At 39.2% G+C, this 52513-nt stretch overlaps 5 protein-coding genes across 7 annotated transcripts; 3 read left to right on the forward strand and 2 right to left on the reverse strand.

Moving 5' to 3' along the window:
• Nucleotides 1–2782: 2782 nt before the first annotated feature.
• On the reverse strand, nucleotides 2783–6854 carry mix23 (mitochondrial matrix import factor 23). Its single transcript, XM_053488029.1, has 5 exons — nucleotides 6776–6854; nucleotides 6233–6358; nucleotides 5965–6111; nucleotides 4840–4899; nucleotides 2783–3640 (listed from the first exon to the last, which is right to left on the reverse strand). Exons 1-5 carry the CDS (start codon nucleotides 6824–6826, stop codon nucleotides 3590–3592), a joined length of 435 nt encoding a protein of 144 aa, XP_053344004.1. The 5' UTR covers nucleotides 6827–6854; the 3' UTR covers nucleotides 2783–3589.
• Nucleotides 6855–7856: 1002 nt separating this feature from the next.
• Nucleotides 7857–11502, forward strand: fam162a (family with sequence similarity 162 member A). Its single transcript, XM_053487616.1, has 5 exons — nucleotides 7857–8050; nucleotides 8522–8608; nucleotides 9090–9198; nucleotides 10751–10859; nucleotides 11153–11502. Exons 1-5 carry the CDS (start codon nucleotides 7999–8001, stop codon nucleotides 11270–11272), a joined length of 477 nt encoding a protein of 158 aa, XP_053343591.1. The 5' UTR covers nucleotides 7857–7998; the 3' UTR covers nucleotides 11273–11502.
• Nucleotides 11503–13053: 1551 nt separating this feature from the next.
• kpna1 (karyopherin alpha 1 (importin alpha 5)) lies at nucleotides 13054–25088 on the reverse strand. Of its 2 annotated transcripts, none has more exons than XM_053487614.1 (14): nucleotides 25023–25088; nucleotides 21549–21682; nucleotides 21149–21262; nucleotides 20599–20698; nucleotides 20226–20320; nucleotides 19634–19765; nucleotides 18797–18885; nucleotides 18180–18279; nucleotides 17834–17997; nucleotides 16803–16881; nucleotides 16543–16668; nucleotides 16335–16462; nucleotides 14986–15164; nucleotides 13054–14881 (listed from the first exon to the last, which is right to left on the reverse strand). In XM_053487614.1, the coding sequence occupies exons 2-14, from the start codon at nucleotides 21672–21674 to the stop codon at nucleotides 14694–14696; spliced, it is 1620 nt and encodes a 539-aa protein (XP_053343589.1). In that variant the 5' UTR covers nucleotides 21675–21682; nucleotides 25023–25088; the 3' UTR covers nucleotides 13054–14693. The 2 variants fall into 2 exon arrangements, with proteins under 2 accessions (XP_053343589.1, XP_053343588.1); XM_053487613.1 differs by lacking the exon at nucleotides 25023–25088 and adding an exon at nucleotides 23756–23831.
• A 1632-nt stretch (nucleotides 25089–26720) lies between these two features.
• Nucleotides 26721–30730, forward strand: si:ch211-161h7.8 (thiosulfate:glutathione sulfurtransferase). Its single transcript, XM_053487615.1, has 4 exons — nucleotides 26721–26914; nucleotides 27687–27809; nucleotides 28633–28795; nucleotides 28879–30730. The coding sequence occupies exons 1-4, from the start codon at nucleotides 26782–26784 to the stop codon at nucleotides 28946–28948; spliced, it is 489 nt and encodes a 162-aa protein (XP_053343590.1). The 5' UTR covers nucleotides 26721–26781; the 3' UTR covers nucleotides 28949–30730.
• A 4776-nt stretch (nucleotides 30731–35506) lies between these two features.
• Nucleotides 35507–51647, forward strand: drd3 (dopamine receptor D3). Of its 2 annotated transcripts, none has more exons than XM_053487864.1 (7): nucleotides 35507–36469; nucleotides 37876–37988; nucleotides 42445–42581; nucleotides 45218–45411; nucleotides 48098–48169; nucleotides 48834–49188; nucleotides 50962–51647. In XM_053487864.1, the coding sequence occupies exons 1-7, from the start codon at nucleotides 36182–36184 to the stop codon at nucleotides 51156–51158; spliced, it is 1356 nt and encodes a 451-aa protein (XP_053343839.1). In that variant the 5' UTR covers nucleotides 35507–36181; the 3' UTR covers nucleotides 51159–51647. The 2 variants fall into 2 exon arrangements, with proteins under 2 accessions (XP_053343839.1, XP_053343840.1); XM_053487865.1 differs by having other exon boundaries at nucleotides 48098–48163.
• The last annotated feature ends 866 nt before the right edge of the window (nucleotides 51648–52513 follow it).

The raw sequence follows: 52513 nt of genomic DNA on the forward strand, positions 1-52513 counted from the left end.
AACTTTCTTTTGCTTTACACGCGTGCACACACATGTTATAATAAACAGTACAAATGCGCTGTACAAAAATGTACATACACAAAATAAAAGTTGTTTTACACGCACACACGTGGTCACAGTGTTATAGTAAACAGTACACGTGCACTGATGTTGATTATACCAGTGAGAGACGCACACTAAGACCGAGCAGGGGAGACGATTACCGACAATTCCGCAGCGCAAGAGAGAGAAAAACCATTGGCTCAGCTTTGATCATGTGATGCTCGGTGTCAAAACAAGAAGCGCATGCGTAATACATGATACTCGGTACTCGTAAACCAAGACTTGTTCGTTTTTCAAGTCAAAATTTCTTAACAATCTTTGCTCGTCTTGTGGAACACTCACAAACCGCATTACTCGCAATCCGAGGTTTCACTGTATAGGGATAATTTGTGCTCCAGCTCATTACAAATAAGTCCTTTAAAAGCAAGAGAGGATCCAAGCTTAATCTTATCTAAGGAGATAAATTTATCTTCAAACCCAAAGTTCTTTAATACTGAAAACAGGTATTCCCAGCAACCCTATCAATAGCTTTCTCAACATCCAGGGAAATTACAACCTCTGGGAATACATATGTTTGTTTAGAGTAAATTATATTAAAAAATGTACAAAAAAAATCCATCCTTTTATGACACCAGTCTGCATCACAGATTTGTGGTAATACTGTACATCCACTAAACTGGATGCAATTATTTTAGCCAGACTATTACATCAGCATTTAGGGATGACAATGGCCTATATGATCCACACTAAATGGGATCCTTTCCCTTTTTAAGAAGGTCATATCCTCTCACAGCTTTTCATACCATTGTTATGACATGCAACTCATTCTTTCCTTTCCTCTCTCAGACACTCGGGTTTCCACACGGATCTCAGCGTGTCACATCTTATTCTGGATGACAGCTCATCAGCTGAATCTCAGTAAAACTGAACTGCTTTTCATCCCTGATGATTCATCCCCCAGTCAAGACCTTATGATCTCCCTGGACAACAATCAGACCAATCCTACAGCATACAGATGGATTTTCTGGCACTGCTCTAGAGTGTTTTGGGTCCTATCGCACAAATAGAGCTGACAATGTGGCCTTGGGGGATACCAAATCATGGCCCCTCTCAGTCATTTGTGGGGTGCCACAGGGGTCGGTTTTTGGGCCAATCCTTTTTAACATTTAAATGCTCCCATTAGGACATGTCATTGGCAATCCTCCATGAAGTATGGAGGACATTAAAGCGTGGATGTCGGAGAGCTTCTTTCAATTAAACAGCACCAAAACTGAAGACCCTCTAACTGAGTAAAGAATTGTTCAAGGAGCATGAGGAATCATTATTACACACAAACTGGCCACCACAGCGTCCTGACCTAAACCACATTAAAAGTCTTTGGGATGTGCTGGAGAGGACTCCACTGAATGATTCGGCTCTACCGTCATCAGTGAAAGATCTCAGCCAAAAACCTATGCCACTCTGCATGGAAATAAATGTTCTTACATTGGACAAGGTTATTAAAACAATGCCATGGTGAATGTCTGCTGTAATCAAAGCTAAATGCAGTCTAAGAAATAAATGCTAAGAAAAGGAACTATAAATAGGCTAAAATGTCCAATAAATCTTTAATATAGTCAGGGTTCTGCTATATCAGCACCTATACGAGACAGCTTAAAACAACTGCTTAGCGTCTGTGTTACAAATAATTCTTCTTTTTGTTTACGCAATATGGTTTAACATTAAATGATTGACACTTTTTTGGCAGAGATTCAAACTTGGTGTTTACCTCTTTCTATTTTATAAAACACACCTGATGAAAACAGTAATCAGAGTGGCTGCATATTTTCTCCATTCATCTTTTTACAAACCAGAAACATGTACAGTCTTGTAAATAAAATTTATAATAATCGGACTATAAATGTGTTTTATGTAATAATTATATGGTAAACGGTTGTGAAAAGGCATGTGAAACCTGCCTCCAGTTCAGTGCTTTGGTTTCGGTCATGGGAATGTCTTCAGGATAGAAAAAGTATAAACCAATACATTTTAAAAAATTGTCATGAATGGCAAATTAAGAGGAGAAATAAATACTTTAGGATGGGCTGTTTTAGGACAATTCCATCTTGCTTGGGTGACAGTAAATGTGTTTCATGATATGCACTATCACACCATGCCGTTTGTTACTTCGCAAAAACAGCACAACCTTTGAGTGTTTGATTCCCTTAATTAGTCTGATGTTCATATTCCTCCATGTTCTTGCTGAGACGCTTTACTCACCAGACCTGATAGAAACCCTAATGAATTTCCAAAATTCAACCATTACAGAAAACACATTAAGTTTTTTTTTTAAGCATTTTAAAAGCAAAGCTGATAATTAATGACTGTTTTTTCCCCTAAAAGAGCGGGTGAAGCCCTAAATGCAGAGGAAAAAGTCAGACGACTTCATTGCTAAATTTTACAACACACACATGGTTTCTGGGATGAATTAATTTATCGTGGTACGGCACTAACGCACTCAATCAGATGCCTAATAAATACACATGATACTCTATTCTTCTAATAATATGGCCACTAATGTTTTTTTTTGTTTGTTTGTTTTCCAAGCAACATGAATAGCAATTGTTCCTGAAAGATGGAATTTTCAGTGAAAACAGACAGACCAAGCCCAAGATGAGTTCACTGGATACTTTTGAGAGTATGGTTCAAGAACGTGGAGATGCTGTAGAGACGGCACCAACATACACAGACAGGGACGGTGTTCAAACAGGAAAATGCAGTGTTTAATATAAAATTATGTTGAAAATAATGAATTTGTTTGTACATTTATTCTTTGGGTGATTTGTTTATTAAAGATGGGATATTTGTTCAATTCAAACCAGAATGATGTGTTCACTCAATTTTATTTTGAAAAGTGTGTTTAACATTAATGGAATGAGTCTTGAGTAAAAGTGACAGGACAAAGGCGTTTATACTGGTGTGGTCTCTGAGGTTTCTGTCGTGCAATCTTTATGGGAAATGCTGGTGAGGGAGGGATGGAGCTTGTTTGAAGGAAGCCTCATTTCATTAAACACAACTATAAATGGATAAAAAGCATCATAATCATAAACAGCATAATCAACTTATGGGTAAGAACTAACGCCACACCATATCATATCATCACTGATTATTTTGCTAGGCCTCAAGTGTTTCATTTTTATGCTGGAAATTGGACTGTGCTTCAAGCCAAGTATTTACTGCATTCTGTATATCTGTAGAGAACATCAATTAGACACGAATAATTATATTTTTCACATATAATTTCCACCAATTCCCACATACATCTCACCTGTCATTCAGGTCGTAATGTAAATTAAAAAACGAGAAGCAAACTGAACACACACTGGTCACAGTGGAAAAAAACTATTGTTTATAAAAATCCATTTTGTGTAAAGCAGAAGTCTGACATTACTGATGAAACTCAGGAGTTCAGACCAACAATCTGACAGAGCAGCAACCCAGTTCACTCCAGTTGTGATTCACAGCAGCCTCGGTGTATAGTGTAGATCTCACCAAAGGGCACTGAGGTTTAATCTGTCTTAGGGGGGATGTAGTGGATTCGACATCGCTCGTTGAAAACCTGCAGAGAATCAAGAGAGAACTCGTTATTCTTTTGCTTCAGCAATCACAAGTGTTAATAAATGAAAAAAATATAATAAGACGACCTCAGTGCATGTGCAAGCATGAGAGGAGGATAAAAAAACGAGGGTTGTACAAGTCAAACCGAAACTTATCATGAAAGTCTGGTGGATGAAGGTGTAAAAGTGATTTACAGAAGACTTCAATCACAATATGGTGATGAGACTCTTAGCAGTTAAACATTTGAATGGTGCAAACATTTTAAAGAAGCCTATATGTCTGTGAACGACGATCATGAGGTGACTCGGACTCTGCTTAATCGTTCATTCGAACATTCAGCAAGTGGAACGCCTAATCCTTGAAAAGCGATGGATAACTTGCGGAAAAGACGCGTCTGTCTGTGGGGACTTTACGAACAGTCATTAACAAACAAAAATGGATTTTACAGGAACTGAGCTGGGAGGTATTGCCACATCCCATGAACATTCTGATCTGATGTATTGGCCATTAAAGGAGTTTGTAGGAGGCCAGTGTTTCAGACCAGAAGAAGCGGCCTGATCATGGCTCAGGAGTACTTTCCCCTTTTTTGAGAAAACGTTCTACAATGATGGTGTCCAAGCACTAGTGAAACACTGGGATAAGTGCATTAGTGTAACAAGCGATTATATAGAAAAAATAAAGGGAGTTTTTATAACTCTCATAACTGTGTTCTGGCACAGACAAAAGTCCAGCTTTGACTTGAACTCACATTGTTAAAAGCCAAAAGACTTTCTCGGTGCAGACCTACTAAAAGCAAAAAGTAATAACATAGTAATAAATGCTTGTTTAGTTACTGTACATAGAGTGGACTATAGCGTATGTATTGTGTATATACAGGGTTTTACTACAACCAACAGACACTAGGAAATTCTGCATGCATGAAAGTAGACAAGTTTTCTTTTTATTACATTATATGACTATGAATTATTATAGACTGTCTATGATCTAATTAGATAATCCCATGAATAAGATTGTTCCTAATAAAGTGGCTAGTGAGTGTGGTTTACTGAGTGTTTTGAAAAGAAGCCAGGAAAATGTTAAGGGCAGTGACCTGGGTGAGAGGTGAAGAGTAAGATTGCTGAATCAGGAGGAAAGTAAAGGATAAGACAGACCAATAACGTTCACAGAAATACACAGATTTAAGTAGGTGGACATTCTGACCTTCAGACTCCGATCATTGATGACTTCTTCAACATTCAGTTCAGACTGCATGAGTTTTAACTAAAGGCAAATGCAAAAAAAAAGAAGAAGAGTTATTCTTTATGATGTTAAAAAACAGATTCAATATTTTCAATACTACAATCTTACAATTTAAATGGTCAATTAAAACCATATATTAAAACTAACTAAAATAAGTTTCAAGTTTGATCAGATTTTACTTAAAAAAAAAACAATGTTAAAGATATTTATTTCTTTATAATTTCTTATTGTAAATTTTAATAGCCAATATGAGAACTATGTGCTTAGATTTGTCTCCCCCTAGTGGTCAGTAAACAGATATGCACACGACCACGATTGCATATCTAACCATGTGCTGATATTTGTCTCCCTCTGGTGGCCAACAGTTAGACATGCACACAACAACTATAGATGAACACAAAATCTTATTAAATTTACACAACTTCGCAATAGCATTAAATTATTTTGTCAAATATTAACTAGGTCCCGCTTGTGCCACTCAAACAGCTCTGAGCCGTTGAGGCATGGGCTCCACAAGACTTCTGACCCTGGTCTATTGCTGATGCCCATTGTAGGAGGTGGAGTGCATGGTTCAGCATGGGTAAACTGAGACGCTCTGTACATTCGGAAAACTTTCTCTCAGAAGGAAAGTTTTTCAGCTTTTCTGTCGCATTGGACCAGACCGATAAACCTTCTCCTCCTCACATGCATTCATAAGCCTTGGGAGCCATAACCGTCAACCGGTGTACTGGTTGCTCTTTCTTGGACAAAGTTTGGTACGTACTAACCACTGCATTCAAGGAACACCTCACAAGACCTGCTGTTTTTTTGTTTTATGTTGCTTTGGAGTCAAAATCCTAACGCTTAACTATCTTTCCTGCATACAACACATTAAACTTTGAGAACTTGCTACCTTATATATCCCACCCCTTAGTCTTGTAATTAGATGTTCATTGCAGTGCTCTTCACCTGTGAGTAATTTTAATGTTAAATGTGATTGGTGTATGTACACAAGTAGTTAAAAAAAAAAAAAAAAAAATCTTATAAAAGATAACTACACATCCTAGGTAAACTTGTACACAATCGACAAACTCAGAACAAAACTACCTTGTTTTGTTCTTTCCTGAGCTGTTTGATAATCGACAGGTTGTCGCTGTCCTTCGCCCTCGCTTCACGTAACCGCCCGACAGCTTCCGAGGTTGATACAATACATGTCTTTATTGCTTTGTCTCTGCTCCTATGGGCCTCCATCAGCTGGAAGTGACATGCACAACACGAGGATCACAAACACATTATAAAGTTTCTCCCTCATGCAAAACCAACACATGATATGATCGAAAGCTGAATGATATGTTTTGATCCAGGGCACACGTACAGACTCGTAGAGATCTTTGCAGGTCTGCGTGGCGTCCACTTTGCCTGAGAAGGACACCGTGGGGACGGTGGTGTTAAGAGCGTGGACGATCCTGTCGTCAAATGTACGCATTGCCTTCAACACCTCCTAAAGGAGAGAAACAGAAAAACAAAGAGTGAATCAAACCTAAAGTGATAAAACATTTAATGAAAGTTTATTACTTGTACCTAAAACAGAGAAATTGGTTTAAGCCAGAGCAGATTGCCTCCTGCACAGAGCTGGATCACATCCTAAATGACAATAAATTCTCTATACAAAAGGAATGAAATAACACACTAACACACTCTACTTGGTGCACTACTACACACCCTACTTAGTGCACTACTACACACCCAGCAGGGAGCCCTGTTCAACCCTGTGACTCCATTCTATGAACCTATTCTATTATCTGGTGTTTAAAAGCCACCAGATAATAAAACAACAATCTCACGAGGACAAGTTTTTATTCGATAGAATCCCTCGCAATAAAAAAATATAATATCACAAAGCAAAAGCTTTTTTTACCTGAAACATTAAAAAGTCCTCACAATTCAGAGGGCCATCGGGCGCCGCCATGATGGTACTAAAGGGTCCTCAAAAGCTGTGAGAGGTCATAGGTGTCCAAACAGCGCCTGCATTATATTGGTTGGGGAAACAATATTCGCACTAGTGCTGTGGTTAGCTAAATTGCTACATTATTGATAAATGTTCAGTAATAAAGTTCTCATTTGGATATTAGAATAGATATTAAAATGACTGAATGACTAAATAAAATATAAATTATATATGAACATATGTTTAAAGAAATATGAACGACCAGATTGCGGAATTTTAAAATATTAATATAAATTGTAAACAATAATTTTATATTTCAGCTGAATTTACGATTTTTCTTTAATTAGAGTAATTCTGATGTTTGTTATTTAATGCCCTTGTGTTCATGACCGCTCTAAACAGGCGATCTATACGGACTACTAACTGTCTCTACAAGGTCCCCTTTATTGTAGAGGTACCTTCACTGCACCTAGGTGTGTCAAAGTGTTTAAGATATCCGATTGTATGATAACGGTACAATTATAAATATAGTTGCAAAGCAACGATGACCGGGCGCACGAGAAGGACAGTGTGCACATGTATTTATAGGGGAAATATCAATACCATTATGACTTTATATATACATTATAATATAACTGACCAAAGAAATATTTAGAAGAACAAGCGGACCGTTCGCACACCATGATGTCACAATGCATGGGCACTAATGTATTTGATTATAATTAAATATCAGACGGAAAACAAACCCAAATATTGTCCGTTACGCTTGATACAACCAGTTTTATTAAATTAGTCTTGTGATAAAACTTCATAAACAGAACATCCAACTTTCAGCATTTACATATTGAACAGGCAAAAGGAGTGATATCACTGCAATAATGTTGTGTACACTTGTGTACGTAGCATATAACACTAGTATCAGTTATAATTATTTGTGAAAGAAACGAACACATCATGTCAAGAAAAAATACACAACGGGGTGGGAAAACACACCATGACGCAGATTCGCGGGAGCAGTGAAGGCAGCACAGACCAAGCCGCACACATTTACCGACACAACAACCGGGCCAGACTTCAGTACAGAGACCGCAGCGCGCAGTGTGTGTGTGTGTGTGTGTGTTTAATGGTTAGGAAACTACTATATACAGGATCTTTACTTAAAGTCGTTGTGCATCAAGATTTAACATAAAGACATGATCTTCAACGCAGTCAGCAGATCTCGTGCTGCTTTTAGTGCTTTTGTAGGTGAGTAACGCTTGTGTGTGTGTGTGTGTGTGTGTGTGTGTTTAGAGAACATCTTGTTCCTTCTGGTCAAAATATGACATATCTATAATGTAAAAAAACCTCAAATTAATAGCTAATTAACTTTCGTGGACTGTAAAACACATGGTTGTTTGTTTATTTGTTTAGATATATATTAACCTGTATTTTTTACAATGTTTATGTCAAGTTGGCATTTTCTTCCAAATTCTAAACACAATCCATCAGGCTCACTTTATCTTACTTCTTGTTGAACATGTATACTTTATTTCCTATAATAACTGATTGATGTAGAGTTCCAAACTCCAGCAGTGCAGCCTCCTCTTCCTATTTAATGACGTCACAACGTGTGAACCTGCCCATACCTTTGCACATTAGTGCTGTGTCATTCTGACTCCAGTACCCTGGCATGTCTTGTCATGATGATCATCGGTTTTTATTGTGTTTTACCTCCAGGCCAGGTGCAGCGTAGGTCTGCCCCGAACTCATCCGGCTGGAGGAAGTTCTGCAGTAAACCACAGGAGCCATGCGTGCCAACACAAGGTTAAGGAGATCAACTGGTTTCATGTACAGGATGCTGCTTAAAAATAAATAAGTAATGAAGGGAACACTTAGTCCCGGTTTGACATGAACGATGCATACACATACGAAGGGTGTTCAAGTCAAACCAGGACTATTTATGAATTTTTAAGCGGTATATTTATAATACAACGAAGCCTTTAATATGAAATATTATTTCACAAATAAAGTTGGAAAAACCTTCGTTTTCTAGTAATTAATAACTTATAACTTTATAATTTGTGCGACACTGAAAAGTAAATAAGATGTCACCTATTCTCGGACGTGAAGCAGATCACAGTGGATACATACATACTGTTGATAATTAGTTTAAATGGGTGTGGTTGGTTATAACATGACGGCTTGTTAATAGATTTATTCCACCATTGGCCACTCTTTGATTGACTAATCCTTATTTTATTATTATTATTATTATTTATTTTATTTATTTGATGTTTTACATTAGAAAGAGCAGGGTTCAAAATGCCCGGCTACAGTCCCTCCGAGATGGACAAGAGGATGCTCGTGTGGTCCGGACGCTTCAAATCCAAGGAGCAGATCCCACAGTTTGTGTCGTAAGTGGTCACTTCCTGTTACATAATCAGATAAAAAGTCTTCATGTCACATGACTTCATGCGTCCTCGTTGTGTAAACATAATTGGTGTAATTCATGCTATCTGGGAGGAGATCAAAGAACAGATGGAGCTCATATGGAGAGCTGGAGATCTCATGTTTGTGTAAAGTCCTGTCCATAAGTATTCGGACAGCTCCTGTTGTCTTGTTGGGGCGGGGACGGGGGACGGGAATAGGGGTTGCCTCTGGACACCAAAACAAAGATGATTTAAGATCTAATTAAAGTGTGGAAAACATAAGGCATTAACTCTTTAGGAATTACAGGACATTCTTACAAAGTACTTGCCAACTGACTAATTTTTACCTGTTTTTACCTTCTTTTTTTTTTTTTTTTACAAAAATCTGTCTCAACTCCAGGAAGCAGATTTCATGTAAAAATGTTTTTATTCATTTTTTAAATAAAATTTTAGTCTAAAACCATATTGTTAAGATAGATGAAGCCAAGGATGATGAGGAAAAGGAAGGGCTCATTATCCACAGCATACCACATCATCTGTCAGACACCCGACACTAGAGGCAGTGTCATGGTAAAGGCGTATTTAACCTCAGCGTGGAACTGCCTCACTGCTGTGGACTGATGGGACTCCTGATAGACGTAGCAGGATGAATTCTGATGTGTATAGAAGCTAGAATTTCTGCTCAGATTCAGCAAATGCTGCAGAATTGATACACTAGAGGTAGATAGTGACTTAAAAATGTACCAAAAAAAAGCAAATGAAGGCAAAACAATGGAATGTTTTTAAAGGGCTCGAGTCTTTGACCTGACCTCAACTAAATTTAGCTGCTTTTTATTTGCCAAAGACAAAACTGAACGAGTTTGCAGCAAAGTCCTGGCAAGGCTAAAGGCAGGAAACAGCATTCGGTGATGTTCATGGGTTCCAGACTTCAGGCTGTGATCGACAGGAAAGGATTTGCACTCAAGAATGATGTACTGTATAAGAAGGAATTGTGGTATGAATAATAACTGTTTGAGTGTCTGAGTACTTTGAGTCTGTGAAAGAAATTGGTATTTCAAAGTCTATACTTCAAATATTTAGTGCTTCATTTTAACCTCTTGAAACATGGAATGCACTTTCTCTTGCTCTTTTTAAACAACTAAGGAACAGACTGTAAATAGATGCTTTTCTAGACATTAAAGAGATTCAGAATGTCGAAATGTTCCTAAATATCCTCATTGCTTTTGCATTGTACGATGAAGGAGGCGTGGCCTGTGTCTGGGAGGCACAGAAATGGATTGGTTTCTTTACCTGTCAGTCATAGTGACAGAGTTGTTGTTTGTCAATCACAGTGAATGGGGCGGGGCTTCCAGCTCCTGAAAGCCACCATATTTTCAAACTGAAACAGCCCTCAAGGATTCATAATTACCATACACACAGAATAATCAATCATGGGTTAAAAAATCAATTCGGTGAATGTACAGTAGACACATTTGTAATGGGTTTTCCTTCAAAATGTACAGCTTATAAACAATCCATGTAACTGATTGATTTCCAGATTTGAGATGATTGACGCAGCCAGGAACCGAGTGCGTGTGAAGGCCTGCTATGTCATGATCGTCCTGACTCTTGCAGGCTGCGTCTGGATGATCGTCCTGGGAAAACGGGTAAGTTGCACCTACAATTATACCTCTCCTTATAATGCACTATACAGATCTGCCTCTTTATTAGGTATACCTGCATACAGGACGCTTTAAAAGTAGACAATAAGCGGACATTACATAACACGTTTCATATGGCAGCATAAGGACACTCATCTTGTCTCTCTTGTCTAATTTGGAGCGTCACCAGTGAATGTGTCTTTTTCTTCTTTATCTTTCGGCTATAAACCAACATACTATGAACATTTCTGACAGTCACTGACCAAAACAACAAAAATATATGTTCCTGTCCCCTGCAGGCTGCAGGTCGCCATGACAGCCTGATCACCAGGAACATGGAGAGAAAGGCTCGGTTGAGAGAAGAGGCACAGAAGGACCTAGAAGTGGAGGCAGCTCTGAATGAGAAGAAAATGCACTAATGAGATTTATTCTCAAACAGGAGCAGTAAAAATCTGTTACTTCTAAGTTCACGATTCAGACAGCATCATGTTTCTTGAAATAACCAGACGGTAGTACAGTCACATCCCTGCAGTGTCAAAGAAATTAGAACCTTTTGATCGTCTGCTTGATTTTTGTACATGTTTTTAGTAATTATATAGAGTTGTGTGGGTTTAAAGAAAAAGCTATATATTAAACGAGACTCACTTTACATCAGTTTCATTGTCATTTTTCTTGCTGTTTTCTTCACATCGTTTCAAAAGTGAAATGACTGAAGCTTCATTCTTAGAATGAATGACCAAGTTGAGGGTGCGAGTCTGGACTGAGACTTCTAATGTGATCATGTTGGAAAAAAACGCACAGCTCTGACATTAAGAACTGCTATAACGTGGGCTGAACCACTGGTTTAGTACTGGATTGGGCATGAGAGCACATTATAGACTTGTATGCTTCCCAGCTATATCTCTACAGCAACCCTGATCATAATAAAGATCGAAAGGAGTAGCAGATCAAACTCGTACCCGGAGTTCTGACTGAGGCTGGGTGATATGTTAAATATTTACTACATAATCAAATCTATATATATATGTTTAAACAGTTTTAGAGGACTGGAAGCAATTAAGGTGTGGGTTAAAAAGTTTCACAGGCTGTAAGTAACCAATAAATAGGTTCATTTATTTATTTTTTTATTTTTAAAACATAACTGCTGCACTGCTCTCAGAATGTAAGCAAACCTTACTGGACCTTCTTATGATAAACATCATGTCATTAAAAACTGTTTCTTCATATAAGAATTTGCAAGCCTCCAAAACTTTAACTGGTGGGTCGCGTAAAATAAGTTTGGACGTGACAGAATGTAATTCAACTACAATACTGTGAAAAGGTCTTTCCCCCTTTTTTGATGCGTTTTTTTTTTTTTTTTTTTGAGTGGTGAACTTTCCCATACATGCAAACACTCCAACATAGATAAATGAAAACAATTCTGCAAGGTAGAGCGGGCCAAAATTTCTCCACACCGATGTGAAAAATCAAGAATGGTGGCAAGAAAAAAAAATTCACAGCACTGTACTAGTAATTATAAAGTTACTCACATTTTCACTTTTTTTTTCTTTGTTTGCTTAAATTTAATGCTTCAGTTTCATTTGATGTTTAAAAGTGTCACCCTGAACTAAAGCCCTGACTGAGTTGCAGTGCAGCTGTAGAATCAAAACGGAGGCATCGTCATAAGATCTACTGCAGTCATTAATCCTCACTGTCTGCTTTTCTGGACCTGGAATGCACGTCAGGTGAAAATCATAAACTACATAATTCACAGCAAAATCCTTAAATACACTTTAATTTAAAGAAGCATTAGCATCTAATATCATTCTGCTCTAAAATCTAAAATAAGGAGTTGGATGCCTACTGTACTGTCCAAACTAGACCTCTGCAGGTGCAGTTTTGGTGTTGCTCTGGCCTAGTCGTTTAGACATCACAATTTTCCCGTTATCAAAGTCACTCATCTCTACACTTGCCCATTTCGAAACATCAATTTCGGAAACAAAATGATTACATGCTGCCTAATATATCTCACCCATTTCCAGATGCCATTGTACTGTGACAATCAATGTTATTCACTTAACTTGTCAGTGGTCATAATGTCATGGTGTATATAAACATCTTCATTCTGATTCGTAACAAATTATTGTGCAGTAAGTGAAAATATATAACATGTTCTCACCGTCCAGAACCAAAGAATGGAAAAGAGCATGACCAGAGGAACTCATGAAATCCTCAGCATTTATGTAAATGGCTTAACAGAGAACAGTTACACAATCTCCATACGACAGCAGTATTGAAAATGAAGAGCTGGTCATCTCTCTCTCTCTCTCTCTCTCTGGGAGAATCCAACATTAAAATTAAAATACAAACAAAAACTAGTAAACAATCTTGCAGCTTTTGCGCAAACTTAAAAAAAAAAAAAATCACCAGTATGCTTCAAGCTTGATTGAAATTCATTCCTGCATGGTTGCACCTTATTTAAATTGCTGCTGGGTTGTAAATCTTTGTTAATTTTAAATCAGGATTATGGCACAATCGGTACTAACGGGTTCCACCCAAAAAATGCAATGTTAAGTTTTGTTTTTTTCCCTCGTGTAGTTAATGTGTAGATGTTTTTATAATGGGTCATCTGAACACGGGTCTGTAATAAGCAATACCAGTCATGTTTAAGTGTGTGTATGTGTGCACACGGCACACACCGGGAAGCTAAGATTTCATCTCATTTAATGTCATCAGGAGTCCAAGTAGTGGAGGAAGCTTCAGAAGGGCAAAGCTCATCAGCTATGAGATTTCACTCCGATATTTAGTGTGGTTTAGTTCTGTAAAAGAGAACGTCCCGCCATTTGGGGGCGTGCCCCGAGCGCACGCCTTTTTTTTTTCTTGTCTCATTTCCTGAGGAGCAGAGAGCCAGGTACTGCTTGGAAAGAAAAATTATTTCTATTCAAACCCAAAGGATTTGCATCCTGAACATAAAGTGCTGCTGACGATGATAAAGGATGATAATCGTAAGTATGAAGAGTCCGAAGAGTCTGGCGCACAGGATCAAGCAGGGGGGATTAAAAAAAAAAAAAAGATTTGCCTTTGTCTCAGTGCGCAGGAAGATCCTAACTCCCAGAAGGTGCAAACATGTAATTGTTAGGATAGGAGCCTGTAGGAATGCATGAGAATTAAAAAAAAATATATTTACTTAAGTGGCACACAGTCAGTCACACACAGTCTGGACTCCTGTCTCTGAACTTCTTGTACGCAGTCCGGGTCTAATGAGTAGAGAAAACTAAAAGTGCTGAAGTCTTTTCAGTCCTCGGGGCAGACTGTCCCAGTCATGCCTCTCCGTTTTTATTTTATTCTTCTTATAATTTTTTTTTTACATTTGTATGCGCACTTCAAGGCGCTCCCACAGTCACATGGTCAGTCCAGTGTTTGTGAACAAATGAAAAAGGATGGCGTACAGGCCGTCCGTCCCAAGACGTCCGTATTGCAGCAAGGTCACACGTACAAACGGTCAATCCCGCAGCTTCTAACTGACTCTCATCTGGATGCAGCGTTTACTCTTGATGCTTGTTTACATTGGACAGGGATCTTTTTTTTTAGGGTTCCGTAACATGAAAATTAATGCAAGATGAGCAAATGATGGGAGTCTTTCAAGAGTTTCGGAGCTGCTCTGGTGGTCATTTTGTCGTTAATCGATCCGCTTATGTTTTCCTGAAGCCGTTCTTCAAAACCAGTGACAGACAGCAGGTGTGGAGGGAGCGGTAAAGGGAAAGGTTAAGGAAGTCGACCAGCAACACAGGCTCTTGCAACGTCACACTCTTTATAATCATGATAGATATTAATAACTCTCCGCCGTGCCTATTCTGGTGCTCAGAGCTGGAAGCCCTCCATGGGAGCTTCGCACTGCTGGAAGAGAAACTGCTGCTGCTGCAGGTCGACGGCGGGGGCCAGGGCCCGATCCTCGTCCTCGGGGCTGAAGTAGCGCTCGATCAGATCGAACGCCTTCTGGTAGATCTCCTGGTTCTCGTGGCCCTGCAGGAACTCAAGCTTATCCAGACCTGAGAAAAAGGAGACGATTTGAGGCCCAAAAAACCCAACAGCAGAACCTTTTTTTAGATTAAGTATGTTTTTACCAAACAGCAGACGGAATTTGTTATGTTACCATAGGCTTCCTCGATGAGGGCGCAGTAGGGGTTGATTCCTCCTCCTCCTCGCTTGGCCTCCAGCTCTCCCAATCTGAGGATGTTCTCCAGGCCGTTCAGCGCCACCTGCACAATCTTGGAGTCCATCAGGGTCAGAAGATCACAGAGAGGCTTGATGCAACCCAGCTCCACCAGATGCCTGTTTGAAATGAATAGAAGTTTTAAAAAAGTCCTATTCATTATTATAGTGCTGTGACAGACTGATGGATTAAACCTTCTTACTTTGGCATCCAATATCCCTCCTATTACAGGGTTCAACTTGTGCAAGGGGTCAATAGTGTGTTTTTCCCGTGCTGAATTTTTGCTGGGATCATCTCCTTGTTCTACCGCGGCTGGCATACAATAAGTTGCATTACCACTAACCCTTTACTCCCTTTTCTTTATCTACCAGACATTTTGTGAGGTCTAAGTGGAATATAGTTGATGGAATAGTGGAATAGTGGAATAACTTATGGAATAGTGTGTGTGTATTTTTTTTTTTTTATCTTACAGTTAGGTATTCCAGGCTGTTTACTGACAGTGTAGGTAACCTACAAACCAATGTTGTTCAGTCTTAAATCTTTGGCAGGTGCTCATATCTGACCCTTGGTTCACAATAGAAAGCAGCAAAGCAACAGAATATTTGTTTTCTATAATTTTGTTTTTTTAAAAGAAAGCCGCAATAAACAATGTACAAAATACATGAAAAATAAATGTGGCATAAATTAAATAGTGGATTTTTCGCCACCAAGTGGCAGCAGTGGTCACTACAACGCGGAAGTGCCAAACCGTGTAGTTCCTCGGATGACCACTAGAGGCTTCAAAAGTGGATCAGCTCCCCATAGAGGCCCATGTTAAATGTCCAACTTTATATTAGAAATAAACATGTTTACAGCCTGGTACGATTCAATAGCCAAATTTCCCATTCATGACAACTGTAGGTAAGCCATCAATTTATGCATAATTGGGGAGATACCCGATTTGAGTGACTGCTATGCATTGCTTTAGCTAACTGGATTTGTTGTACAGTAGTTTAACTTACCACAAGAAATGTAGAAGTTGTCATGGGACAATTTGTAATGTTCAAACAAATGTCTTAGCATATAAATATAGAATTAACCACCATAGTGTGTCACGGAGGATTTGTCCAGTTCTTTTTATAGTCGATGACTACAAGCCGCACAAGTGACTTGTCAATATTACACTGTTAACTCTTATCTTAGTTCTATTAAGAATCTTAATCTTAAAACACTGAAGTAAGAAACTGAAATTAAACAGTGACATATAGGCAACTCATTTATCATTATATAGCATAGTTAAAGCTTATAACCTGATCTGCTCAGCAGAGCCCCCAGAGGTGGCATTGGTAATCGCCCACGCCGCCTCCTTCCTCGTCCGGAACTCGGCCACCTGAAGAATAGTGATAAGAGGAGGAAGCAGACCTGCGTCTATCACCATCTAGAGAAAAAGAAAGTTGGAGAAAATTTTAACCAAGCACAAAATAACTGCAGCCTGTATCAACCCTGACAGAGACGTACCTGTATCTGTGCCCGGTTACCGGCAGTAATATTGGAGATTGTCCAACAGGCTTCTTTCTTAATCGATTCCTTAGGGCTACATAGCAGGTGAAGGAGACTCTGAAGAGCAGAGCAGTTCAGGATCACCTGTTCAGAAAAAAAAAAAAAAACTCGAATTAGAAATGTCCTTTTAAATGACGAACTGAAGGTCAAGCTCTGAAACAATATAAAAAGCTCTTAAGAGACCAGACAGGACATAAATACGTCATTTTGTTTATTACCTGTGTCTGGACATCATCTCCTGTGACAATGTTCCCCACAGCCCGAAGAGCAGGAGAAACAACCTTGTAATCTGAATGTCTACACACACACAAAATAAAAAAAAAGAACAGCAACGATAAATCACTTGGCTGGAAATGTAATTGGACAAACAGCCAGTAAGATAAATAAGATCTTATAATCACTATTTATGCTGAAGTTGAAAAGATAAATCATTCTAAATATTATTCATCACTTAATAAATGAAGAAAATATAAATATAATTTACTGCTTTATAATTTGCTAGCCTGAATTAGGTATTTTTATTATTTTTGAATCAATGGATCATAAAATATGAGGCCTAAAATATTATAAACACATGCAAACACTTAAATGTAAAATGCATTAATGTGGTATCAAGGGGTATTCAAGGTTGCGTCCGGTACGGGAATTTTAAATGCTAGCAGAAAAGTGGACTACTACATACAACAATCTACAAATACACAGGAACTTTAACACAATATTTGTATTTATTTAATTTTCTATTAATTTCACATTTTAGAGATCCAATCTAAAACCCTCCACTCCATCTACCTGTATGTAAAGAGTAAAATGAAGGAGGGGGAAAAAAAACAACAACGAAATACTCTGGTGCACAAAAATGGCACTGTTTGTCACGAAGTCCTTACAAATGTGAATTTTACCCACTTCTTTGCATTTATATGTTTTATTGTTGCATATCAAATTACTGCACAGCACATTATTATGTTGCGGTAAAATTCACGAGTGTAAAAAGTAATAATAACTTTAACTCTGTCTACACACAAGGGTGGGCAAATATACTCTGGCCGCCTACCCAAGTATACACTATCTGTTGAAAACACTGGGTGTGCTAATTAAAAGCTGGCAAAAACATAACACCCTCTCACAATCATAAAATTGTAAAAAAAAATAGCTATATCAAAGTCAGCTGATTAATGCCCATCATTATACATCCATCGTATGCCTGTTGATACCCTTACACCACATTCTAACTTTGTGTGTAATATCTTACAGCAGCAGCTCCACCAGTCTGCGACACACGCCCGAGTCTATAACGGCTTGGATCTTTTCGTTAGGTCCGTCTGACAGGTAGGAAAGCGCCCAGCATGCGTCTGCCAGGATGTCTGTATCGTTCACGAACAGCAGCCAGGAGAGCACGCTGAGGCACGGTGACACCTACGCACACAGCAAACACACGTTTTTCATTCAATCTGTTTAAAGCAAACACACGTTCAACATTTAATCTTAAGTAAACACAACTAAGATTACACACCCATTGTTATTTTTACATAACACTTATTTAACACTGGAAAGCTACGCTATGAATCTGAAATGCACGATCCCTGAGCAGCTCTTACCTTGCTGAAATCTGGAGGTGGGTTCTTGCCTCTGCACAGGTTAGACAGAGCCCACACTGCATTTCTCATCATAGTCAAGCGATTCTGTTTGGTCAAGAGCCTGTCAACAGGGCACAAAACGTAATATTGTTATAAGTAAGCGTAAAAGTAAGCTTAACTCAGGACAGTGAGGTAAATCAATAATAAATCAACCTGCATTGATTACATTTCACTTTAAACAGGTCTTCCACACAGGTCTTCCTATCCTGCGTGTATCATAACTCAAATAGCCATTATGCGTCAAATCACCTCCACCCTTCAACAAATCCACTGGCTTTCTATCAAATAGTATTTTATTAAAAAAAATCTGTAATATAGACTTTCCAAACACATTCAAATCATGTCTTAAGACCCATTTACACAGGTTTTACACAAGTTTATCCCATGAGATATAAAGCTGCACTCAAATATTTCTATGACTTTATCTATTTTTAGATAATGCTTTGTTAACCTGTTTTATGTAATATTGTCTTGAATTTTGGACGGTGACCTCGGGTGACTAGAAAGGTGTCAATATAAATAAATTGCATTATTATAATAATTATTATTGAATTAGTTTATTTTGAAAAGAAACCTACTGTATAAGTGAGGGAAGGATGTTGCAATCCAACACATAGTCTCTGCACTCTGTGCTGTCTCCTGCAATGTTCCCCAACGCCCACACCGCCTGCACAGAAACACGAGGCCATGAGGAAACGAGACAGACAGACAGACGTACAATGAAAAAGACAAAACAGACACGCACAGTCTTATTTATTTCTGTAATACAGCAAATTTAAATGCGTATTCAAGATTCCTCTGCGAATCTAGGCTAGTGTCTAATTATTGAGATCGTTGGCCAAAAATTTCTGGAAACATGCCGTATGAAACACATCTCAAGGGTGACTGATCCCGGTTCAGAGGTCCGTCTTCTCCACGTGTGCATGTTTGTGAACTCTCTGTGGTTGTTCTCTGGTGTCCTCCCACCCCCCAAAAACATTCTGGTAATACAATAAATATCAGTGTTTGCACAGTGTTCCCAGGACGGACCCTGAATCCGCTACATCTACGACCAGGATAAAGTGATAACTAATGAAGCAGTCTAGAAACATCCTTACAACAGTCTGATTAATAAAAATGGCCCGTGGTTACTATGGTTACCTGATTTTTTTTTTTTAAGCAAACCTGCTACTGGGAATATGACTGGATTTTTATATAACAAATAGACTGAGGAAACTGATGAATCTAGTTACTAGATTTAGGCATAAACTAAGACACGTGACCTGACCGCTTTACTGTTTGATCATTTATGAATAGGTCCACACACACCTTTCAACAATTTGGGAATTTACTTACTATTTATATCCCTGAAAATGTACACTGAACTTATATATAAGCTAACCCCGTGATGACCTGGATCATGGTGACTGCTGTACCTGTTCCTGGACGTCCTCAAAATCCGAGCTGAGCATTTCTATGAAGATGGGCACAGCGCCAGCCTGGATCACCACGCGCGTCTGGTGAGACGTCCCGGATGCGATGTTCGTCAGGACCCACGCCGCTTCGAACTGTGGAGATATGACATCGTTGCTTCCATGCCATGACCTTTTGCTGCTGTACTTTTCAAGAACAGCAGAACACACTCATACGCATTCCTGCAGCATGAGCTTATCGCCAGCGTGAGCATTCCATCTGGAGTAAGTAAGTGACTGGCCCTGAGAGCTGAGAATGGCTTCCTGGCTCTTTAGCGTCTGAGGACTGCGGTGGTGTGATGTGTGTGTTTTTTTTGTATCATCAGTTTGATTCTACATTCAGCTCGGCAAACTACACGTGAATGTTCACTCTGGCAGCGGTGACAAGGAGCAAATCTGAAACTGCAGTGCGATGACAAATGCAAATTATTAGCTAGCTGTGTAAATGTGTAAGCATTTGTTTTAATCCAACTCGTCACTTGCTAATATGAATGGCTCACTGACATTTCCATGTGTGTGTGGGTGTGTGTGGGTGTGTAAGAAGGTTTCGTTTTACCTGTAGTGTGCAGTTCTCCTTCCTCTTCAGGAACTCCACAAAGCGCTCCACTACACCAGGCGTGGCAATGACTTCATCAATAGGGGGATTGGGCTCTAATCAAGGGACAGACACAACTCATATGTGCAGCCAAACACATATAGACATACACTAGTAGGAGTGTGTGTGGGCATATATTTTGGCATTTTGTAGCTTGTAAGGACATCTGACATCTAAAAAAAAAAAACTTCTCCTTTTAATTAATGATTTTAAGCTTGCTGTTCATTACCTGCATTAAAAACTAAACCTGTGAAAACATCTTACAGGGACAGTAAGACAAACGTGTGTTTGTGTGTGTGTGTGTGTGTGTGTGTGTTTGTATTTGTGTTCTAACCTTTAGACAAAAGCTTCCTGAAACGTTGTGTTCCCATTAGCTGCTGTTCTGGAGAGCTGGAGAAGATCAACTGGGTCATGTCCACAGATATAACACCACCCTGACAGATAAAGAGCAACATCTGAACACACTGCTCTCATCTGCAGCACAGTCCCATCTTTTTTTGGTTGACTTGAGTGCTAAAGTCACAGCTAACATAGCATAATAAGGTATTACGAGATAAAAAATTGAACAAGTACAGTGCTGTGAAAAAGTGTTTGCGTGTTTGTCTCCTTCCTGATTTATTTTTATTTTTTGCATATTCATCACACTTAAATGACTGAAAAGATTAAACAAATGTTCCGGTCATCTCAGTGGCACTGATGGTATGATTATACTGCTCTTAATTTGTATGACGGACTAATTATTACTTGGATCCGTGTTATTTAATCACTATAGTGCACAATACGAAAGAGAAACAGTAACTTGTGTTATACAGTAAACGTGGTTTAAGTGCAGTCCGCATGTATCCAGAAGAAATCTAAGATAACTCGACTGGTTTATCCCTTACCGTGATTTGTTCCATGTTATTGGCCTGGGATTCCAGGTATCCGCTGTCCGACATCCCATCATCCTCCAGTGCGTTGTCTTCCCCCACTGTGGCCACATTTCTCCGTTTGAACAGCTGTAAAGCCACAGGGACATTTTAAAGCTTTTAGACTTTACACACAAGCCACCATATCGAGCATGCTGTCCATGTCACAGCGCTGCATTCTCGCCCACTAGCACGCCACCATGTGACTTAAACTATTAGCCAGATGGTTTGAGGAAATCCCCCAGAGCAATTATAAGCAACTGCGTCTATTCCTGCCACCGAGATAAATCAAGTGAACTCTGCATCTGCTGAAAAACTGCATGTACACAGTGGAATAAATAAATAAATAAAATCCTGGTGGTCCCCATCGTTTTACCTGTTCATCTTTCTTCTGTTTGCGTAGCTGCAGGCCTTCCTCCTCCCTCCTTCTCCTCATCTCATCTGTGTTAAGTGATTTGTTCTTGTAGCTCCGGAGTCGTGCATTGTCCTTTCCTTGACTCATCGTGTAGCCTTCAAGAGGACACACACACACACACACACACACACACACACACACAATGCTGATTTATTATAACGTGTGGAAGGAGTCTCCAGTGTCAGTGTTCCGTAACAGGATGAAGAATTTGCCGCTTTCTTTTTGTCTATTAATCTCAAAACAAGAGAGAGAAACAAGAGAGAAGCTGCTAAGGAAATGACGCCTAGTGAACATGAGCGATAACAGGAACTCACCCGACACACATATGGTCCATATCATTAAACAGAGCTAAAGGATTAAAAGTGCAAAGGCTGTACCAAAAGTAATGCAAAAGTGGGCGATTTTTTTTTTATTAATCGACATATCTTTCACATTACACACGCTGTTAGAGTAACTCTTGCTCTATACAAAGGTACGACTCAACATTGTCTACACCGTCTCTAAATCCAACTCTCGAATAAACTTGCATGTGACGCAGTTGATGGTCTCGCACTGCATTGTTTGTCTTTAAACTTCCTCCTCTGTCTGTGTGCCCTTGTTAATGGTGTCATCCCCATGAACATTCTGTAGCGCAGCGGGAGACCATCGGCTGCGACAAAGAGGTTTCAAATGCTGGGTTCAACAATATCAGTTAAAAAAAATGTATAAATAAAATCAGGTAAACTTTCACTTTTGCATTTCTTTCAGTCCAGCCCTTGTAATATGTGACTTTTCTTCAGAATGATTAAGTAAATTGATTGCTGTTGAGTAATTTTTAAAAAGAGGTATGTGAAATGACCAAATAAATCATGATACATGTGGCATTTTTAAATGATGCATAACATGGAGTTACTATTGGTTTAGGATAATATAAAATAAATATTTATTAATCCTGTGAAAAATTGCAGAGTTTAGTAACCAGCTGATTTAAAATTTAAAAAGCTAATAAAAAAAACATTAGTTTACAAAGGTTTTGTCTTGAAAACTAAGGGCGTTTTCATATTAGGCACAATTGATTTGTACCATGCTCAAGAGTGATTGCTCCGCCCTCCACACGCCCCCAATAGCCAGAGTTCACATTGTTGTTGTTTTTTTGTGCATCGTTCTCAGGCACGCTTGCATATTTATACCTTTTGATACAGCAAGTGGCAGGATGCATCTGCCCAGTTTGTAAGCCGTCATTAAAAACAAGAGAAGAAGAGAACAAAAAAAGTAAACTTTTGAATCATAATGTGGGCTCGAGTGGTCTCGGAAACAGTACTGGAGCCCTAATATGAAAATGCCTTAAATTACTTTTTACAAATTCCATCATTTTAACAAATTATAACTAATAAACATTTTTATACCACAATAGTTGTGACATTGCAGAAAAATGTATCGTGACATAATTTATCATAAATCGCATATGCCCAATCTTAATACCTGCACATTCAGTTTTGGAAGTTTGGGAACACCCTCTAATGCAACCCACTAGGAGCAATACTGGATTTTTTTTTTTCAAAACTATGAAATAACACATATGGCATTAGGTAATTAATTAACAGTCAGTTGTTATTTTAAGACATGAAGGTCAGCTGTTCTGGAACAGTTCTTCCAAGAACAGTATTGTTCAAGTGCATTTGCAAAAGCCATTAAGCACCATGATGAAACTGTCTCTCATGAAGACCTTCCCAGGAAAGCAAGACCAAATCATTGCTTATTTTGTAAGCCTTTTTTTACAATGCAGAAAGAAATAAAAATCAGGAACGACCATTAGAAGAATTAGAATGCGTGTCCAAACTTTTGACTGGTACTGTACTGCATGCAGGGTGGAAGGATTTTTGTGACTTTTTTTGTTTTTTAGAAAACTGTTCATTCTGATCTTAATTTGAATTGGCACCATATAAAAGAAAAACACCATCCTTGATAGTTAGATAAAAGGGAAAACAGCTGAGTACTTTCATCATCATCATCCCAAATGGGCCTTGAACAAAAAGAAAAACATCTGCAAGGTGAAACCAAAACGCTGCTGTTTTTCTTTTGTATTTGATGGAGCAAAATCAGCCCTAAACTCAATCACTCACTGTCTGTATCACTTTATTCCATATACAGGGTTGCAGTGGGCCTGGAGTCAATCCCAGGAGACTTACGGCAAGGGACGGGGTACACCCTGGACGGGTGCCAATCCATCACAGGGCACATACATGCTCACTTGATCTGGTCTTTGGTCTGTGGGAGAAAACCAGAGTACCCCGAGGAAACTCATCAAGCATGTGTTTTTGAACATGCAAACACCATGCACACAGATCTGAGACAGGAATGGAACTCGGATACTGGAGGGGCAAGGTGACAGTGCTAACCACTAACCCGCCCAAGGCCTTTAATATTTTAATGTTTTAGGTTTAATACACCTGACATCATCGTCGTTGCTTTTTACGAGATCATATCAGTCTCCAGGATTTATCCAGGATTCCAGGTTTAACCCCAGATGGAGTTCTTGTGTCGGGTACCTTTAACATGATCCAAAGCATGCTTATAATGAGTGTATGTAGTGTTTACATACAGTAAGGACTGGAGTGAAAAGATCATTGGGTAAAATTATCATGTTTGTAACTGATGTCAGGATGCACTCAGGCTTAGTTCAACACATAATATGTGATGCATTAATGAAGAAAACAAGGCCATGATGATCTTTAATATGAAACAATATTACAGGAATGATGCAGACATGCGCACGAGCCCCTCTGTACAGCAAGTACACTGCATAAACACACATTTTATAAAAGGCTAAGCTAACAGCCTTCACTTTGATACTGTAATATCGTCAAATTACATTATATTTAAGTTAATAATAATAATATATTTCATTTTCCTGTGTCACTAACATTAGCTCTACAGCTGGACACTTAAACAAACAGCCCCTAACTACTATACCACATCTCTACACTGCTATATGGTGTTTAATTATTATTATTATTACCTCTAAGCAATATTGTACCCTACCCTAAAGTCACAAAGTAAAGGTGCCAACCAAAACAAAATTTCCCCAAAAGATAGCAAGCTAGCCGCAATGTCGTCGAGAATATTTTTTCCTACCAGCATTCCGTCAACCCCGCCTACTCTGCTATGATTGGCTTACCGATGTGACAACCTGTACGTACACATTTACAAACCAATCGTACAGCAGCAAACGGACCATGATTGCCCAATCCTTAACCTGGAGGTGGGACTTCTTGAAAATGAGTAGGAAAAAAAATAACCGCCTCACTGGCGTCGCTAGCGGACAACGGCTATCTCTACTTCGGCTTGTTTATCGTGTCTTCGGGGTGATTTTAAGCAACATCCTGAGCCATATGTCGCACTCAAGAAATATAAATAAAAAATCAGTTGAATGTGGGTGATTCTTTAAACACTGACCTGTTAAAAAACGGTCTCGGATAATCCCCTCGTCGTTCGGGCCACTGATCTGAAGAATCCGCCGGTATTCTGCTACTGCGCATGCGTGAAGCTGAAGGCAGGCGTTCTGTCAGCGCATGCGCATTCTTTAACAAACTGTATTAAACGTGGTATTTTAATATTCATTGCATTGTAATTGATTAGAATGAAATAGTTTGCTGCAAAAAATTACACTACATCTGTATATCTCTAAATTTAACAGGAGTTCTATACAGTGCTATTCAGATGTAGTTTGCTTTAATTAAAAGGCCTAGTTTGCATACCACGGTAGCACTTATGGGTTGTGGTTTAGAGTGGCAGAACCCAGTAGCATGGAAAACTAAAGCTCAGAGAAACACCCACTTACTCACTCACTCACTCACTCACTCATCGTTTATAATTCTTTATCCTGTATGCAGGGTCACGGGAGGCCTGGAGCCTATCCCAGGAGACCTAAGGCACAAGGTACACTTTGGACAGGACACCAATGCATTGCAGGGCACACACATTTACTACACAATTTGGGAATCGCTAATTAGCTTAATCTGCATGTCTTTGGACTGTAGGAGGAAACACACTAAATATAGAGAGAACATGCAAACTCCATGCACACAGATCCAATTCAATCGAACCCGGATCCAGGAGCTGCCAGGCGACTGTGCTAACCACTAAGTCACCGTGTTGTCCCCTCAGAGAAGGAATGACATGTAATGAGACATACTGATTTAAACCAGAGGCAATTTATCATAGTTAGTTTCCCGACTGGCCACCTGAGAGGTGAGAAGAGTGAAGGAAACTGGGAGAATATGCACTAAAACTGTGCTCAGAAAGTAACCCAAGATCAGGAACCCGAAGCTCTGAAGCAGGTCTCTGTGTCGCATGGTTTCTGTTTAAATTTTCCTATAGTGCCTCCCACCTGCCCTTAACATGCCAGAAGATGTTTATGGATATGTGTGAATTAATGTGTGAATGTGAATCTATCTATCTATCTATCTATCCCATTTAGGGTTTTATAAGGATTTCATAACAATCCTTATAGAAGATGAATAAATGCATGAATCAATAAATCAAACGCCACGATTCCCATCTTGTGTCTTGTGCGTAGAGTTTGCATGCACTCCCCGTGCTTGGTTGGTTTCCTCCGGGTACTCTGGTTTCTGCCTACAGTCTAAAGACATGCAGATTAAGTTAACTAGTGTTCCAAAATTGCCTGTTTTGTGTATGTGTGCCCTGCGATGGATTGGTACCCTGTCCAGGGTGTGCCCTGCCTCATGCCCTAAGTCACCTGGGATAAGCTACAGGCCCTCTGCAACCCTGTACACTGTACACTGGATTTTTTTTATAAGCGGTATAAAAGATAAATGAACGAATGAGTCATTTTCTCTATAGCCTAAAGCAGGCTAAATTATAAATAGCTTAGGAATTACTTTATTTTTTAAATAATATTAATTGTAATTCTGCATGCTTTATACATGAAAATTCATACTTATTTCCATCTGCGAAAGTTAGTTAGCGCTTTGTGTGCGAGAGATATATGCCAAAATTAATGTAATTATCCATTCATGTGCAGTCTCTCTCTGTTGTGCTCAGAGATATAGTGCATTAATCTACAGTATTAGAAGTAAGTGGGTGTGGCTTTGCGATAGCCAGCTCTGACTAACACACACACACACACATGCTTACTTAACTGTGCAATTTACAAGACTGTGGTCAGAAGCGAGATCTTGATTTTCCAGTAACAATGACGGTGTACCCGTGTTTACGGCGTGTTGTTGTGTCCCTGTCTGTTTTTAGACCTGTTCAGTGTGTGGGACTCCGAGCTGGACTGAGGACATCATGCATCCATCAAAGCAAAGAGGACAAATCAAATCTCGGTAAAGACTGAAAAAAATTAATCTTGCTTTGCATTTAAGTGTTGTGAATTATTGTAATTGATGATATTTGGCCGTTCTTATCAGGAATAATAAATAAACATTATATAAAAAAATATATATTATATACATATATATATATACAGCACTGCGCAAAAGTCTTATTTATATATTTTTTTTTCAAATTTTGTTTTACATGATTATTTACATGACTTTGTTTTTAAGGCCGTACCAAAAATATTTCCGATTTCCAAAAGCAGGTAAAAAAAAAAAAAACAATAACAAAAAGAAAACACTTCTGAGTTTTGCATGCATGAAAAAAGTAACAGGCGCGACACAGTCCTGAGAAGAACTGTGGCTGGTTCTGCAGCATGTTCAGTAAAACTAAGTAGGTAATTTCCTTATAAAACTGCACAAATTGCACCTGAGGCTATATTTCAAGCATTTTAAATGTACCCTGGATACTTTTGTTTGTCTCTCCTCTTATTTATGGCTTTTGGTAATTTGCCAGTTAATTGCAAAAGTCTACAGTATATCTCTTATGGCTGCAGGTTCATAGGGCATCAAGCACTATACTTTTAGTGTCTTATCATGTTCAAAGTTCTACAAACATTAACGTACATTTTACAACTGGAAATGGTGTGGGCTACCCCCACCCCCACCCCCCCGGTTTTGATTGCAGCGTAAATATCAGTTTAGGTCTAATGAGACACCGTCCTTCTTTCTGCGGTGAGCCCAAATGACTACTAATTTAGTGTCTGCTTTATAATTTCAGACTCAGTCGTGACCTACAAGCAGCTGAAGGCGTTGGTGGCAAATCACAGCGTCCAGTTATTTGACATCCGAAACCCTAATGAGTTCAAAGCAGGCCGCATTCCAGATTCTGTCAATATTCCACGTGAGTGACGTCTCATTTAAATAAACAGCATTGTACATCATAATAAATCAAATTTAATCAAATCTGATGAAATATAATGTGTTGATGAATTTTTTTTGAGAATACGTTTAATATGGTTTGATTGACTACATTTCTAGAAACGTTTACTTTTACGCACATGTATTATGTTTTTTTGTTAATGGATCAATTACAAAACCTTGCATGGAGAACCCTAGGCATAATCTAAGGCGAGTCATTAAAAGATGTTTGTTAAACATTTATGGAAAGGATTCCCGGGCACTTCGTGTCCGACGGTAGGTTTTCCACCACAGGAAAGTTTTCACACCAGAGCTGTTTGCTCTGTCTGGTTTCTTAGAAACATGACAAGCAAGGTTTGATTTCATTATTATTAACTAGAAAAGAGAGATAAGAGAATCTAGCGAGAAGAACAACAGTTGATAGCTGGTATAATATCAGTGATAACAGAAGGCAACTTGCTCTAACAACTTTAACTGTACTGTAAATATAAAGCATAAAAAGTATTCATTAATAATAAATCATTTGCAACTGCTGTAGTATTAGAGAAATAGAACACTTCATGACGCAAATACTTCACACCACCCCAGCATGGATTATTTCCCTATAACAGCACACCATGATGTTTTTTCTTTCTTATGAGATAAAACACTAATGGCTCATTTTCTTATCCTGAGCTTGTGAGTAAAAGGTCAGGCCCTTCAGCGAGCCCCTTAACGCTTAACACATCGAGTCCATCTGTATAAAAGTCTCCCTAAATGCAGTGATTGATCATGCCCTCGTGTTGTCATTTCCCCTCCTCGACCAGTGGAACAGCTAGAGGAATCATTACAGCTTTCTCCAGACCGATTCGAGAAGCTTTTCAAGGTGAAGGCCCCCAAAAAGGAGGACGACGACATCGTATTTTATTGCCAAAGAGGCCGCAGGAGTTTAAAAGCCCTTGAAACTGCCTGGCGTCTGGGATTCAGCAGGTAAAGCGTTCACACACACTCTCAGAGCTTCACGCCGGGATCGGCTTGCTGAACTAAGACTCTCTCTGCTTCTGTCTTTTCAGGGCACGTCACTACGCAGGAGGATACAGTGAATGGGCTGAGAAAGAGAAATATTATCTAATCGATGTGTGACGCACACTGAGAGAAGTTTGCCGCACAAACATGATATTTTTTACCTTCTGATTTTTGATGAAGAATTGTAAGCAAACGTCCACCATTTAGTCTGTGCTTGCTTGTGGCCATTTATTATATATTTTAAACCCTTCAGCTCATCCTTGTAGATTAGCCTTAATTTACCAAATTTACAGAGTTTGTAAAAAAAAAAACACATACAGAATCGCTTTCAAACACATACTGAATTAAATAAATAAATAAATAAATACATCTAATACATCGAAATAAATCTAAAAATAATTAAATAAGGTACTGTCAAAATTATTTGGTGTCAATTTACTATTCTGGTTTGTGTTCATATAGTTAGTGTTGGGGGGGTGATCAAGTCAAACCAGAACTTTTGTTTGCACATAATAACAGAACACAGTTCTGACAGTAAAAACTGCCTTCAAATCCCTGCTACTGCACTTACCCCAGCGTTTCACTAGTGCGTGGACACCATCAACGTAGAGACTTCTCTCAGTACACCGGAGCCGTGATTAGATGGTCTGCTTCACGTCTGAAACGCTGGTCTCCCTGTTTGAGCCATTATTAATTTAATGGCCTAAACATGTGGAAATGGCTTGGAGTGAGGTCAGAACTGTACAGGGAATGAGGTATTAACTACCAGCCGAGTTCCTGTAATGTGCAAGTGGTGCTGGTAATTGATTGTGTGTAATGTTCCTACAAGCAGATGCGTCTCTTCTGCAAGTTGGCGACAAGTTATCCATCGATTTTCAAGAACCAGGCGTTCCTCCTGCTAAATGATCACAAGAACGACTGCAGTGGGCTCTGAGCCTACCTTTTATCTATACTGTATATAGGCATTCAAGTCAAACTGGGACTTTATGATGTTTTGGTCATAATAAAACATTTGAATGGTGCAAATGGTGCTAAAGAAAGCTGTACATCTAGTAATTGCAAATTACTAGCCAGGGGTAGCTCAGTGGTTAAGGCATTGGACTACGGTTCAGAAGATCCCAGGTTCAAACCCCACAACCACTAGGTTGCCTCTGTTGGGCCCTTGAGCAAGGCTCTTAACCCTCAACTGCTCAGATGTGTAATGAGATAAAAATTTAAGTCGCTCTGGATAAGAGTGTCTGCCAAATGTCTAAATGTAATAGATAATGTACACTATATTGGCTTACGTCATTCTTATTACGCCATAGATGAGACCTTGAGAAATAGTACACTGCTCAAACATAATACCTTTTTTGTTGATCTATTGATTAAAATCTGTTTTTACCCCCACCCCCCCTCCCTTCCCCACTCCCCTTAATGTCACATGGTAAAGCATTTACTCTTCTCACCCACACTCTGAGGTGAAAGCTTGTTAAACATAAAACAGGCACCACATGGGCAAACAAGCTGCGTGACAGCAACCAGGAGGAGGCAGTAGTGTGATACTGTAACTTCCCATGGTACGTCGTATTGTTTTTATGAACAGCACTATAGACCCAGCCTCATGGTCACAGGTGTTGAAGAACTAAATAATCTGACACAGGATAGATGTGGCCATCCTTGCTGTCAGACTGATGCACAACTCGAGGGTAGCACATTTCTCAGGCCGATCCCCGGGTCAAGGTTAACAAATCATCTCGCAACAAACTCCAACTGGAAATAAACTATAGATGGAGAGTTTTTAGAAGTCCATTTATTAATAATTGTGACTACCTAGTCATCCCTTCAGACACTCAGTCAACAAATTAATCCCTAGGCATTGTTTCTGTCTGCTACACTGGCTTGTCAATTATCTAAATATCAATAAATTACAAACAAGTTCTTTTTCGGATTTCCAGTTTGTTATTAGGATCAGTTATTGTCTTAATCACACATTAATGCTGCACGCTGATGGCCAGTCCAAGAATACATCCATAAAATTCACACACACACACACACACACACACACACACACACACACACACACACACACACACACACACAGTATGCAGTTCCAGTTCCCTAATGCTCTAATGCTTTAATCAAAATAAATACCTGGCTGTCTTATATGTTAATTTGATAAATGAGCTTCTGATAAAGGACTGGCTATGGCAAGGCTATGGAAAGACCTTTACTGTTTTTATATCAGTGTGGGTTGAGTAATATCTCTGTGATTAATTTAATTTTAAAAATTGTGGTGTATTCAGTCTCTCTGTCCTGGTACAGACAATAATTACAGTCAAGACATCAAATAGGAAGAATGGATAAACAGACAGAGACAGACACAGATGGTTAAATTTATATACGGTCAGGAGCATGGAGGGATAGATGGATGGTAGATAAATAGATGGATAAAAGAGATGGACAGAAGGATGGACAGGTAAAATAGATAGATAGATAGATAGATAGATAGATAGATAGATAGATAGATAGATAGATAGATAGATAGAATGCATATTGATGGATGAAAAAATCATGATGGATGGATGGAAAATTAATAGACTGATAAAAAAGATGCACATTAAGAATGGACAGTTGAAAGGGCAGTTGAACCTACAGTCATGTAGACAGACAGACAGACAGACAGACAGACTGACTGACTGATAGATAGATAGATAGATAGATAGATAGATAGATAGATAGATAGATAGATAGATAGATAGAACAGTTATACATATAGTATGAATAAATTCATGGACAGGCAGACAGGCAGCAATGATCGGTGCATATACTGTACTGTATGGATGCATTGAAGATGAATAGATGGATAAAAGAGATGCACAGAAGGATGGACAGTTGAAATGGCAGTTGAACCTACAGTCATAGAGATAGATAGATAGATAGATAGATAGATAGATAGATAGATAGATAGATAGATAGATAGATCCTCCTATAGAATATATTTCCCTTTTTTACAGTGCTTTGGAGAACTGGTCATCAGAAGATGAATTATCTTTTTTTTTTTTTGGCATAGAACTTTTCAAAATATGTTTATTTGTGTAGAACAGATGCCTTAGACAGCTAGACCTGAGCCATTGTTCCTGGTTTCAGTGTCCAGCAGCAGTCTGGAGAGGGAGGAGGTCCGTCACTTACTTCTCTTTTTAGACGCTGTTCTAAGGATTTCTGCGCTCGTGGACGAATCTCAGATCGGATGTGAACAGGATGAGTTCCGCGGCGAAAAGCGCTCTTCTCGTTCACGCGGGAAAACCTGGAGAGGACGCGCGCGCTCAGGAGTCACACGGAGACGCGTCCTCGCCGCGAGAAACTCCTGGATTTTAGTGGACTAGATGTAGCTGGATGGCAGAAAGCGCACCGGGTCTCTTTCGAATCCGATGTCCAGCACTGGGAACTGATGAGAAAAAGCTTTCTATCCTAAAGAGGACAAAAGGGGCAGGAATGGAGAGGAGGACAGGCGAAGTGTTTGGAGAAGTTTGAGCGCAGGTGCTTTCTCGAGCTGAACGCGCAACACAGCAGGTAATAACATCAGCATTAATATTACTTTTATTCACATTTAGACGAGATTGATCAAACACAATGTTGAGTTTATGTCTATTGGGTTACAAGCTTATGTGTGAATGGGTATACTCAGACATGACTTACAAAACTTCACTGTTTGGTTCATTAGAAAGTTTATTAAACATGACATTTTAAAAAGTGTGTCCTGATTTGCAAAAAAAAAAGGCCATCACAAAGACTGTTCAGTCGTGCTTCCTTAAAGAGAGACAAATAAGAATTAAACATCATACTGGAATCTGTCTCTGTCCCAGCTCTGTCTGTAATATAATCTAATAAATAATGTATGGATACAGCACATCCAAATGTGTTATTTGAAAGAGCCACCTGTCTGAATATATATATATATATATATATATATATGGTGTTCCTTTCTTCAGTTTAATGGTTGATGTTTCATCAGTGGAGTAAAAACTGAAGAAATTCTCTCCTTTTCTTTAATTAATGAAGCCTCACTTAGTAAAAGATCATTACAAAACCCCGCCCCTCAACATGTGAGAAACCCTTAGGGGAATTTAACTACTTGTTACAGCATGTCATGGGGAGGTTTACATACTGTAGAAGGATAATTAGGCAACATCACACGAGAGGGAGTGCTGTACTGCTGGATATACAGTAGCACGGCTGTGATGTGGTCCTACTGTATCCAGCAATACAACACAACCTCGAATGTGATGTTGCTTAATTAGCCTTCTGTCCAAACCACCTTCTATCATTCTCAACAGATTATGAGTTGTAAGTGTGTAGCCAAAAGATTAAGATTTAGTTATTTGTCAGACGAACCATGAAACACAGTAAAAAAAAATTTTCGGCATATCTCAGTTAAGAAGCTGGGGTCAGAGTGCAGGGTCAGCGAGGATACGGTACCCCTGGAGCAGATAGGGTTAAGGGTCTTGCTTAAGGTTCAACAATGGCAACTATTGATGGGTTGTTCATGAATGATTCGTTCTAGTCTCGGGGAGTAATTCGTTCATTTTTTTACTGGGCGTGCATGCGCAAATCATCACAAAAAATGTACAGGAAACAGAATTGAGCCATTCTTTCTTAATTACTCTTCTACTCCGAGTCGTTCGTTCTTTTGTCACGTGACTCCCATAACCGCTATGCGGTGCAATAGATTTAAAAGAACGAACGACTTAGACTAGAAGATATGAGAGGTGAGCTGCTCATTCTGTTTATTATAATATGTCCTTAGCTGCATTGTAATATTTTGATTACTGGAACTAAAGCCAAAATATGCGTATGTAGATGTACTGGGGGTCCTTTTATTGAAAATGCAACATTTGATTTTATTTCTGATCAAAAGTACGAAATGAACTAAATGACTTAAAAAAAGATTTGTTCATTTTGACGAACGAGATTCAAAGAACCGAGTCACTAAAATGATTCAAACTTTCCATCACTAATGGCAACTTGGCAGTTCCTGACTTCCGATCGGTAACCCAGAGCCACCACTGCCCCCAAAAGGTAAGGAGAATAAAACAGAGACATTTAACAGTGACATTAAATTTTCACTTGAAATTTCTTCCACTTGCTGTAGACTATCAGCTCTGTTTACCTCCAGGTTCCTGGGTTAAATCACAAATAGCATTAAATGGAAAGCTTGTGTGCTAGGATGTACAATCATTTGATTCACACACCAAGTGGTTCGAGACCGATTTTTGGAATTCAACCTTGTCTTAAAAGCTAGTTAACTTTATAACCATGAACAAAAGAACACAGATGATTCAGATGTGATTTTGAACAACTTAGAAGTAACTATTAAGGAGTCAAAATGTATTTTTTTAAAGATGACATAACATTATCAGATGTGTTTTGTTTCTAAAAGTGCTACAGTGACTGGTTTTGTGTGTTTTTGCAGGCAGCTGCTCTCTCCTCAGTACTGCAGTCCAATCAGATCGCTCGGTTGGAACTAACTGTTGTATAATCTCTTATCAGACCTAATCTCTAGGAATATGACATTTTTTACGAAGGAAAAAAAAACTGCTTAAAGTATTTTTGAACAGCCATGACCTCAAGTCATTATTCATAATATATCAGAAACAATAATATTATCTTTGATTATGTCACATTAAAAATGTATATTAGTTAACATCTCTTTGATGCTATTTGTTGTGATGTGAATTTCTAAGTTTTGGGATTCAGTCTGTCTCATATTTCTGTTTAATACAAATTAGACAAAACCTATAATTCCATTTCACTCTCTTTATTGAAAGCATGACCCTTTCTCCACATAACGCAGCTTATATAGACATTTGGTAACATTTCCAGAGATTAATGAGAACATGTGCCCTTGTGCTGGCTCTAGAATAATTGAAATGGCAGCCTCGAAACAGGGGACTGACCCACAGTATTGTTAATATTAATGCTGAAATAAACCCCAGAACAAATTGATGTACAAATAAATCTGTACATGGCGGCATCCTTTCTCAATCCAGTTTCTGACACGGAATTGTGACCTGACACGGGCACATTCGTGTCACTGAAGCAAACGCGTGTCCGCCAAGACATCACTTATGTGGCAGCTGATCACACTCAGAGGAGACACTTCCCACTCTTGTGTTTAAACATGATGTAAGACACACCGGCAATTAGTTAGTGTCACTCTGATTGTTATTGGGTAAAGAATTTACATTCCTCAACCAAGAGAACATGACGATTAGACTCTGTCTCATCATCTATACCTCTTTATCATGTACACAGGGTCACGGGGGGCCTGGAGCCTATCCCAGGAGACTTAGGGCACAAGGCAGGGTATACCCTGGATTGTTTTTGTCTCTAATGCCAGGCTGTGCTACCCGAGTCTGTACTCCAGGTTCCTCTCTGTTTCTGCCTTTATTTTTAATGACAAAAAACACAGCATTTAGAGCTCTGTTTCCTGATTCATGCTGTGTAATAACTAAATTTATTTATTTTCTTTTTTTAATAATGCTCTTGAGCTTGTGAAGTATGTGTGCTGCCAAGCTTGAAGAATGACTCAGGGTCAGTTGAGTATGGAGACCTGTGGTGTTCATTGAGCTTGTGGTACTGCAGAGATTTACAATATGAATGGGGACTGCAATTACTGAGCTGGTTCCAGGATTTGCCCTTTTCACATCTCTATAATTAGTTTATATTGTCCTTATTCTGCAAGGCAAGCTTTTTTCTTTTTTTAACCAATGCACCTTAGAGAACTCTGCATACCATGACTTGTTACTCTTACAGAAAAAAGGTCAAATTAAGAACATTTAGCAATTTTTCCTTAAGAAGAGTCTTTCATGCTGCAACATAGAACCATATAATTGAGAAAGAACGAAAAATGTTTCCAAGAGCATATTAGAGTTTTATTACATTTGTCAAATTTAATGCTACTCAAATGCTAGTGGAAACAGGAAGCAATCTGGTCTAGGATCTTCTCATTCTTGGTCCTGTCTTTTGAGAAACAACAGGCTCAGTTTCCGCATAAGACCCTTTAAGTCTGAGTCAGCAGATCCAGTCCATGCTTCAAGTCGAGTCCAATGCACCGGGAGACAGCAGGTGCTGAATCTTCTGTAGTAGGGGACAGAAAGTCCTGCAGGGAGGTGTAGGCCATCTTCAGTGTGGAATATACATTTCTAGGTATGGTTACTCTTGAAATGGGAGTGGTGAGGGTGCTGCAGAACCCTGATTTAACAAAAAAAAACTGTAAGTCATGGTTCTGATGATGGTCTTTTTTTCAAGTACAGTACTCATTCTTTTCTTTGCTATTCGTCAACATCTTTTTCTCAGGTTTGAACATCCATGGCAATGCTACACAGCAGTGAATGGTGGTGGAATGACTCGGCGCGATCTGCCCACATGCTGCCGAACTCCAGCCTCGGCCCGTCTGTTGAGGATGGGGTGCGCAACTACTACGCAATGCTCTATTCACTACTGATCCTGGCGATCGTATTTGGGAATGTGCTAGTATGCATGGCGGTGGTCCGGGAGAAGTCACTTCAAACCACAACCAATTATCTTGTGGTTAGTTTGGCGGTGGCTGATCTGCTGGTGGCTTCGCTGGTCATGCCTTGGGCTGTCTACTTAGAGGTGAGCACAAAGAGAACAAGACCAATTTTTATCATGCACTGTTATATAGTTATACATCTATATTGACCCTGACCAGGATAAAAATGGATGCTGAAAGCGAGTGAGTGAGAGCGAGCGAGCTTCGCTATAATTCATTTTAGTACCGCACTGATTGATGGATGTTGTTGTGTCCCAGTCATTCCATCTGGCTGGGGGTCTGAGGCAACAGGATGCAATAGGCTATCCCCAAAGGCAAGGTCAAAAAGTAACCGAGGCTTCACAGGCACATTCAGAATGACTCTGTACAAAATAAAGTAAGAAAAGTTTGGATAAAGCACTTGAGAACAAAGACACATGGAGGTCGGAAAACACAAAGGCAAACAATGGGCTAGATCCACAGATGAACAGACGCAATGAACATATGTTAGAACAGCAAGCGGTGTGGTCAGCTTTAGGGCGGGAGTAAACACAAGAGTCAATACACGAAATTAACCTCTTGGCATTCTCACTCACTTCGTCTATACCGCTTTATCCTGTGTACAGGGCTGCGGGGGGCTTAGAGCCTATTCCACTTAGGGTACGAGAAGGGGGAAAACCCTGGAAGGGGTGGCACGCACACTCATTCCTACTACCAGCAATTTGGGAACGCCAATTAGCCTAATCTGTATGTCTTTGGACGGTGAGAGGAAACCGAAGGAAACCCACCAAGCACAGGGAGAACATGCAAACTCCATGCACACAGACACGAAGCAGAAATCAAACCCGGAACCTGGAGATGCAGATGCTGCCTTCTTGCCATTCTGTTATTGGATTGGAAAATATACCATTATGTGATGTGTGCATCCAGGAAGTGTGTTATTCGGCATATAAAACAGCAATTCAACTTAATTTTCTATTGTTCAGATTGACATTTAATGTTGTAGAACATTCACACCATACGTTATAGCAGCTATACAAAGCCTTATTCTCATTAGCAATTCAACAGCACAGTGCACTGTAAGTAAACAGGATGCCTCAGTGATACATTAGAGGAGCAAAGCTGTTAACTTTAAATCTCTCAGTTCATTAGAGCGTGCTACAGAAATAGCACGACCGTATTTGCGATCGAGAACCGAATTTCCGTTGGTGAAAGCGGAGTCTATCATCTAAAACTGAAGCATCTGTACCAGGGCTTTATTAGATACAACTCAGCCATCCATGACAACGGCTTTTCACAAAGGAATATTGTAGATGAGAACTGTCTGCATATCTTTGTGTACCTTATATCCTATTCATGAAGCATTCTGGGAGATAAGAAAAGGAACCGTCAAAAAAAAAAAGTGCTCATCTTGCTGTTTAGTAACGATGTGGAAATATATAGTATTTGTCTACAAAGTGATGATTTTGCTGAGAGTTCGAGAGTGCATTTAAAACTGCTTCGTTTGCAGGTGGTCGGTGGCTCTTGGCTTTTTAGCCGTTTGTACTGCAATATATTTGTGACGCTGGACGTGATGATGTGTACAGCCAGCATCCTCAACCTGTGTGCTATCAGCATCGACAGGTAACGACGCCACTAATTATTCTAACGAGATATTCGGAAGATTGCAGTTTCCCCTGAATGCTTGGGTTTGATTACTGAGTAGCAACTCGCATTATCAAGTTTGTTGATATCATCAGTTTTAAAATGGATAGAGGTTTCATTAAGTATTAAGGTTTTATACTGCTGCACAGTTAGCTCACTCAATTCCATTCTTCTTGGGGAAAAAAAGAGCAGAAATGATAGTGAAAGTGTGTTTTACATAATCCCAATTTGATAGGGTGTCCCACTGATATTACATGTAATGGTGTGAACCTCAATAGGTGTATTTTGATCCATAAATGTAAAAATTTAGGTAATGAACCTAAAGCTTTTGTTTGTCCTTGCTATTTCAGCGTATATACACTGAAATATAATAATTAAAATGCTTAACAATTCATTGATTGATTGTCTGTACAGCTTAATCTGTGTAGGGTCCGGGGACTTGGTCGTGGAGCCCATACCAGGTACTTGGGGCACAACTACAATCGATTTGTAGTAATCAAACTCAAGTCCATTTCTTTGGACTGTCAGAGGAAGCTAGACTTGCCAAAGAAACCCCGCCAAGCTTAAAGTACTACCGGACATCCAGGGAGGACAAAGCCTGTCCCGTGCTTGCTCTAAGACGCGTCATCCATATCTTTTGCAAGTGCTGCTTACGCACTATTAAAGGGCAGTATAACAGGCACAGAGGAAAGCGTTATCCACCCCTCTCTGCCGGCATATGCTCTCAGATGCCCTCGAGTGCGTAGTGATTCATGGTGGAGTGCAAGTACGAATGAAAAATGAAGGAAAAGCCAGGATGATGGTCTGACAAGAACAGCAAACATCAAACCCTAGGTTTCTTTGGAGGTTTCCTGTTAGTGTCTGTTACTTCTAGCATTTAGCAGACGCTCTTATCCAGAGCAACTTACATTTTTATCTCATTATACATCAGAGCAGTTGAAGGTTAAGGGCCCTGCGCAGTGCAAACTTGGTGGTTGTGGGATTTGAACCTGGGATCTTCCGAACTGTAGTCCAACCACTGAGTTACCCCTGCCAGTCTGGGCAGGTCAGCTTTCTTCAGGTCGTCACAGGAGCCCAAATAAATACCTTGCGCCTAAATGTCTTGGGTACATTGTCGAACAAACTAATCTTTACTCATTACAGACCCAACATGACTTTACATCTTTATATCTCACATCTGAACAGCTTGAAGAAGGAGCTTTACCTGATGTCCATCATTGGATTCCACCAACTTGAATGTGTTGGCAGGCTGGCATACACAGATCAAGGATCATACTGCCTATGAGCAGATGTAATGTCAGCCCTGCAGACCCATGAGGAGATCCACTGTCCAAGTCGAGGCCCTTGTTAATTCTGCTCTTGTCAGCATGAACAGCATTCCAGTGGATGAACATCTGAGGGTACATAAGCAAATAGTTCCTTACAAAGGAAAATTGTAAAAACCCAGAAAACATGAAGTCAAGAGGTTTGCATACACCCGTGCAGTGCCTAGATTGATGCCAGAAGCTACATAGAACCTCCTCAGAGTGAAATATAATAGGCATTTAAAGTGTGAGCTGCTCACTGCAAACAAGTAAAACAACTGCATAATAACACTGCTGAGCACGTTTTCCAATTTACTCAGTGCAGAGTTGCTGATTGAGGTCACTGACGTGCAATGCCCATACTCTGCTGTGCCCTACAATAAGAACAAGGGAAAGATGGACTTGATGAATTTATTTATTGTCCTTGGCCTTACAAAGATAAGATCTCCAAAGTGGTACCTGCACACTTTCTTTTATCTCCCCGGCATGCTACGTATAAATGCATGGCTTCTCGACAGCAGACACCATCAGGCATGTGTCCAAAAAGAGTGAAGAAGTGCTCGGTCTGAGAGAGTTTAAGACATGAGTGGTAGACGTGCTCCACAAGCAAGAGGCAAGCAGTCAGCTGAAACGTGTTCAAGCAAGCTGACGTGAGAAGGCAGAGAAAGAGGGAATCAGTGCCACAACACGAGGTCAGGAAAGATAGCATGGCTCGCTGACCATACTGTTCAGACAAGCAAGGTTGGACTGCACAGCTTAAACCGGAGGAATGAGTGAAAAATGGAAATTTTCTCGCACACCAAGAAAACCTGCCGATGGGATTGGAGTACATGAACTGTAATCAAATCCAAAGTTCTATGACCGTTACGTATGAGGTTTCATGATTGTATGAATTTAAAAGATTGTTAAGAACATTTAATATTTTTTTAATTTAAACGTAATTGTGTTAATTTGTTATGATAAATATAATCTTTTTTTTGGAGAAAATGTTTCAAGGTCATTGATAAATTGATACACTCACTCTCATTTACACACTATAGGCAATGTGGAAACGCTGATTAGCCTAATCTACAGGTCTTTGAAAGAAAACCAGAGTGCCTTTAGGAAACTCAACAAGCACATGAAGAACATGCAGACCCGAAATGGGGCTCGAACCCGGACCCTGGAGGTGCAAAGCGACTGTGCTAATCACTAAGCCACCGTGCCGTCGCTTTTAGGTTCACATACAATTCAAATGACTAGTTATTTAATTGGTATTTAATAATAGTTAATAGTTATTTAATTAGTTATTTAAATACTAGTTATTTAAAACCACTGTTTCATAATTACTCCCTGAGAGGGTTAACAAAGGCAAAATTTTATTCATTTGATTTATGAACAATTTGTATCTAATGCAAAATAACACTAGTATATTACTTAACGTGAGCTACCATGGCATTTAAGTTAAGCTAGCTAGCGTGCTTGTGCATGCCTGCGATGGATTGGCACTCTTTCCAGATTGTTCCCCAACCTTGTTCCTTAAGTCTCCTGGGATGGCCTCCAGGCCCCCGGCGACCCTGATTAGAGGAAAAAGCGGTATAGACGATGAGTGAGTGGGTATGGGTCCACCTGACCCAATCTTTGAACCGTCAAAATTTATTGCTTTAGAAATAATTGGTTACAAAATGTAAAGTTTATGACTTTGCTTATGAAAAACATGAAACAAATTTGTCTTTGAACTTTACCTTTTTTAACTAACTAATCCTGAAGCAATAAATTTTACACCTTTTTCTTTTGTTTCTCGTGTGTAAAAATGTATTGCTTTAGAATTAGTTAGTTAAAAAGACTAACGTTCAAGGCCAAATCTGATTCAGCTTCTTATTTGGGCGTTACTTATAAAAATGAGACAGTGAGCATTTTGTACATAAATTGTAATCTTTAAATTAAACATATTTATTTTTTTCTCATTTTGGATTTTATGACTCCAAACTCAATATAAACCATCAGGAGCCGGCAAAGTATATAAATTTACCTTGATTTTAATTAACGCTTTGACGACTTTCCGAGAATCGCGCGGCTATTCATCCCCAATAACACTTTTAATTAACTTTCAAAGTTCATTTATTTGCAAATACTGAGGGTGTCCGAGGATCTGAGGGGATTTTAATTACACTCCGAGCTGAATGGAGTGGTTTGAACCTTTATCATCATTGTCATTATCATATCAATTATTTCAAAGACAAATCAAAATGCAATCAGTAGACAGGGAGAGGTTTCAGCGAAACAGAGGAATATAATAGGTCAATTCACATGAAGTAAAACGGACGAGACTACAAAACGAGGGCATTAATATTAATTCTGTTTAGAAACAGAAAGCTATCTTGGTCATACACATGTTCACACTTACACACACACACACCTACTGTAGCGTCTATGTTCCTGTTGTTAAATCCTTTCTTCTACTCCGTTCCAGTATTTAACCTCCCTGTCCAGCTCCCTCGCTGCTCCTACTCCATCCCATTAAAAATCCAAAGCCTGAGAAGGTGAAAGTGTTAATAACACACCTATCCTGTACATCTGTAATGTATTATTAATACACCATTATTAAAGAAAAACCTAAAAGCAAGTAAGTAAAAACTCACAAATCCCTACTCTATAGTAATCATAATTTAAATAAATGGCTCTTGAGTGTTAAATAATTAAAACCCCTGAAGCAGAAGAATAAACGGCACAAGTACTGTCTGGGTGAGAAAAGCAGAACTCAACGTGTATATAATCAAAGAGTGAGGCCTAAGGGTCGGGAATTTAAGTCTTAAGTGTGGAGATGCAATTTTTTTCCCCACCAGCACCTTATATATTCAACAAGCACACTTTATATTAAAATATTGAAATTTATGTTTTAAGAGGAACAGCAAGGCTCAATTTCTATATTAGGTTTCCCTTTGCATGTTTTTTTTGACAGCCTGTCCTTTATTATAATATAAATACTGTATATTTTGTTATTGTTGATTTACTCATTTTAGCTTTTAGTCTTGTTGACAGGATGGCTGCTGCTTATGAAAATCTTTTGGGATTAACACAGAAATACATTTATTCTTTAAAGAATGCTTTCTTCAAACATGTTCCTGAGCGGTCTGGCTGTTTCCCTGCAGATACACAGCCGTGGTGATGCCTGTACTCTACAACACAACCGACAGTTCACGTAAGAGAGTGTCAGTCATGATAGCCACGGTGTGGGTCCTGGCCTTCGCCGTCTCCTGCCCTTTACTGTTTGGCTTTAACACCACAGGTAACTAAGCCGAAGTTTCAAGGCCTGTATCACTTGTAAACTGCACTAAAACTGAGTTTTTTCTTAAATTATTATTACCTGAAATTGACTTTTTTAGCTCAACATACAGTACAATATACTGTTCTGTACATGTTGGTCCAAAATACAAAAACACAGTTTTGCAATTTGGAATTTTTATCAGATTTAAATAAGTTAGGAATGAACTGCAACAGAAAATATACAGTACTCAGGATTGTGCAGTATAAAGTGACATATAATTTTTTTAGCACGACCTAGTCAGCCATATGAGTAACTGAATTTTATTTTATTTTAACCAACTATACATAATTCATATAAGAACATATATACTGTATTTTTATTTTGTATTTTTAACCAACATTGACTGATGCTGTTTGTCTGGCACAGATCTGTACTGCTTGAGTAAAATGAGTTGTTGTTTTTTTTCAACCCCAACCTGGAGGCAATATGATGGAACTAATATTATTTCATTTTAACCCACTAAAATATATAAACATGACTAAGCAAAAAAAAAAAAAAAAAAAGATCCACATAGGCAAAGAAATGCCATACACACATATGCATGTATTTTTATAGTTCTTTTTGGTTTGTTCAATGACCAGAAAATAACAATAATATGATAATTTTTAGAGTCCTACATTTTTGCAACATCATTCCCATATGTGTATATACATATTATGGCAAACGGCTTGCCATATATATATATTATTATTTATATATATTTTTTAAACAAATTAAAATGGTTTTATTCCTCTTAATTTATTGTATATCAAAGCAATTTGCCAACAATTAAAAAAAAATTGTTTTAATGACATTGTTTTTGAAATTCATGTATACACTAAAGATACGTTACATTTTTGTGGAAGGAACACAAAACCAGTTAGTTTAAGTTGTCACTTATAATAACAGCTACGGTATGTAACTTTCCTATTGTCCTCATTGCTCCTGGAACTTTGGAATTTTTTTGAGAATCAATAAAATCAATCAATTAATCAATCAATGAATCTATCTATCTACCCCTTATCTAGACTTCCCTATGGAAAACTTTTTCCCCTCTGTTTGGCATTAGACTCTGATTATGTTAAGCAGCCACCATACAGGTCCCCATGAATTACCCTCTGCTATGGAAATGTTAACATATTAAAGCACGTGCAATAATATAAACCTGTCAAATGGGCCCTTTGAGCTGCAGCTTGTATTCTTGTCACAACTGCATTTATCTCCAATTATTAAAAAAAAAAAAAAAAAAAAAATAGTCAGAATAGGTCATTGAAGAGCATTGTGCTGTAAATGAGAACGGCTCATAATAAGGGAATAAAACTTGAATGTCACGGTGTGCCGCTTGATCGGGATCAGAGCTGGAGTCTGCTCCATCAAGAGCATCAGTAAAAAAATTATCAAAAGTTTTTTTTTTAATTAATTTAAAATTCCATTATGACCTTTCAATCAGCTCTCAGATAAGGATTTTCATTGGACATTGTAGCCAATTGATCTATGTTGATTAGTTTCTGTGTAGATGTGATGGATGATACACACACATACACACACACAAAAACTTCCAGGAATAATAGGGTAGCTTTCTCACGTTGGTTCCCAGTGGATTACTCCTGCTTTCTCTTCACTAAGGGCCGATTAGGCATTAGATGTGGGATTTTGTTACTATGGAAACAAGATCATTCAACTGTGCAGTCCAAAGATTTGTTCAGATGAGTGTATTGATTACGCGTTAGGACTCAGCTAACGCCATCTCCCCCAACTGTTATCACATCATGGCTTAATGTCTAGAGGGCAACTGAAAATGAGTTAATTTTTCATGGACAGTAATTGCTAGTAATGGAAATTACAGTTGTGGTCAGAAGTTTATATACTGTATATTTATCATGAAAATGAGTGTTATGGCAAAATTTGGGTTGCAATGAATTTGTTTAATGAGTGTTTCTGTGGGGCAGAAGGATTGTACAGCATACATCTTTTAGAAAACTTATTTGGGGTTTTCATGAATCATTGCAATAAGACTCGTTTTATTGCAGACAGTGACACTGGTGTTTAAGAAGCTTCCAGTTCATTGCCGGCCTGTTCCTTGGTGGTTCCTGGGTTATTCCTGATCATCAGTTCCAATTTTCTACTCAGCTGAGGGTCACAGTTTCGGTCTTCTTGTTTCTCAAAGCTTTTTGCACTAACAAATTAAATGTATTTATCATATTCCAACAGTTGAATTTTATTTATGTTACCGGTATTTTATTTTGTGTTCGCACTGACCCTTTTTTTTTAACTACTCTGCATGCCTTAAATTGCCCCATGGGGATAAATAAAGCTGTTAATTTCTTTATTATAAAGATATGTGCTGTACAATAATTCAGACCCCGAAAAAAAAACATTAGTTTAAAGAAATAATTTAAAATCTAATATTGAGTGAGTGTATTAAACTGAACGCAGCTCTAGGTATAGACACAACACATTCCATAAAAGATTATCCATCAAATCAAGCCCCTTAATGTATCTCCAGTGTCTAAAGTCAGTGTAACTCCTCAAACACACTTTTTATTATTACAACACCTACTACTCTATATAATTTGTGGTGTTTATTCTATTCTATTCTATTCTATCTGTGTTTGCAGACGATCCACTGGTGTGCTCCATATCGAACCCTGATTTTGTCATCTACTCATCTGTCGTGTCGTTCTATCTTCCCTTTGTGGTGACGTTGCTGGTTTACGTGCGCATCTACATCTTTCTCAGGAAAAGGAGGAAGAGGATAACTTTCCGCCAAGCCAGCAGTGAAGTTCCTCCAGGATCCACACTGCCATCTGCAGTAAGAGAAACACACATTAATGACAAGGTGTACAGTAGAAAGATATGGTGGGGATACGTGTAAAATATTCTTGTGGTTGTTTGAAGGAAAATAAGACATAAGACATACACGATGTAGATGATTTTACAGATTTCAAACAGATAATCAAATATTTTGCTCAGGATTTGTACTGTGATTGTGTTCAGAAAGGTCAGGGAAGCCATCCTAATGATTTCACCGCTCCAAATGTCAAAGATACACGAATGTGGGCCTCTGAGTGGCACCGTAGTAAAGTGCTCGTCCTATCATCCTGAGCCCGCGAGTTAGATTCCCAGGTGATGCTGTAACCTCTCGCAGCCGAAGGTCTAGAGAGACCTGATTGGCCGAGCTCTCTCAGAGGGGAGTGATGAGAGGTACTTACTTGAGTGCTCCCACATTAATCCCGACTCTACAACCAATCAGGGGCGTCTGTGAGCTCACGCAAGCGGAAGGAGCGTATAGCGCTGTCCTCCGAGTGTGTTACGCCACACCCAACAATGCATAAGTGAGCAGTTCGAAAAGATGCAGTCAGCTGGCTTCATGTGATTCGGATGCAACATGTGATAGTCTTCGGCCCTCCAGACTGAGTGGTAGTAGTAGACTTAATGTGGAGCCCCCTAGTGACGGGGAGGAATTAGACACGACTAAATTAGGGAGAAAATAGGGGAAAAATCCAAAAAAAGGGGAAAAAATTCACGAATGTGAATTCTTAGTTTCGTTAATCAGATTTTATTGGCTTCTATTAGCTAGCTACACATTGAGATGACCACAGATTAATTCCTTGGTTTTTTACTGTACTGGTAGGAGATCACAAGCTCGATCACAGTGACACTAGCCAACCATGGACACCTGTAAGATGATGCATGAGGAAGAGGGTGGATAGCACATTTCTGAGTGTGTTACTTTGCCGCATGACACGCAGCGGCATAAAAAGCAGGTTCCAATTACTTCCCTTGACCACTGATTTCGGCATCAAACGTGGTGGCCAATTCATGTGTAAAAATGATTCCTTATGCTCTTAGAACCACTCTTTCAGAATCCTCAGTCCTGAGATGTGATCATCTGTGCATTCAGTATATTCAGGTCAACAACTGACTTCAGTTTATTACTGCATAACGTTGCTGAGCCCGAACCTGAACAACTGAAGCAACTCCAGGTCATTACACTGTCTCCACTGTGCATGATGGTTGCATCGCTTCATGCACTTCTCTTCTTACCCTGACCTGTCGATCGCTGGAATAGGGTCAGTCTGACCGTATGACATTTATCCATTACTCCAAAGTCCAATCTTTATGCTCCTTAGCAAATCAAGTCCCGATTTATCTTCACCTGATCACCAATTCCGATCATTTCCTACTAGACCTTTCATTCAAAGTTGATGGTTCTACACTATCCTTTCAGGTTTTAACAATACAGTACATTAGATCATTCTTAACTTCTTTCTTTCTTTTTTTTGGTTTAGCTTGATGTTGGCTCTTCAGAAATAGCGATCACAGCCATCATGTGTCTCCAACCAGGAATTAATTCCTGACCAGATCAAGGTCTTCACACATCAGCATAAGGTGTTGATTTTCCAGCATAGCATATTGTGACAAAATAGAAATTGCACAAATTGTACTGCTTGCATAAAAAAAAAATCCCAATCACATTTAAAGCATTTCTGCCTGTTTACACACATCTGGCGGTTTCTAACACCACGGTTTGTGTATTGTGTATGGTGTAGCCGTGATAAAATAGCATAAATTGTATTTATTTTTGAAATCAGGTGGCTGATGAATGCATATAACATGCACAGCTTAAAACATTTAAGACCCTGTGGCTTGATCTTACATTACCTGCTAGAACATGATATGGCTCATAAGTTCATTTGAGTTTAAGGTCATTTAAAAACTCCAAAGAAGCCAAGAAAATCTGAAGAGGTTACAAACATGACTGTGACATTTGTGTTGTTTTTAATACCAGGGGGGAAATATTCATTATTAACTATAGAGCTTATCCTGTATTGCGGGAGGCAGCCAAGAGCCTATCCCAGGGGACGCGGGGCGTGAGGCGGGGTGCCAGTCCATCAAGCAAACACACTCATACACACTATGGGGAATTTGGAAATGTCAATTAGTCTACTCCACATGTCTTTGGACGGTTGGAGGAAACCGGAAGCACCCGGAGGAAAACCACCAAGAACATGGAAACAACTGGGGGTATGAGACCACAGCGCACAGCATCTAGGACTTTCTGGAGGTCTTAATATACTCAAAAAGTCATAAAAATCAGCACACAGTATGGAATCTTCTGCCATTAGGACGTTAAAGTGTCCTCCCCTTTAAGAGCACATGCCCACTGTGCCCACTGTATTTCTGGTGTGTCAAGGCGGCGATGGCACAGGTGTTTGGGCCCTATATACCCTTGTGGTAACTGTATACCTTTGTATATACAGTACATGCTTTTATGTACTGTATGTGTGGACAAGACGATAACCACGACTTATTCCAATGTTCCTGCACAATTTTATTCTAAAATGTTATTCTAATCAGGTGAAAGGTTGCTCATATGTCCTCTTCCTGCTCTCTTTCTGAGCCCGCTCTTAATCTTTCTTTGCCTTTCTGCCTATTCTTTCTCCTCCTCTTACACTTATTTCCTCTGCTTTTCTTTCTCACTCTCTCTCCCTAAGGAGACCTGTTTGCAAGAGGACGCTCGAAAAGACAGACGTGACCTGTCTCCCATCAGGATCAAAGTGGTAAATGTGTGTATATCTTGTGTGTGTTAAAAGTTCGACATTCTGTATAAATTTATACCCTAGCGGAATAGTGTGCCCACTGACTCTGTACACTGTAATGAACGGCAGTCGAGCATGCTCTTTATTTAGCCCAGTGAGTCCGTTTTGTCATGCTGTATTATTACCCCAGGGGCTCCAAGCTGCGAGACAGAAATTTGCAATCCCGAAGTGCATGTACTTAAGTTACGCTGCGTGCGCCGTTCCTCTCTCAGGGTCTTTTTGCTGCAGTGTCATACCCATTTTTCACAACAATTTTCAGGGGAAAAGACAACCTTAAGAGGAAACATGTGACCTGGCACTGAACATCAAGTAGAAGATGAAGAAGTAGAGAAGTCTTGTCTTAATATGATATCATGGTGAAGTTAGTCTTGCCAAATAGAATAAAATGTAGTTGGTTTAGACCAATACATAAAAAAACTATTTTTACTGTACAGTATGTCCAGGGCTATAATAGAGGATTAGAAACCCCTTTATACAGTATAATACACACCGCACTTTTATAATAATAATAATAATAACTAAGGGTTGTTCTGGTGTTGGGAATTGTTTTGTATCCTCACTACTGACTATTTCAACTGTCTATCTGCTCAGAGAAATACTCAAACATTTATTAAAACTGTGGTCTATCTAGGAGAGCACAGAGAAGGTGGTTCGTCCCCGGCTGCTCCCTGGGTGCCTGCGGCGTAAACGACCCAAGACCGTCCCTGTGGATAACTCTCTCCTCCCCCCGGTGGACACGCCAAACTACTGTAGCCTCAGCCAGGCCTCCTTCGCACGTACCGAACCCGAACCCAACCGTGAGGAAGAAGCGGGGCAAGAAGAAGAGCAGGCGACTGTGAGGAGCAGTGAGGTGAAGGAGCTGTCTAACGGACGCGCTCGAACTACAGTTCGCTCTACCAGAGGCTCACGGGGCAACAACCAGAGTCGCAACAGGAATCGACAGTCCAGAGAGAAGAAAGCCACACAGATGCTGGCTATCGTACTGGGTGAGTAATGCTGCAAGTGTTGCTGGGAAGAAATGAAAAAAAAATATATTTTTTGAATTGAGGTCACACGCCGACAGATTAGTAATTGAAAAAAATCTAAAAGAGTCTACAAGAGCAAAATTCATCATGTTTTCATTATGAAGAAGACATTACTTTATTCCTGTTTTAACTCAACCGCTGGACAGAAATTAATGAAACTTTTGCAGTACTTAGATATCTGCCTGGAGTGTAACAGTTTTGTGTGGGATTTAATAATCTACTTTAAAATAAGATACTAATGCGCTACTCGCTCAATGTAAAGAAACACCTGCACTAATAGATATTAATTAGAAAAGATGAACTGAATAATTTTTACTGGGATTAGTTCATATTTTCACGGGTGAAATAACAGCCCTGAAGTGGTATAAGTGAATTTTAATGCGCTGGAGTCGTTTTAAGACAAAACTTCATCTTTATCTGATCTATGTTTTTTCCATTTCTCTTCTGTGATTTACTCTCCGATTACCGAACAGGGAGCGGATTCATTTCCCTGACGACAAAAGAAGTACAACTTAGTGTAAACAAGGCATAAGATAATCAAACGTAATTTATTTTCTTTTATTTGTATTAATTAAAAGGTTAATCAAAGAGTTCTGCTGTACAGAAAGACAGACAGACACGTTCGTGGGCTTCAACCTGAAATAATAATAATAACACTGATTACATGAATTAAAGCTGAGCAGATCAGTTTTTGCTTTAACCTTTTAATTATTTCTAAAAACTCTTCAATCAACGACGGATACTAACACTAGTGTATGATAACATGTTTAAAGCCCAGCAATGTTGTTGTACTTGATACCAGTACTACACACAAGCAACCATGCTGGTCTTAATTCTGTCCTCCACTCCAATAATATCTGCTCAGCGGTGGTTCTATAGTGGTCCGTTTTCATTGATTGGCAGAATAAAGGGTGTCTGACCAAATCGAACAAACCGTAGCAGTAGTAATTGTATTTACTGAGTAACCTATATGCCTAGTGAACTTGACAAAATGCCTGGACTCCTTTGTGACCGTATTGGAACCCATTTGCATGAATCAATGAAGAGCTGCAGATGAAAAAAAAAAAATCACCAGTCGATGCAGATTAGTCTTTAGTCAGGTGACACAGAGTCATTTACCTGCTATCTCACTTTGCCTTTGCACATCTGGCCAAGCTCCAACTCATCATCTGCTGAAGAAAGATAATAATAAGAAGAAGATCAGTACGATACACCTGCTACATGCGACTGTGCTGTAAGCTCACTGTAGTAAACAGACACCACTCATGTATCTCACTGATAAACCTTTACCAGGACGGCGTTCCTGCTTACAATTCTGGCTTTCGAGAAATCATTCAGCATTCTGGTTGGAGCAAAGTTACTGAAGTAAAGAGAGTCAGCCGTCTAAAAGAAATAAAACTCGATAAAAAGTTCAGCAAAATTAACACTTACTATATGATGTTTTGCGGTGCTTCGTGAAAGTTAGTGCACTTTAAAACGTAATGTGTTGTTTATGGCATCTGTCCCAGCTCAAACTTATTTGTTATCTGAAAAAAAATAAATAAATAAAGTTGATTAGTGGTCTAACCTTTAACAACATTACGCTTTTGCTATATATTTCAGTATACAGGTTAATCAGTGCTGGATTTAATGCCCAGTCTTTTTACTTCTGTCTGCCTATGTGTGTGTGTGTGTGTGTGTGTGTGGGGGGGGGGGGGGTGGGGGTGTATGGACGGGTGCATGGATATCCTCTAGGTGTCTTCCTCATCTGCTGGTTGCCCTTCTTTGTGACTCACATCTTGAACACTCACTGCAGGAAGTGCTACATTCCACCCGAGCTGTACAGCGCCTTTACCTGGCTCGGTTACGTCAACAGCGCCCTCAACCCGGTCATTTATACCACGTTCAACATCGAGTTCCGACGAGCCTTCATCAAAATCCTGACCTGCTAATCTCTCGGCTTTGCGATCCTTCAGAACTTTCCCCGATAGAGGCCGAGTGCCAAGAGGGTAAAGACCTCTGAGAGCCAGTCCTGCTGTAAATCACTTCATGCTTCCGACGAAGACGCCAAGTAAACCAGACATTTGAACCGAAAGACAAGTGGTTTGGATCATGTAAACAACACTCAGTAACGCAATCAGCATGCGTTGTGGATTACATATGACTCGAGGACCTAATCTGCATAATATCTCGCATATCAGGAGATCTTAAGGGCTCAATCAGCATCTGAGCCTGAACAAACCATGGATGGAACAAGACTTACATATTATGTACTGTACCTTACACATTTAAAGGAGCTGTTTTATTTTATTTTTTCCAGGTTTCTGGTCTGGTGCTTCATCTGCATGTGTCTCTAATTTGTTCAGAAAGCATCCAGCCCGTGTTTAATTAAGGGAAAGATCAATTTACCGTCTGTACTATGTTCAAGTACAGATCATATCCTGTTTCGAGGTGTGAGACTTGTGAAAATCATACTGGGGGCCATTACATTTGTAACATGTTTATATTATTGTAAATTAAAAAGTAAACAAAAAAAAAAAAAAGCTTTGTTCTGATAAATCCAAAAAGAAGCACTGATTTGGAACGACCTTGAGCCAAGGGCGTTAAAGAAAACGGATGAAACTGGAAGTGAAGGAAAGACGAAGGCGGGAGAGAACGCATTAAAGAGAATGAAATCTGAGCGGGTTCATTTTCAAAACGGTTTTATTGCCGAAACCAGCTGGAAGGCTGCTCCGGAGATGGATGAAGATAGAGGAAGAGAGAAAGAGAGAGAGAGAGAGAGAGAGAGAGAGATGGAAAGATAGGGAATGTACACTCAAGTGTATTTAGTTCTAAAGGTTTTAGCCCTAAAAGCGTCGGCTTTGTGTGAACCTTCACTTATTCGGGAACCCACGGTATAAACACACACTTCTCCGAGGAAGGACTGTGCGAGTGATGGCAGCTGTCTTTTTGTCTGTTTAATTAATATTTCATAGAAGAAGACAGCCAAAGAATTTGCTTTGAATCTTTTATTTGGTTTCAGCCACGTGTTGTTCTTCCTAAACAGTTATTCAGTGCAGATTAACCAAGTCTGCTTTCCTTCATTAGGCATATAAGCGCCTTATCATTTCTTGTAAGCATGTACGTATAAGGGGTTTTGCGTGTGTGTGTGTGTGTGTGTGTGTGTGCTTCCTTCCCTTTGTCTTCCCTGGTGACTTTGGAAGCAGATGAGTCTTTACGCAGCACAAATGTATAAACAGCAACATGCACGATGTTGTTAGCTGATTATTTTTAGTGTCCAGCTGCTCAGTGTTAACATTTGCTTTAT

This window comes from Clarias gariepinus, chromosome 26 (assembly GCF_024256425.1).
Source record: "Clarias gariepinus isolate MV-2021 ecotype Netherlands chromosome 26, CGAR_prim_01v2, whole genome shotgun sequence".
In the NCBI taxonomy this organism is placed as follows: domain Eukaryota; kingdom Metazoa; phylum Chordata; class Actinopteri; order Siluriformes; family Clariidae; genus Clarias; species Clarias gariepinus.

Coding starts and splice junctions, on each gene's coding strand:
- drd3 (XM_053487864.1), top strand. CDS start 36,182: ATGGCAATGCTACACAGCAGTGAATGGTGGTGGAATGACTCGGCGCGA. Junction 37,989..42,444: donor TGTGCTATCAGCATCGACAG/GTAACGACGCCA, acceptor GTTTCCCTGCAG/ATACACAGCCGTGGTGATGC. Junction 45,412..48,097: donor GATCCACACTGCCATCTGCA/GTAAGAGAAACA, acceptor TCTCTCCCTAAG/GAGACCTGTTTGCAAGAGGA.
- fam162a (XM_053487616.1), top strand. CDS start 7,999: ATGATCTTCAACGCAGTCAGCAGATCTCGTGCTGCTTTTAGTGCTTTT. Junction 8,051..8,521: donor TGCTTTTAGTGCTTTTGTAG/GTGAGTAACGCT, acceptor TTTTACCTCCAG/GCCAGGTGCAGCGTAGGTCT. Junction 9,199..10,750: donor CAGATCCCACAGTTTGTGTC/GTAAGTGGTCAC, acceptor ATTGATTTCCAG/ATTTGAGATGATTGACGCAG.
- si:ch211-161h7.8 (XM_053487615.1), top strand. CDS start 26,782: ATGACGGTGTACCCGTGTTTACGGCGTGTTGTTGTGTCCCTGTCTGTT. Junction 26,915..27,686: donor AGAGGACAAATCAAATCTCG/GTAAAGACTGAA, acceptor TTATAATTTCAG/ACTCAGTCGTGACCTACAAG. Junction 28,796..28,878: donor TGGCGTCTGGGATTCAGCAG/GTAAAGCGTTCA, acceptor CTGTCTTTTCAG/GGCACGTCACTACGCAGGAG.
- kpna1 (XM_053487613.1), bottom strand. CDS start 23,807: ATGTGCCCTGTGATGGATTGGCACCCGTCCAGGGTGTACCCCGTCCCT. Junction 21,263..21,548: donor AACAGAAGAAAGATGAACAG/GTAAAACGATGG, acceptor GTGGCTTTACAG/CTGTTCAAACGGAGAAATGT. Junction 19,766..20,225: donor AGGAGAACTGCACACTACAG/GTAAAACGAAAC, acceptor ATATCTCCACAG/TTCGAAGCGGCGTGGGTCCT.
- mix23 (XM_053488029.1), bottom strand. CDS start 6,826: ATGGCGGCGCCCGATGGCCCTCTGAATTGTGAGGACTTTTTAATGTTT. Junction 6,359..6,775: donor AGGACTTTTTAATGTTTCAG/GTAAAAAAAGCT, acceptor TCTCTCCTTTAG/GAGGTGTTGAAGGCAATGCG. Junction 4,900..5,964: donor TCAGGAAAGAACAAAACAAG/GTAGTTTTGTTC, acceptor ATTTGCCTTTAG/TTAAAACTCATGCAGTCTGA.